Genomic DNA, 72,089 nt, shown 5'->3' with positions numbered 1-72,089 from the left:
AAGCGAGATTAAGATGATTTGGATATTGAAAGAGAAGATGCATGGGTGGATGCACCAGTGAAGAGGTATGAGGTTGGCTATAGTATTGCGTGTCAAAAGAGGTAGACTTGAGTTGGAAAAAATTTAGAAAAGATGATTTTGTAGAACGCGGAACACCTTCGGCTTACTCATGTGGATATGATCCTTGTATAAGAGAATGTTTGGAGGTCAAAGATTATGATAGAAAATTAGTAGAGAGCCATGTGTTATAACATCTTTATGTGTAAGAGATAGAGTCAAACTTGAATTCCTCAATGACACCATAACTCACCTTCGTAAAAAATTGCACAAATATTGAATGATACCATCATAGTGTTTATATATATATATATACAACAACAACAACAACAACAACCAAGTGAAATCCCACAACGTGGGGTCTGGGGAGGGTAGAGTGTATGCAGACCTTACTCCTACCAAGGTAGGACGGCTGTTTCCGAGAGACCCTCGGCTCAAAAAAGGCATAAAAGGGTGTCAGATAAGGTTAAGAAATTCAAAGCGCTATAGGAAAATAAATAACGAAGGCATCACAGATAAAATAGAGTAATCAAAAGTACTGAAAGTAATAAATAGTAACAGAAATAGCAGAAATAAGAGCACAAGGAATTGTAATGTGCTAGTGCGCCTATGAATAGGGAAGAATAACGAGACTATGTACTAGCCTTCTACCCTAATGTGGGTCCTCCACACCCTCCTATCTAAGGTCATGTCCTCGGTAAGCTGTAACTGAGCCATGTCCTGTCTAATCACCTCTCCCCAATACTTCTTCGGCCTACCCCTACCTCTTCTGTAACCATCCATGGCCAACCTCTCACACCTCCTCACTGGGTCATCTGTGTCTCTCCTCTTCACATGCCCAAACCATCTCAGTCGCATTTCCCGCATCTTGTCTTCCACCGAGGCCACTTCTACCTTGTCCCGAATAGCCTCATTTCTAATTCTGTCGCTCCTGGTGTGACCACACATCCATCTCAACATTCTCATCTCGGCAACTTTCATCTTTTGAATGTGAAAGATCTTAACTGGCCAACACTCTGCCCCATACAACATAGCCGGTCTAACCACCACTTTGTAGAACTTGCCCTTAAGTTGTGGTGGCACCTTCTTGTCGTATAGCACTCCGGAAGCGAGCCTCCATTTCATCCACCCTGCCCCAATACGATGTGTGACATCATCATCAATCTCCCTGTTGCCTTGCATGATAGACCCAAGATACTTGAAACTACTTCTCTTTTGAATGGCTTGGGCACCAAGCTTAACTTCCACGCCAACCTCTTGAGGTGTCTCACTGAACTTGCACTCTAAGTACTTTGTCTTGGTCCTACTCAGCTTAAATCCTTTAGACTCCAAGGTATGTCTCCAATCCTCCAGCTTAGCATTAACTCCACTATGAGTCTCATCAATCAGGACTATGTCATCTGCGAAAAGCATACACCATGGCACCTCACCTTGAATTTGTCGCGTCAATGCATCCATCACCAACGCAAATAAAAATGGACTTAGAGCTGATCCTTGATGCAACCCCATCCCAATTGGAAAATGCTCTGAGTCCCCTCCTACTGTCCTTACCCTGGTTTTGGCTCCCTCATACATGTCCTTGATCACCCTAATGTATGCCACAGGTACATCTTTAGCCTCCAAATATTTTCATAGTATCTCTCTTGGAACTTTATCGTAAGCCTTTTCTAAGTCGATGAATACCATATGCAAGTCCCTCTTCCTCTCCCTATATTGCTCCACCAGTCTTCTCATAAGATGGATGGCTTCTGTAGTTGAGCGTACCGACATAAATCCGAACTGGTTCTCTGAAATAGACACGCCTCTCCTCACCCTCATCTCCACCACTCTTTCCCACACTTTCATAGTGTGGCTTAGTAACTTGATACCTCTATAGTTGTTGCAACTCTGGATATCCCTTTTGTTTTTGTATAGAGGGATCATTACGCTCGAACTCCATTCTTCGGGCATCGTTGTCGTTTTAAAGATGACATTAAATAACCTAGTTAGCCACTCCAAACCTACCAAGCTGGCGCTCTTCCAAAATTCCCTAGGAATCTCGTCAGGTCCGGTTGCTCTTCCCCAGCGCATCCTACGAACAATACCCTTAACCTCTTCGACCTTAATACTCCTGCAATATCCAAAATTGCGACGCCTCTCTGTATGTTCCAAATCTTCCAACACAAAGTCTCTGTCCCCTACATCATTCAAGAGTTTATGAAAGTATGACTGCCACCTCTGTTTAATGAGAGTCTCTTCTACCAATACTTTTCCATGCTCGTCCTTAATGCACTTCACTTGATCCACATCGCGTACCCTTCTCTCCTGCGCCCTAGCTAACTTGAATAATTTCCTATCCCCACCCTTTTCTTCTAGTTCAGCATAAAGGCGTTCAAAAGCTATCATTTTTGCCGTCAAAACAGCCGACTTCGCCTCCTTCTTCGCTATCTTATAAAGTTCCTTATTCGTCCACTTCTCCACCCCATCCGCGCTTTCTATCAACTTCGCGTACACCATTTTCTTTGCTTCCACCTTCCCTTGCACTTCTCCATTTCACCACCAGTCCCCTTGATGTCGACTACGACTACCTGTCGAGACTCCCAACACTTCCCTTGCTACAACCCTAATACAACTAGTCGTCCTATCCCACATACTGTTCACATCTCCACTACTATTCCAGGCCCCCATGTCCTTCAATTTCTCTCCCATCTCCAGGGCACTAGCCGTGGTCAAACTCCCCCATCTGATCCTAGGTCAATCATTCCTGGCCCTCTTCTTCCTCGTCATCTTGATCCCTAAATCCATTACCAAGAGCTTATGTCGGGTTGTAAGGTTGTCTATCGGAATGACCTTACAGTCTTTGCACAGACCTTTATCATCCTTCCTAAGGAGTAAAAAGTCTATCTGAGTCTTAGCCACTGAACTACTGAAGGTTACCAAGTGGTCCTCCTTTTTAGGGAAATTCGAATTAACTATCACCAACCCAAAAGCTCTTGCGAACTCTAAAAGTGAAACTCCTCCTCCATTTCTGTCCCCGAAGCCAAAGCCTCCATGCACATCGTCATACCCTCCCGAAATAGACCCGATGTGCCCATTGAAGTCCCCTCCCACGAAAAGCTTCTCAGTAGGCGGTATGCTTCCCACTAACTCGTCCAAATCCTCCCAAAAGCGCCTCTTCTCCTCATCTGCTAAGCCCGCTTACGGCGCATAAGCACTAATAATGTTCAAAGTGGTCCCTTCAACGACCACCTTAATCGACATCATCCTATCAGTGATTCTCCTAACCTCCACCACCTGATCCCTTAGATCACTGTTTACTAAAATGCCTACCCCATTCCTATACTTTGATCTACCAGAGAACCAAAGCTTATACCCGTCTACCTCCTTAGCTTTAGTACCTACCCATTTGGTCTCTTGGACACAAGCTATATTAATCTTCCTTTTCTTAAGAATCTTAACTAGCTCTATTGACTTTCCCGTTAATGTCCCAATGTTCCAAGAACCTACTCTTAGTCTAGACTCTCCTTTAACCCATTTACCCCTCCTTACCCTCACTCCCGACCCTGAATGAGGACATGACCCTAATCTACCATCACTATCCAAAGCCACGAAAACGCGTATGAACTACTAAAGTATTCAATGGTCTAAAGTCAGCAAAATGTAACGACAAGTGTATGAACAAAGAATATTTGGAAACCGGAGGTACCAACTCCAGTTGAAAAGAACCTGGTTCACGCTGGAAATATTGTTCACGCGCTGAAAATATTGTTCACCTCGAAACGCTGTTCACGTGCCGGAAACACTGTTCATGCGCCGGAAACACTGTTCACTCGCCGGAAATACTGTTCACCGCCAGAAACTACCAAAATACCTGTGCAAAAACTGCCCGAAAATCTACTTGTGGGAGATTTTCGATCGCAGTCAAAGAGGAAAAAAGAAAAGAAAAGAAACACAAAGAAGAAGGAAAGAAGAGATGAAGAGAGAGAATAGAGGGGAGAGAGATCTGGCCGGAAATTGTCTTCGCCGGTGGCCGCTTGGGGAGGTGGTGGCTTGGGTGTAGGTGGGATGGAGGTGGGGGGTCAGGGGGAATGATACCATCATAGTATGGACGGGGCATGCAGTGTAATTTGTTTAGGCCGAATGGGCATTAAGAGAGTTAATTAAGGTTAGGCTATGAGTGAATAATTATTTTATTTTTTGTGTCTAGTGTAGTTTTCCCAATATTTTCCGGTCATTTGTGTCCTCAAATTATCTATTGTCCTTGGTCCAAATAGACTTTTGGACTACTCTTTACCAATTTTTATGATTGGACCACTAGCTCAATAGAGAGAACACGTAGAGATAGTAGTCACATTTTAGGGAAATTTTCATAAATAGCTTAGATGTAAAATATAATAGGGCTTTCTTAGCTATAATTTATTTATTTATCAATTATAATTATATTTTTAATAGCTAAATATTTATCTTTTGTATATTGCAATTTTTTTTAATGCAATATACAAATCGATTATTTTATGCATTTAATTAACTAAACTGATTTTTTGGTTTTTAAAAAGGAAAAGATTTCTCTATTGATAATTATTAAACAAAGCTGACTTCTTCTTCAAGAAAATCATATTGCTCATTGAGTTACAGAAAAATCTCCAGAATTAACAAGAGGAATCCTTTGATTTATGCGTTGCTTAATCACGTGTTTGTTGATCAAGTCACGTTTTAGTTCACAATTTTTCGTGTCTGTTATATTAAATTGGTTAAGATTTTACGTTATTTCTGAGTGTTTATATTGTGTAATGTTAGGAATTATTAGCAGCTGATGAATATGATTATAAACTTTACATTAGCTTTTGTTGGAAATCAACAACTCAGATTCAAGAACCCTTTTTTTCTCCTCTTTTTTGGTTCAAAACTTTTAATTAATTTCGAATTCTGAATGATTTCTTCGATGATGTTGGGGTCATTGCGGAACTTAGACCTAATCTCTTGCTCTGTGCTATTTTCAGAAATGGCCTTGGAATTGGGAATATATAGACCCTGCAATTTCTCCGAAATCTTGAGTTAGATCCAAAGAAAAAGATGGATACTGAACGAAATTTGGTACATGCAAATGTATACCTCTAGTAATCTGCATTGAAGAAGTTTGTTCATCTATGATTTTGAATGAAAAACTCTGATTTTACTGAGATATTGCAAATTGTAAGTGATAAAATATAAGGCAATGGAAAGAAATCGAAAAAAATATACAAAACCTAAAAATAAAAGAGATTGAGATTTACCTGGAATGGATTCTTCAAGATTAGGAGGGATTAACGAAAAAAAACAAAATTTGAATTTTAATGTGGTCAAGTGATTTACCGGAAGATGATCGGTGTAGGAGAAAAATTAGGGAGTTTGAGGGGAGAGAGAAAGTAAAAACAATTTGTATAAAAGTTGAAAGACATATTTTATCGTGATTTGATAAAACTTCAGATGTGGGACTCGCCTTAATAGCCAAACTCCTTAACTATAACCTTTATTTGTAATTATTTTAAACTGTAGTTATATAGCATAATTAACTCTTATATGTTAGCTTAGTTATGTAATATTCCCTACATTTTATAAACTTTACATTAGTTTTTATTTCACTTTTTTATTATTTGCTTCATCGATGTTCCGATTAACATTGCTACAGAATAATAATATATAAGTTTAAAGACAAATAGAAAGTACCAAAACTTAATATTCACTCCCTAATTATAAATAACTTGTAGTGCTTTGTTTGATGAATTATGTAAAACTAATCGTCCATGAAATGTCACATAATCTTGCGACTTAGACCATTATTTCATGCTTTTATCTCATGAATTTTAATTGAGGGAATTGCACATAAAAAAATCCGTTCATATACATTGCAACCACGTGTTCTATATATAACATAATTGTAGCGTAAAAATATATAGTAGGTCAATATTCAACATACAACTCTAAATAAGTTCTCGAAATAGCTGTTTAATTTTATTTTATTTTAAAAAAATAATAATTAAGCTTATAGCTCAATCTCCAAATCCTTAACTGTGACTCAAACATTAGCTCAACAAACTAAATTCATTTGGGTTGTGAAATTTAGAATTTTTTTTGAAAGCCATCATTGCTGAACAAACTTAAATAAGTGGATTCGAATTTTCAATATAATTTTTTGAGAAATTTAGAAATGAGAGTTGTTAGAAATAGTTTAAGAAGGTTGTTTACAAAATTTAATGGAGATTTGGACAGATTTGAGCAAGAATTGCACTTTTATTCATGACAAGTACATTATGTATATAGGTGTATAAAAGTGTATATAAGGTGTTTATACACACTCATATACACTATTATACAAAAAGTAACTTCATCTTCTTTCTTGTGTTTTTTTTTCTAAAATATAACTTAATTCTACTCCAAATCATTTCATTAAGTTTTGAACTCCCCGTAATGTTTCCAATCTATTATATTAGAACAATATCTAATTCACTTTAAAATTTAAGTTCTACACTTCTTTTGATGTTTTCAGTTGTTTGGAATAATACCCAATCTAAATAATTAACAAACTCGAAACATTCAATTTTCGAAATTAAAACTTCGAACGGCCTTAAATGAGGGAATTGTATTCTTCACGTTCAAACTTTTCACCTACGCGAGCTGCATGAAGAGCAAGGTAATCTTCTTGTTTCAACAATTATACTATGTCCGTCCCAATTTATGTGACACCTTTTGAATTTTGAAATTTAAACAAGTCTATTTTTTACCGTAATTTTTTCATATATATATTTTAAATTGATAATTATTGTGACTTATTCTACTTTTTACGTAGTTTCTAAATATATATAAGTTTTGTTTTAAAAATTTCATGCCCGAATTAATAGTAGATTGTTTGACTTTCGAAAAGCGAAAAATGTCATATAAATTGAAACAGGGGGAGTGTAACTCAAAAGATGCTAATACGTTTTGCAAGAAGTAAGGTATGTTATATACTGTGTGTCTTTAATGTTGGCTAAGGAGTGGAAAAAAACTTCAAGTTATATATAAAGAGGATCAAATTGGATAAGAACATAAAATATGAATTGGTTTTAATACCATTATTGTCTCAATCGATAGAGAGTAATTTTTACATTTTAATTTGTGTTGCAATGTAAATGTCTTACTTCTAATTAGAAAGATGAATTGAAATAAAATGGTAAGAATATTTAAACTAAAGGAGAGAAATAAACGAGTAAAACTATTTTCAGTCTGATTGACTAGGAAAAAGAGAAGGTGTAGTTGACTCTGATATTTCTATATTTTTGAATTCAACCTTTGAATATTTGACACTTTTTCAAAGAAATTTACTCACAAAATTTAAAGGGTCTGGGAATCTATTAAGGACCCCCCCTCCCCCCAAGAAAGTGTTATAGCATATGCCAAACATTAAAGTTAGGGTAGAGATGTGATCACAAATAGACGAACCTGAGAATTTATTTCATAATAAAGCATGATATATATATATAGGGACGGAGCTAGATGGGGGTTCGGGTGTTCGGATGAACCTAATAGCTTTTTCGTAAATCTTGCATTTATATTAGAAAGTTAAATATATATATATGTATATTAACTTGTGAATCCTCTAACAAAACTAACTAACGATTCAATGGCCATAGAAACGCTTTTCCACACTAGAATTGTAGGTTCTCGAACCCCACTATCGTCAAAAATTTATCTTCCTTTTTAAAAGAAAACATGCTTTGCAATATTTTTCTCTTCTAGAACCCCAAACTCTTAATTCTGACTCCGCCTCTCTCTATATATTTGAATTTCTTTGCAAAAAGTATGTAGTGCAACTAGATTCATGTAAACTTCAAACCATTATTATTTCCTAGTTTTGTCCATTAATTTTTGGCCAGTAGAAATTTAAACTAATTTATGATACTGTCACCTTCTGGATCATGAAACTGTTTGAATCCAATTTTGTCCATTTCTAAAGTATAAATGCTAAGGTATCGTAGAGCTGGATTTCCTTCCTCGTCATGATTTATGTGTCCCTACAAGCCAGACCACCTAATATTGTTATTGTATTCAATTGAAATAACAATCTTTTATTATGATATTGAACTCCGATGAAATGAATAGGATCTCTTCATACTTAACATACTTAATTAGATATTTTGAGTTGGAGGTTTATCAATAGAAAAAGAATCGGTTGATTTATGTACCCCAAATATATCTTTTTAATACTACTACAAAAGCACTATTTTCCCAGCAAAAATTTCCCCCAAAAAAATTCAATGGCTATTTCCACATATATTTTAATTAAGATAACGAGAAAAGAAAAACTTACACAAATCAGGAAACTTCTCAGAATTTCAGTGAGAATTTATTTTCCACCATGTGTTTTTCAGAGAGCTCGTTCGGTGCGAAATGAATGAAAAAAATCATATTTTATACACAAATTTTTCATTGACTCGCTGTGAAGCAAACTTATGTTTCTAGTAGTATAGGCCACTATTTATTTTGTCCCCATTATTAAAAGTTTTGCCAATATATAGTCTTTGAAAAATAACCTTTTTATATCATGTTAGACTTGAATTTAATGTTCGTGTGTTCATATATTGCTCAATCTTACAGACAAAACATCAAATTATATGAGCTAAATTTGCAATGACTTGGAGTGTGTTTTTCCCTTTATTATGAATGGGTTTTACTTTTTACTCACGTGATACGAATTTGAATTAGTTTGAATTCAATGCAATGTCAGTATCATATACCGAATATATATAAATATATAAATAATAATATATATAAAAAAAGTGGAACTGTATCATTTAATACTGCCTTCGTATGCCTGCATGAATTATTATTAAGATGTATGGTTGTCCAAAGGATTAATGAGGACCCCTACCTATTCTATGCTGTCAGTGTTCAAGCAAATATGCTATCATATAGTTTACTAATCAAATTGTTGTTATTTGATGATACATTATTAACCCTCTAAAAAGGCTGCTCTTGACCTGGGGAAAAGAGGCAAGGAAATCTCTACATTCAGAAGACTTCAACTGGTGGAATTCGATCCGGTCTTATCGTAGAACATTGGGGATCAATGGTTTCAACAACACTATCTCTCCACGGATTGCTTGGCGCCCGGTAGGCTAGGCTTCTCTTTTCCGAGTAGTAAAGCTATACCTGTTTTGTAGTATAGAAGGAAGATTAATGAGAAATCTTATACTAAGCTGCGGGTTATGAGTTACGGGCAGAGATCCGATTATGATAGGGTCAAAATAGAATGTGACCTGAGTAGAAAAGTTTTGCAGGGAATTGAGAAGTTATTGTTGTGATGTTTGTGTGCAGCTGGTTAATTTACATTGGTCATAGAATCTCGTGCAGAAAAGTAAAACCAGTAGATTTTGAGGTTAGACCTGTAAGGGTTGGTAGTGGGGGTATTGATTGTTCGCGGAATTATCTTAAAGATGTAATTGAGTTACCAATGATATGCCTAAACGTGTTCAAATAAGGGTGACAGGTTAGATTTTATATAAATGAGAATTGGCTGGCCTATTTTTGTGATGAACCTGTTCTTGGTGGTAGAAATGTTGTAAATATTGAATGTTCTTGTGATTGTGATATTTTGGGATCGGGTATCACGTTCCGACATATAAATTGGATCGGATGTCACATTTCAACACGTTATATCTGAATCGGGCGTCACGTTTTGACATGTATTTTGAATTGGGTGTCACGTTCCGACACAAATATGACTGGTTTAGGTCCCTTGAGAGGGCCAAGTATGTGTGTGTGGATGGTCTCATGAGAGGACCTGATGATATATGTATTTTCATGTGTTGGTAAGGTCAGTGGTAGATAAGTCATTGACTTAGAACTATAAATGAATTCTTGAGTTGAGGTGTTCTAAAATCAGAGAATTGTGATCGTAAGAGGATGGGCCCTGTTAGGCGTGGATGTGACCTATATGGTATAATCGTGTTCTATATTTATACCCCTAGGAGTTGAGGTTTCTAGTTGCGAGAGAGTGTTACCATTACGATTTCCAAGAATAACTGAGGTAGGGATAGTGGACATTTAGAACTCAGGTGAGTTGAAGAATGTGGTTGTGAGACGGATATGCTTTATCTTGTGAGGTAATTAGACCAACTAGTGAGGGTTGGACAAAATCATTGGAGGGTTAAGGTCGCTATGTGGGGACTATTGGGGTGATGGAATAATGGTAAGGTGGGTCCCTAATCCACAGGTTTTTAAGTTGTGACTAGGGTGGTAGTGAAACCGTGTTGTCTAGGGTGCTGAATACCCTAAGTGTGAGAATAAGGAGTGTATTTATTGGGATAGGGTGACTAAATCGAGGAAGCAAAGTGTTATGATGTCTCTTATCTTTTTGTTCATATATTATGCGATGGGTATCAGATTGAACGATGATGCCTACCAGTACGTGCTGTTTGTACTGATACTACCTTTGCTATGCCACTTGGCATAGTCTGGTGGCAGGGTCAGTTATGTTTCGTAAATGAAGACGAAAGCGATCCTCCAACAGCTTTTATCTTTCCTTCATCTTGGAGAAGCTGAGTCATTGACCTTGTATTTTATTTCTACTCTTAGTAGCTCTTGTACCTGTTTAGACTAGTATCTTTGGGGGTTTTGTATAATTGAATGAACTGATTTTAGTAGAGTTTTCTTCGAAAGTTTTTAGTTAATTATTCAAAGTTGTCTTAAATTTCGCAACTGTTTTTATATAAGGGTTCTCCTACTTCGAGTGTATAGTAGATGCCCGCACGATCCGATGGATTGGGTCGTGACAATTATATAAAAACAAAAATGCCAATTGAGTCCAAATTGACTTGAAAATTACTAAATTTAAGCAATCGGGGTCCTTTTTTTCTCAAACTATATTTTCCTACGAGAAAACCAAAATAGCATATTCTAAGCAATTATTAATTTCACAGAGCAATTATTGTTTGCAATTTTAAGTAAAAAAAGACAAGTGCTATGTCTCCTTTGACTTTGTTATAGTGGTATTATGATATTATCTGTCTCATTATTCATCACTTTAATGCCAAACTTAACTTTTCTATCGAAATATTCTTTATATTGTGTTGTCTTAAAGCATATCACATAAAATATTAAAATTTAAAATATTTTAAATATAAAAAGTGATATGAAAAAGATAAGTGCACATATATTAACAACGATCACAAAATGTCTTTATTTTGAAACAATTAAATAATAAAAAACAAATAATATTAGTATGTTACGTATAACTAACACATGATGTTACCTATAAACAAATGGAGATGATGGATTATGAACATCTGAATAATGTTTCATTGGGTTAATGATGGATTATGGACATCTGAATAAAGTTTCATTGGGTTAATACCTCGATAAAGGGTGGGGGGGGGGGGTGGGGTGAAAACTCCATGCATTCTTCATGCCATTAGGTTATCTAGCCTTAAAGCGTGTCAAATCTTACGGGATGGAATATTCCATCCCATTGGACAATATTATATACCTAGTCTATATGTCTAACAAATGTTCTAGTTAATGGCGGAATCAGGATTTTCATTAAAAAGGTTTGAAATACAAAAGGTTATCACACGAAGTGGTAAAGAAGGGTTCAACATTTATTATATATACGTAAAAAATAATTTTAACCATGTATAAATAGTGTAATTTTCACAATTTCTATTATACCACATTGAATTTTAACTATTTAATTATAACTAATTAATAGTATATGATGATGTTGATATATATATATATTGTTAAGTTTTAAATGAAATGTCGATTTCTGAAATGAGATCTGTCAATAAAAGCCAAAATAATAGGGTAAAGTTGGAGAAAACATGATTGAGAAAGCAAATAGAACAATGAGTATATATGGATAATTTAATTTGGAAAGTAAATAGAAGTATTTATAACTAAGCTATATATCGATAATTTAATTGATAATAATAAATATGTGACCTTTCTAGAGGGTACTGGTACTGTAATAGTTCAACGTGGGCTTTGAATGAAGAAAGCAATGCTGGGGGCCCATTTGATATTGACAAATTTGGACTTATATTGGACTTTTGGTAATTTAAGAGCCCTATTGAATTTGTCAAAGGGCCATTATAAATTGTAAATATCGCTATCTGCGCTCAAATTTGTAAAAAAAAAATATTAGAAAAAAAAAAGCGAGATTGCTTCATTACGAAACGTAGCAGTATTTTTATTTCAAAATGTAGTGGAGTGTGACGGAATACATTTGTATTTGTGAGTACAATATCTTTGTAGTGAAATAAATTGTATTTGCGTGCATAATAATAATTAAATATATTGTATTCGTGTGAATAATAAGTTTAGTCGTATATTATGTTATAAAATCCCAAAATGATGTTATATTATGTAATTTTTTTAAAATATCACAATAACAAATAATTACAGGGTTTGATTTTGCTGCCTCAAATATTTTTTCCTAAAAATTTCAACGTTTTAGCCTTCTGCAATTGAAGTTATGGTGATCACGAGAAATTTGGACACAAATCTTGAATTTAAATGTTGACTTCATTAAAAAAAAGAAGGGGGGGGGGGGATATTTTTACCCCAAAAGGAAAACTATTTATAAGGGGCTATTTTCTTACTTTCATACTCTTCCTGTTTTTAACTGGTAATTCGCGTTTACTGCTTGATACTATTGGAATATATATATATATACTTTGATAGTATCAAAGAAAACACTACTCAATTACTCCTTGATACCATTGGAGTGTGTATATATAACATGTAATGTTTTAGTGAAAAGATTATTCAATTACTGCTTGATACTAGCAAAGTATTTAGATACCAACAGAGTATATATATACTCTAATGGTATCAAGAATGAAGAAGCAGTTGTTCAGTGAATAGAACAAGGGGGCAGACGGATAAATAGTTTGGACCGTGGATCCAATTCGGGTAAATAATTTGGGTTGAGTCCAACATAGATTCAATTTGTGTAGTTTTTTAGGAATATTATCACATAAGTGTTTATAAATGAAGAAAGGATTTTAGATTATTGAAAAAACAACCCTAAGGACAGAGTGAAGTTTCATTGACCCGATATGGAATTCCCAAGATCATACCTGCGGTTTTACGAAAACACCCGCTCGCACTTCCACTGATTGGATTAAATTGAGACTGGTACTAGTTAACTAAAAGGAGTACCTCTTAACTGAACTAATAGTGCACTAAGATACTTTCTTATAGTTATGAAAAATTCGGTTGAGTAGTTAGAAATTCTTATATGATATTAATGAATTGAACGAGACTTGTCATGGTAAAATGTTATGATAATCGCTAGAAATTTGGGCACAAATTTTGAATTTAAAGTGACTTTAAAGTTGACAAACAACCTTTTAATATCAATTTCAATAATTTTTAATTGTTAGATTTAATCTAATTTTTAAAAAAATAATAAATCCACTATATCTTTTCATCATGTATTTATCAAGCTCAAAAAATACAACCATTGTGTTCTTAAAACTTTCCCAACCAAACCACTTGAAATCATTAAGGATACACAATATAAACTTAATGGAACAACTACCCACACAACTATAATCACGAATAAGCACTTGGCTGCTTTATTAGATTATATATTTCAATTGCCCGTTTTATTAGATTTTTGTATTAAATTAGGTACAACTACACAACTAATAAAATTTTAGAGTTAAATTCTTCAGCTAAACCAAGTGTTGAACAGCGTTGAGGATATGTGTTTTACATGATCTATAATTATATTAAAAAAATTAGCTCAATATTTAATTTAAGTTCTTTTAACTAAAGTTAAAGCTTTATAACAACTAAATATATATGTTATCTTGATGATGTGAATGATATGTGAGGAAAGAAAAGTACCAAAGAGTTATATATATCCAAGAGATCAAATTTATCATGTTATTCTAAAATAAGACGTATATATGAACAAAAGGTTAATGGCGAGGGCAAAATTATTGAAAAAATACCAGAAATTAAATATAAACTATTTTTGAAAATAGAGAGAAAAAGTTAACCTCAATTATAATGATTTTTTTTTTGACGAAGGAAATTCGAAAATTCCCCTTTCACCTCTTTAGCTCTTTCCATATGACCATCACTAGTTATCGTTTATCATCATCATCACCGTCCACCAAACATCATTAATTAGTACAATAACCATTAATGATTACCAACAATTATTCCATTAACCGCGTGCATCACTATATATCGCCAATCATCACTATTTTTAACTATTGCTATCATTTACCACAATATATTTATCATTGCCTCCACTATATCAACTATACAATCAACCATGCATCATCGTTAATAATTACCATCAACCACCATCATAATTACTACTACACACCGCCGACCACCGCGAGGCAACATCACCACCTCATTCGACACCAACAATCACCATTGTGAGCCATATCACCACCACTAACTAGGCAACTACCATATAATTTTTTTAAAATATTTTTTTAATAGATAGATTATTAGCATTTTATTTGAGTTTTATATTTGTTTTTTTTAATTTTAATAAAGACAAGTTCTACACACTCATACGTTGAGGTAAGAAACCGTCCGTAATATTTAATATATTCATATCGTAATATAATATCTTAAATTATTTTAAAAAGTTGCCCAAAAGCTATATATATAGCGTACTAGTCAAAATAACAAGCAAATCAAATATAAAGATGGCTTAAGGATTGTTTTTAAATTATTTATTTCTATTTTCAAATGTGTGTTTAGATTCATTACTAATCATAATATTGAAATGTGTATTTCAACTTACACGTGATCTTAATTTTAATATAAATAAATGGGGCCTAAATACATTATCCATCTTCGTTTATTTAACAGAACTTATTTCATATTTTCGGCATTTTTTGTTTAATATTCTAATATCAATTAAAATTTACAGATCCCATTTGACACCAAAGAAAAGAAGAAAACAGAAAGAAAAAAAAGATAGGAAAATTTACATCTAAATTGTTATAGAGATAGCTGATAAGGATGAAACACAGCTTTCATTTTGGTGACAATGTTGTCCATACATGATAAGTATACTTTAGAAAAAAAAGATGAAAATTATCCATTATTATCTCTGTCTAAGACTCAAAATGATCCTTATCTTGTCGTATGAGCATTAATAGTTCTTCTTTTTTGAAAAATGATGCAGTATATAAGGTTTTCAAAAACGAATACCAATTCACCTTTTTAGTCTAGAGATTGATTTCTTAATTTTGATGCTTATTTTATTTCGGTTATAATTTATTTTAGTACTTTTCTTTTTTTAATATCTTTATCATAGTTTTAAATTTTACATTTTTTTAAAATCTGTTCTGGAATATAATTTTCTTTAGTTGAAAGTGTATTAAAAACATTTTTTTTATCTTAATGAGATAGGCGTAAGATATGTGTACAACCTACTGATCTCCCCAAACTTCAACTTGGTGTATTTTATTGTTTTTGTCATTTGTTTCTTGAATATTGAACATATAATTATATACCATGATTTGATCAAAGTACAGTTTGTATGTATCCCTCAATTGTTTTTAGCACAAAAGAATTATATTACAAACCATATTAATGTTACTACTATTTAAAGATATTATAGAACATAGTTTTTTAAGGTACTATTTCTCTTGTATTGATTACTATATTTTAGAATGGGATTAAAGCATTCATCAATCAATCAATTCTGCCTCAGACCCTATCGATTAATTTAATCTAAAAATTATGTTGACCAGTACCAAATAGTAATTAAATTCTAATTTTTCAAAAAAAAAAAAAAAACCTAAAACCAGGAAGGTATCACCCACGCGCGCGTATAATGACCAAAGCGTTTCAACTCTGAGAAAAAGGTTTGACTTTTTTAGCTGAAACGGTTCTTTATCCAATAAAAATATGCCACGTGTCTCATTGTTCCAGCTGACTCACATATCAATAGGCGTTGGATCGGCTTCTTTCTTCTTTTTTTCACCCCCTAATTAAAGCTTGCATTTAACCCCATCCCCCACCCCAACCCAACCCAAAACATTAAAAAAAAATTAAAAAATCCAAATATTTTTCTATTACATATAGACTGAAAAGAGAAGAAAACTAGGAAGAGTTTTTGGTGGAGAAGAAGAAGAAAGGCTTGGAAAATATTTGACACCGACAAAGGTACTAACAATTTATTATTATTTGTAATACGTTTATTTTTTTCTTCACTCACACATTTCATTAATTACATAGGAAATTATTTAATTTTTGTGTATTCAATTCTCTTTAACAACATTTTTTGCTTTTAATATTTTTTGGTAATGGGAATTTAATACTTTGGTTTGTGCTTTAATGGGGGATTTTTGAAGACTAGCTACTGGCTGACACCCCCCTCCTCCCCCCCCCCCTTTTCTTTATATCTTTTTCAAGTGTGGAGTCAAATACTTTTGTAATGTAATAGTCTTCTTGTCTAACTTTATGTGTAAAAAATAAATTCCCATATATATATCCTTTCTATCTTTGTTTATTTTATGATCTAAGGTTTATTTTCTTTCTAATGGATTTTTCTTCTCTTTAGCTTCAATGGTATGTTTCTCTCTAAGTTTTCTTTATATTTCATGTGTAATATAATAGAGCTTTATTTGTTCTATTATTTTTTTTGCAGGTTTGATTTGGGAAAGGAAGAAATATAACCTAACCCTAGTCTGAAAAATACAAAATTTCTACTTTCTTTTTTTGAAATTCAAAGTGGAAAAGATGTTTGGTGATTGTCAACTATTTTCATCCATGGGGATGGGAGGAAATAATAATAATACTGTTTCATCAGAGACACTCTATTCTTCCTCTATCCAAAACCCTAATTTTAACTTCATGACCATGGGAGGAAATAACTTGCCTTTCAACATTTTCCCTCCAAATATCATTCCTGTAAGTTTTTTTTCTCTCTATATTTTATCCTTAATTTTTAATTTTTCCTTTACTTGTACATGCATGATTTTTTCATATATATATATATATATATATTTATTTATTTATTTCATTTTCTTTTAGAAGGAAGAAAGTGGATTATTCAAAAGCAAAGAAGAAATGGATAGTGGCTCAGGAAGTGAACATATTGAAGGAATGTCCGGAAATGAACTCGAACCCGAACAACAACAACAACAACCGGGCAAAAAGAAACGTTATCATCGGCACACTGTTCGTCAGATCCAAGAAATGGAAGCGTAAGATAGCAAAAAAATTTGTGTATTAATTTTTTAAATTTCTAATTTAGAATTATTCTGTACCCTACTTATGAATTATTTTGGATATGTTATCGCTGTAATTTACAATTATCTAACAAAGTTGGCTTAACTTATGTGTAATTTTAGGTTATTTAAAGAATGTCCACATCCAGATGACAAGCAAAGGCTCAAACTAAGCCAAGACCTTGGCCTTAAACCACGTCAAGTCAAATTCTGGTTTCAAAACCGACGAACTCAAATGAAGGTGCGCATGTTAGCATTGCGTAATTTTTTTTTAATATTGTCTATGTATATTATATGTATTCTTTTTCTTTTGACGCGGCAAACAGATAAACCACATAAATGTTTTTTTTTCATTCCAGCTGTAAAATTAAATTTTAATTTCCATGCATGAAGGTGGGCAGATGCACGATTTCCCATAAGTTGTGTGTGTTTGTGTGTTTTATTTACACACGTTAAATTTTGGCAAAGTCCAAAGAGCACCACTACTATGAAAGCTGTAGAGAGAGTGACTACATTTACTATGGGGGGTTGCTTTCATTTTCAATTGCATGGCCAATCCGTTCCATTAATATGCGCCTGGCCATAGTTGTTGAGTGCGCAGTCAACCCCTCTTTTTCTCTGCAACATTGAGCTTCCATGAGGAGACACTATCTTTAATGCACTCCATTTAGGGTTATGGACATGAAAAAAGAGGTCGAGAGACTTTTTACTATTCCTTCCGTTCATTTTTACTTGTCAAATATTGATTTGGCATACTTTTTAAGAAACAATAAATAGAATATCAGTTTTTCCATATCACCCCTCGAATATGATATATTATCTTATGCTTTTTTAAATTGAACAAGTAAAAATGGACATCTATTTTTAGTATAATAACAAATAAAAGTAGACGGGGAAATACTGTATTTATCTAAGTATTAAATTAGCTATGAACTATATTAAAATTAGATCTAGAGCAATTCTATGAGTTTAACTAGACACATTGTGTTTGTCAAATTGTGTACAAATAAGAACAAGAAGAAAATAAATCAGCGACGGATAATCCAAGCTCTTATTTAAAACGAGTTATTGAAAAAAGAAGAAGTTAGCTATGGACTATTTAGTGACATATTAGAAACTGAATTTTATAGCTAGCTCTTATTTGGGATCTTTACACAAATATTCAGTCGAATCTACTGGTTACTCTTCCTAGCCTATATAAATGGTTATACATATATTATGCATCTGCCATAATGACTATTTATATCGTCATTTTATTTTGATTATAGTGAAAAAAAGTTTAAAATTTGTACATATATGTAATAATATCATACTCATTTGAATTCACCCGTATCTAGCCTTCAAATGTGCCATTATGTGGAGAATAAGATTTAATTAAGTTTAGGGGGATCAAATGCTTGCTCTTTTATTGTTTGTTAATTGATTTTAGTAGTGCTAATTAATAATTATTATTATTTAATGATGTAGGCTCAACAAGACCGATCAGATAATGTGATACTTAGAGCTGAGAATGACAATTTAAAGAATGAGAATTATCGACTGCAAGCTGCTCTACGCAGTATTATGTGCCCTACTTGTGGAGGTCCTGCCATGCTTGGAGAAATGGGATATGATGAACAACAACTTCGCCTCGAAAATGCCCGTCTCAAAGAAGAGGTTCTTTCATTTAAGTTCTATACACTAACAATATTATTATTTGTGGTGCGTTTTTATAAGTATTATACACAATTTAAACTCATGCATTTATTGAATTGATGTACAGTTTGAGCGAATATGTTGCCTTGTATCTCAATACAACGGCCGGGGGGCAATGCCAGGATTAGGACCATCAACTCCACTTCTTCCACCATCATTGGAACTGGACATGTCTATTAATAATTTCCCGAGTAAATTCGAGGACCAGCCAAACTGCGGCGATATGGTTCCTGTTCCATTACTCATGACTGATCAAAACAACTCTCAATTCTCCGGTGGTCCAATGATTCTTGAAGAAGAAAAATCTCTTGCTATGGAACTTGCTCTTTCGTCAATGGATGAATTAGTTAAGATGTGCACAAGCACTGATCCACTCTGGATTAATGATTCTGGAAAAGAAGTGCTTAATGTCGAAGAATATTCTAGAATGTTCCCATGGCCTGTTGGGGTTAAGCAGAATGGCAATGACCTCAGAATTGAAGCCACTCGCAGCAGCGCTGTTGTTATTATGAATAGCATTACTCTCGTTGATGCGTTCTTGGATACAGTAAGTTCTATACACTAACTAACAGCATAAATATTGTTTCACACTTATAGCCAATTTGTTATTATGTTGAATTCTTCAAAAGTACTATCTCATTTTTAAAGAGTTTGAGTAATATATAGTAGCAGTGAAAGTTGCAAAATTGAAGCCATTTATTTACATACCATTTATCTTTTCAATTGATAATTCTATCATTTTTACCTTTTTTTTCTTGGGATTTTTATACAAATAGTCCGTCGTTTGCCAACTATTTTAAGTTTACGAGGTTGAGTGGACAGCTATTCGGGCTAATTTTTCTTCTTCTTTTTACTTTTCCAGAATAAATGTATAGAGCTTTTTCCATCTATCATTTCTAGAGCCAAAACAATTCAAGTTGTAACTTCAGGAGTTTCTGGACATGCCAGTGGTTCTCTTCAATTGGTAAGAAAAATGAAACTTTTTCTTCTTTTTGTTATATGTATATAGGTAGTTTTGAAAATGTTAAATTTTCATATATATTTTTTTGTTTTCAGCTGTTTATGGAAATGCAAGGTCTGACGCCCTTAGTGTCAACACGAGAATGTTATTTCTTGCGTTATTGCCAACAGAATGTGGAGGAAGGTAGTTGGGCAATTGTTGATTTTCCACTTGATAGTCTTCACAACAATTTCCCACCACCTTTCCCTTATTTCAAGAGAAGACCTTCTGGATGCATCATTCAAGACATGCCCAATGGATACTCCAGGGTAAGTTTTCTTATCAGATGCGGATTTAGAATTTAAAGTTCATATATTCGAGATGTCATTGAATTTACTGACCAAATTTAATAATCGTATAATATACTGTAATAAATTTTTAACACAAATTCGCGGTCACAACATCTTGTTGATTTTGATTGAGAAGTTTAGTTTATTGAATCCCTAAAACCTACAAAGTTGGAATTACTTGAAAAAATAACATAATTATCATCTTCTGACCAAATTTAATAATCATATAATATATATTTGAGATGTCATTGAATCTACTGACCAAATTTAATAATCGTATAATATACTGTAATAAATTCTTAACACAAATTCGCGGTCGCAACATCTTGTTGATTTTGATTGAGAAGTTTAGTTTATTGAATCCCTAAAACCTACAAAGTTGGAATTACTTGAAAAAACAACATAATTATCATCTTCTTTTTTTTTATTTATTTCCAGTATCATGCCATTTCACATATCTTTTGTCTATTTCATCAATCTTTAATTTTAGGACGAGACTATATATTTATTAAAAATAAATTGTAGTTAAAGGACTTCTACTATTTTATCCGCCTCTAATCTTTGTGTTACCTTCGTGCTATTGCCACATTAATGGTCATGTACTTTTGTAATGAATCAAGCTGACTCCGTAAGGAACTATGGATTAGAAGTGGTAAATAAGACTGATTCAGTTAAGATTATCGAGGCAAGTAAAATGTTTGAGAGTTTTATTCAGATCCAAACCCAATTAGCATTTATTTAAAAAGGACTTGGATTTGAAAATCACGAATTATGCTATTGTGAAGACAAATGTTTGTAGTTATTTTTTTTTTCGCTAATATTTTTTTTAAAATATAGGTTACATGGGTTGAACATGCTGAGGTAGAGGAAAATCCAGTGAATCAGATATTCAATCACTTTGTAACTAGTGGTATGGCATTTGGTGCACAAAGATGGTTATCAATCTTGCAGAGACAATGTGAAAGGCTTGCTAGCCTTATGGCTAGAAATATATCTGACCTTGGAGGTACCAAAAAATTGATTACCTGGCTTTTATATACATATAGTTTTCAATTTGAACATGAATAATTTTGTTAATTTGTGCAGTGATACCATCTCCAGAAGCGCGAAAGAGCTTGATGAATTTGGCACAAAGGATGATGAAGACATTTTGTATGAACATTAGCACTTGTTGTGGGCAATCATGGACAGCTCTTTCTGATTCTCCTGAAGATACCGTTCGAATTACTACTAGAAAAGTGACAGAACCAGGCCAACCTAATGGACTAATCCTTAGCGCGGTTTCAACTTCCTGGCTTCCATATAATCATTTCCAGGTCTTCGATCTCTTGAGAGATGAACGTCGAAGAGCTCAGGTAATTTGCATTAATTTTTCACCCAAATTGAGTTATTTAAGTTGATTTGAATTGTACTATATTTAATGTTGCAGTTGGATGTGCTTTCAAATGGGAACTCATTACATGAGGTGGCTCACATTGCAAATGGTTCACATCCAGGGAATTGCATCTCTCTTCTTCGAATTAATGTAAGTCAATGCACTAAATTTACCTCATAACTAGGCAATTAATAGCTACAGTCCTTGAAATTGAATGAGTGTTTGGATAACAAAGTTGAGGAGGGTGTAGTCAAGAAGAGAACTTGGGAAATTACCAGCAAATTGATTGAATATATATATGGTTGGTACTTATGGATTGTATGCATTATTTTTCATTAATGAATAATAATAAGCAATCTCTGGAACATTAATACACAAAATGAATTCAATCTAAATAGAACAAGGTTTGGTTTATATACAAATTAAACACCTTGTCCAAATTTGTGCTCTCTTGAGCTTGGATTTCGGCATAATAAATTTCACAAATAGTCATTTTACAGCCTATGTAATTGAAAATTAGTCATTCACTCGTGGAATTTGAAATTCCATATAATAGTGTTTAAAATTTTAAAGACTATTAACCGAAAAGTGACAAGTGAATTCTATTTCTACTCTCTCTAGATATCATACTTCATTTCTTCTTGTGATCATGTAACAAGTTTTTATTAAATTTCAAAATCCCCTAGTAATAATTTTTTATCATCATATGTTAATTGTCCAAATTATGCTCAACTTCAAAAAGAAAAATATATTCTTTTGACACATTCCTACATGACTTAAAACTTTATGCAGGTGGCTAGCAATTCATCCCAAAGTGTAGAGCTAATGCTGCAAGAGAGCTGCACCGATGATTCGGGTAGCCTGGTGGTCTACACCACCGTGGACGTGGACGCAATCCAGCTAGCCATGAACGGAGAGGACCCATCGTGCATCCCTCTTCTTCCCTTAGGCTTTGTCATAACACCAGTGAATGGACAAACCAGTATTAACAACTCTGACACCAACATCTCCGGTAATGAAGCTAACTCAGCCCAATCTTCTGAGAAAAGACAGAACTTGTCGTCAATTCAAGAATATTCAGGAGGCTGCCTACTCACCGTTGGATTACAAGTCCTCACCAGCACAATCCCAAGTGCAAAGCTCAATCTTTCTAGCGTCACTGCTATTAACCATCATTTATGCAATACCGTACAACAAATCAATGCTGCACTCGTTGCTTTTTACCCCGATCCAGAGGTAACTGCTCCATCACCACCACCACCACAACCAGAGTCCAAGCAAGCGGACGAAAACTCAAATTCCTAATTACCCAAAACCTCCCTCTGACAATTTTTTTTTGTAGGGGGAGGTTATGAGTAATTTATGAAAAATGAGAAGTGGGGGTACGGGTAGGAGTGCGTGGGAGGGGGGCAACATTAGGACTATAGTACTATTTGGCATAGTAGGAATGTGGTCCCCATGCAAATGAAGGTTTAATAGCCTGTGCATTTTGCATGGGTGGACCCCTAGTAAATAAATGACAAGAGTCAGAAAGTAGTTGTTAGGTTGGTGGGAAAATCCAGTGAAATGATTGTTTGTGTGTGTGTGTTTTTGAATATTTTGTTGTGATTAAGATTTTTGGGAAGTCAAGAACGAACCAGGTGAAAATGAAATCTTAGTGAATGGTGAAAAAATTACCCAACAAAAAAGACTATGGTTCGGGTATTGACTTCTTTTGTTTTATGTCCAACCCCTCACCCCCCTCCTACTAGTGATTAATTTTTGGTGTTGTTGAGAAGAATTTGATCAATTTGCAGTTGTTTCTGCAATGACGCTAATTGTAGTAAGATTTAATTACTAATTAGTAGATGTTTTATATCTTTATATCCTTTAATTTGGTGGAAATTTGATCATATTTCAATGACTATACAATCTTGCTATTAGTATTACTAATGACTTGCTTAGTCTATAGGTTTTTTGCCTTTTGCTTTTCAATAGTCTACTTCTTATGCAGTTTTGTGTTTTTGATTGATATTTAGAGAATCTTTTCTGCTATCTTGACATGAAAAATATAACTCTAAACTTGCATATTATATTATAAGAGGTATTTCTTCTGTTTCAATTTATGAACTTTTTCTTTTGGTCTGTTTTGAAAACAAGGAAACCTTTCTAAAATTGGAAATAATTTATTTTGAACTTTCAATTTTACCTTTTGACATGTTTTAATGGCCATACATATGTGATGACATCTTTAAATTTTAAAATTTTGGATAGTCACATTATCATGACATACACGTTGAAGACCGTGATTAAGTTTCAAAAAAATTCATTTCTTTCTGATCAATCTATGTGTCTAGTCAATTATGTCTCACACGTAAATTAAAATGGGGGAGAGTAGTATCATTAAAAAAAATGGAATTAGCTACAAAATTCGTCATTAAATTGCTTGTACGTAGTTATGATAATCCATTGCTAAAATGAATTTATAGTTTAGATAACATAATTTGTTCATCGCTCGTTCTTGCATTTTTGGTAGCGTATACTTGTATTTATTGAGTGATTTGTCTCCAAAAGAAAAGTCATCAAATTTGAATTAACTCAAAAATAATAAAATATACAAGGTGAATAATAAAGATCTTAAACTTTTATTGTTAAAAGACAAATTTCAAATTAAACTTTAGTTTTTTTCCATTTTTATTCATTCATGAAGGAGTTAATATTTGAGATACTAAACGTGAGAGAACAACACGTTTATTGAGATGATGGATGGAAAAGTACATATATATAAGCCACATAGTGTATATTAATTAGTCAAGCTATTTGTACATTTAATACCAAAATATTAAAGTTGGGCCCTTGTCTCTGATCAGTATAAACACGAGATATGTGATTACATTTGGTAGTCATATCTTTCAATTTTTCATATTAATTTGCCTCAACATACAATTTATAAATGATAAATATCCATTGAATTCCTATCACTTTCATGTTGGAATCCTTTGAAATTAGTATCATATCCCTTTTGCATATTTGTCTGGTCCAAAATTTTGCTGGATAGATTGAGACGTGTGTTAGCAATCTTGTAAAGTGAAAAAGAAAGGTCAAATTAATTGGGTATAAATAGGTCTTTATATCTACATTAATCATCGCCATTAAAATGTCTATATTTGAAGGGTGAATTCGAAAATGCGTAGTTGATTCCTTTATAGGAGAAGGGACTAAATTATCTATCACTATATTATTAAATTTGTTTTAAAATTATATTTCATCCAGCTATTGGCCTCTACATATTCTTGTCATTTTCTTTTCAAATTTAATTTTAAAATGCGCTTATGATTAACCGTTGATTGGATGAATCCTAATTTTTAAATTTTTTTAAACGGGCATTTTGATCAATTATTAGTCAAATTAAAGTTGAGTATATCATGAATCAAAGATGGGAGGATTTATCCACTCCATAACATCAGTCATAGAACCTGAAGTCCGAGCTAGCTGATGGACACACTAATTAGTTGATCTTTTAACAAAAGATAATGAAATAGCAGTAAAGCTACACGTGAGTGCTTTACAATGTGGCAACCTATTATTGATCCACATTAATTGATAATTTTAAAATATATTCAATAGTATAGGGGTTGTTTTGGTCTTTCTTTGAAATTTAAAATTTAATAATAATGATGATTGACGTCAACGATGAACGATTCGCAAATAGAAAGCAAACAATTTCAAAATATTCACCTCTTTACCTATTAATTAAACCTATTAATTAAAGTAAATTTTATCTAAATCCCATAATGATTCTTTTCAATTACACTTTATCCTTATTCTTTTAAAAAATATTCGAAATTCTTTTTTTTTGTGGAATTTGGATACATAACGTACATCTTTATACATCACGTAAAGTGATGTATCCGATCGATTCAGGGCGTAAAGTGATGTATTTGATGTCCTGATACATCACGTACATGATGTATCCGATTGATACATCGCATAAAGTGATGTATCTAACGTCCTGATACATCACATAAAGTGATGTATCGGAGCGATACATCGAGTATAGTGATGTATAAGAGAATAGGAAACAATAGGGTTTTTTATAATTTTTTCAAATGGTAGGAAATTTTAGAGAATGTGATAAAAATAAGTTGTGTATTTAGGTATTTTTTTTCATTAAAATAAAAAAAAAGATTTGAGGAGTTAAAACCTAGAGTATTTAGAAAGTTTTTCATCATTTTTGTTCTAAATATTTGAGGATTTACAGTTTTTCACCTTTTATTGTTTGGATTAAAAATCTCTTTATACTTTTGAAAAGGATTTGTTCTAATGGCACTTAAACTTATTTTTCAGTTTTGGAAAAATAATTTATCTATGTATCCATCTATATTATATTACAAGGAAGATCCTTTAATAGGTTCTTAGAGTCTCAATTAATTATGACATATCTTTGGTGAAGAAAACAAACAATGTGCAAATGCTCTTTATCTCTATATATGAAGAATTTTACCAAAATGCATATCTCTTTATCACATTTTGGTTGAAAGAGTCCTCATGATGTTGCTATTCGTAATTGAAGCATTTTCTTATTGGGTTTAATTAAACTTCCTCACAAATAGGAAAATCGAAATGGTTTTTTTGCTATATTTCAGATGAAAAAAGTATTGAATTGTTCAAACTAATATTTCCGACGGGTTTGAATTAGGAATAGCTCACCCACAGGTTTTCTATCACCGCCTCCTGCAAACTCCATCTCTACGTACATACGGCGGCCACTGACCCAATGATGTGTCCTCTTAACTAAAGTTTCACATTACTACACGAAGGCAACTTGCAAAGAATCTACACATGGCTGATGGTGGCGCCGGCGAGGAATTGTTGAATGCCGACGACGGAGATCCGATGGTATTCGACCAACGAGACCAATGCCATCTTGTAGAGAATTTTATTACGAATACAACCATGCAAAAATCGCCAACATATACAAAGTCGAGCTCGTCGAATATCAATCCAAAGATTTCCGGCGGTGGGGCAATTTCTGACACTGGCGGCGCCACCGCGTGTGGTGGCGAAAAGTCAAATTTTTCAATGGGTTTTGTGAGCGACTCATCAATAAGTACACCCATCCTTAAAGCCCCATCAGAATCATCTCCGAGCTCCTCCAATTTGACAATTAGGGTTACATCTCCGCCTGCCGGAGGTGGTGCAGTGGCGGAGCCCCAAATTCAAAATTGGCAATGCCAAGTTGATCAGCAAGATGAGAGGAGCCCAACCATGCAAAAAGCCCCATTAGGTATGGCCCCTAACAATTCGAATTTCAAAATTAGGACTTCCAATGTTACTAGTCCCGACGACAGAGGTGGTGCCGGAGCTCCGACTGCCGGAAAAACTAATTTCCAATCAAATTGTACTCCCCAGCTTCCAACTAACCCTCAAGAACAAAATTTTCTAAAAAACGACCCCCCCATCATTTCAAATGTCAATTCTAGTGTTGGAATTCTCAAAAATGCCACCGAAATCACTATTCCGGTGAACGCCCAAAACAATTCTCCAACCCAGAATGACCCTCATACCCTTAGAAATAATAAAAACCAAAAATCTCAATTTTTAGGCACCTCAAACTCAAATTCCAAAATTTCAACTTCTACCAATAGACCCGAAAACAGTGATTTAATGTCCGGCGGTGTATTAGTTGATCATGCCACTGCTTCGGACAATCCTAATACCTCCACTGATCCCAAAGGTGCCAACCACCCCACAGTTTCAAAATTTCCTACCATTTCATCCAATTTTGAAAAATTCGACCCGAAAAACACTAAAAATCTGATAGTGTCCTTAACCCCTAGTGCACTACCTCCAAAGACTAAGTCCCCTAACGACCAACCCACAACTACAAACCACCCTCCACCCCCTATAGCAAAGCAATCCATGGCTACAAGACTAAGAGCTAATCAAGTCGAACCTACAACCAAAATCGACCTAACAACTCCAAAAAGGGTGACAAAACAAGGTTGTCCGGCTATCATGTTTAAGAGAGAAGACTACATGATTAAGATGGATGAATCATGTAAGTATACTCTCATAGGCAAGTTCTATAGTCCAATGCCCAAGATGGAGGTTATAAGAAAGAAGTTCATTACTCAAACTGAACTTTGGGGCAAGGTCAAGATCACCCACTTTAATTCTAGACATATATATATTGATCTTGACAATGAACATGATAGAGCTACTATTTTAGACAGTAAGAGAATGTACATCGACGGTGTGTTCATGAGATTTCAAGTTTGGACCCCTACTTTCGATCCAAACTATGAAACCCCCATTCTCCCAGTTTGGGTCATACTACCGGAGCTCCCTTGACATTGTTTCCATAAAGAATTTGTTACGCTCTTGCTTGCGGACGTGGGACAAGTGTTGTACTTGGACATGGCCTTCATGCAAAAGACAAAGGGGAGTGTAGCAAAAGAAAAAGTCCAAATGGACATCACCAAGCCTAGAATCCAAAGTGTATGGATTAGATTCGACGAAAACGATGATCCAAATAGAGAAGGAAGATGGCAGGACATCGAATATGAAGATGTGCCCCTTACTGTACTTACTGCAAACACCAAGGTCATACTCCTCTTGCCTTCCCCGTCAGCAGAAGAGATACAGAACGAAACAAGGCCAAAGGCAAGGAAGAAGAGCCAAAGAAAGATGTGTCGCCAAAAAACACAGGTATGATCTCTACTCCTATTATCTTAACTAATGCTGTAAGTTTCAGGCAATAGGTACCACTAGCAGAAACCACCACCTCAACTCAAGAAGGAAGCCGCAAGGCTAAGGAGCACTCAACCAATCAAAACAGGAATGAAGTTGCAAACGACCAATGGGAAACCCAAAAGCGAAGAAAATTCAAAGGTAAGACTCAAGCTGTGCAAAACACCCAAAAGATACAAAGTAACACTCAACAGGTCTATAAACCCACTCAAGCCAAGACTACAGGTATTGACTCAGTACTCCCAGACCCCAGTCCCCATCTTAATTGTGATATTGTTAGTAAAATGCAAACAGGACAAAGCGGTCGACAACCAGGTATTGACTCAATGCTCCCAATCCCCCATGGCTCCCCGAACAATATTTTAACTGTATTGTCTGATTCTGAAGCTGATGGAGGTGAGGATGGTATTTAGGAGAAGCCAACTAACCTGCAGGATGGGGTGTCCAGATGGGGGGGTTTTGTCTCATGTTTTGCATGAGAATCTTTTGGTTGACCCTAAGAATGACTTTAGAGCCCCTGCTACCACTACAAATATGTTTCAGCATCCTTCTTCCCAGCAAAGTGACAAAATGGACCTTATTAATGCTCAAAGAATGGCTTCCAAACTGACCCCTACTGTGAGTGCAGATGTGGGAGCAAATCATCCCCCAAAACAACCTCAACAGGTTGTTCAGGTGCATGATTTCAGACCTGCTGGCACTGCTATTGAATTTGGTCAAATTGCAGCTTCAGGTTTGGGAGGTTATTCAGCCCATATGCAGTCTCAAAAACTACAGGTTTTGGGGCATGCCTCAACTGCAGTTTTGGAGGAAAATTTGCAGGTTTTGGGTGCTAGTTCAGCCCCTAGTTTGAAAGAAAAAAATGTGCAAGCTATGGCTCCTACACTTACATCATTTCAGCACCAAAGGCAAAGTTTTGGTCACATTGAGAGGGCTGAAAATGACCAAGCTACTGGCTGCAGTTTCAGCACAATCCTAAGTGACCAAGTGTCTAGTCCTTGCTCCCACCAAGTGCAAGATTCAAACTCCAAACAACAAGACACTTACAACATTAATGATATGAAATTCTCAGCTACCCCTAGCAACTCTAATCAGCCTGCTACCTCTAAAACTCTAAGGAGAAAGAGAGCTAGAAAGAAGAAACTAGAAAAGCAACTAGAAGTTGCAGCCTCCACCCCTACAACCACTGTTCATACAAGTGAAAAGGATAACAATGGTGAGGTGGTTTCAACCTCTTGCTCACAGTATGTTCTCCTAGATCAGACCACTCCAATAAGAAGTCCAGATTTTGGTTGTGAAGATCCCCTTAATCTTACCCCTTTGAATATTCAGTCAGCTCCTTTTATGCAACCTGAAAATGCCACCAACATCCTATGCACTAACAATGAGGCTCAAACTTCAACTCCTGCTAGTGATGATGAATATGGTGTTATTCATTCGGAGGATGAATATGACCAAGACTTTCAAGGTGAGGTTGAATTTGAGGATGAAGGAGAGACTACTGAACAGTCCATTAAAACAGCTGCTCTATCCAAGACCACTACTAAGGTCACGAATGACGAGATGAACCAACTAGCTAGTGAGCAAGGCTTATCACCTAGAGGCATTCATCACAATTCAAAATTTACAACTATTCGTGCTTCTATTAGCAGACCAAACACTAGGCTCCACAACCTTAGATCCCATCAATGATTAACACAATTGTATGGAATGCAAGAGGTATCAATACCAAAGGAGTCATAGATAGACTAAACTCTCTCAAACATATCCATCAAACGTCCATAATTTCCATCCTAGAACCTTTTTCTAACAATGCTCATCTACAAAGCTTTAGAATTAACCTTGGTATGGATGGGTCCGCTTGTAATCCTAATGGCAAGATTTGGATCTTCTGGACTCAAGATGTCGATTGTAAAGTTATTGATGTTGACTACCAACAGATCACTTGCGAGGTGAAACACGTAGAGCATCAATATGCATTTCTTATGACATTTGTTTATGGAAAATGCAAAGATACTCTTAGAAGGCCGCTCTGGGATAGGCTCCTTCACCACGCTCCCACTAACCTTCCTTGGTGCACAGTTGGAGACTTCAATGTCATTACCTCCACTAATGAGAAACTAGGTGGAATCCCTTATAACATGCGAAAAAGCTTCGAGTTTATCAGCGTTATTGAAGCTTGTGGCCTTACAGATTTAGGGTATCATGGCTCAGACTACACTTGGTGTAATCAACGAGATATGCATAAAAGAATTTGGAAGCGACTCGATAGAGCTATGGTGTCCGATAATTGGTTAGCCGTTATGCCTCACACTTCAATTACTCATCTTCCCTCTACTGGTTCTGACCATAACCCTTTACTAATAGAGATGAATGCTAGGTAGGATTCCGCAATTAAATATTTTAAATTCTTGAATTGTTGGGTGGATAACCCTACTTTTCTCGAAACAGTAGAGTCCTACTGGAGCAGACCCATGACAGGGAATCCAATGTTGTCCTTCCACCATAAAATGAAAAGACTTTCCTCCACTCTTAGCAAATGGTTGCGAGTGGAATTCGGCGACATTTTTGCCAGGGTTAAGGAATATGAAGAATTGGTGAAAAGTGCCGAAGAAAATCTGATAGTGTCCAATAATGAAGAGAACAGGATACAATTGCATGCTCTCAACGCCGAATACATCAGATTTCTTAAAATTGAAGAGAACATTCTCAAACAAAAAAGTCAGTTACATTGGTTCAAGGATGGAGATGCTAACACCAAGTATTTCCATGCTCTAATCTGTGGTAGGAGAAGGAGACTGTTCATTCACAAGGTTACCAACGAAGAGGGGGAGTGGATTCAAGGCGACGAACACATTGCTAGAGCAGCATGCGATTATTTTCAGAAAATATTTACAGGCGATGAGTCTCCGATTCCGGAGAACATCTTGAATTACATTCCTAGAATGATCATAGATGCTCAGAATGAAAACCTTCAAGCCACGCCTACCATAGAGGAGTTGAAACAGGTAGTCTTCTCCATGAATCCTAATTCTGCAGCTGGTCCGGATGGTATGAATGGAAAATTCTTCCAAGCTTGTTGGGAGATTATTTCGGAAGACCTACTAGCAGTGGTTACTTCTTTCTTTGGGGGGTATGCTATGCCTAAGTTCTTTTCTCATGCATGTTTGATCCTGCTCCCAAAGGTATATCACCCCAACACACTCTCTGACTATAGACCCATTAGTCTCAGTAACTTCACCAATAAGATCATATCAAAACTCATTTGCCTCAGGCTTGCTCCGATTCTCCCCGGTCTTATTTCTCCTAATCAGTCCGGGTTTGTAAAAGGAAGAAGCATCTCCGAAAATATCATGCTAGCACAGGAGATTATCCACGATATCCGAAAGCCTGTTATTGGCGACAACGTGGTTATCAAGTTAGACATGGCCAAAGCATATGATAGAGTCTCCTGGTCCTATACTTGTCTGGTACTGAGAAGGATGGGCTTCGGTGAGACCTTTATTGATATGATTTGGCGAATCATGTCTAACAACTGGTACTCTGTTATCGTTAATGGGTCTAGACATGGTTTTTTCCACTCCACCAGAGGGCTTAAACAGGGTGATCCTTTTTCTCCCGTCTTATTTATTTTGGGAGCGGAGGTGCTGTCAAGAATGTTGAATAGTCTTCATTGTTACCACTTCTACCGTGGTTTTCATATGGAGAAAATAGGCCCACAAATTAATCATTTGAGTTTTGCGGATGACATTATCATCTTTTCCTCCGGAAGGAGGGAAATTCTTCAAATTATCATGAAGACCTTGACTTTGTATGAAAAGACATCGGGGCAGCTTATAAACAAGAATAAGAGCCACTTCATGATGCATCCCAGTGCGCTCCAAGACAATGTGGAAATGGTGAAACAGGTTACGGGTTTCACTCAGAAGCATAGTCCCATTACCTACTTAGGATGCCCTCTGTACATTGGCAGGCAGAGAGTCATGTACTACACGGACATGGTCTCTAAGGTTGTCAACAGAATTAGAGGGTGCCACTCCAAAATCCTCAGCTACGGCGGTAGAGCTACACTCGTGAAATACGTACTTCAGTCGCTCCCTATTCACCTTCTTTCGGCCATTACTCCCCCCTGTACCACTCTCAAACAGATTGAGAGAGTCACCGCTGATTTTTTCTGGGGGTGGAAGGATAACAAAAAAAAATACCATTGGGCTTCATGGAAAAAATTTTGTTACCCTTATGACGAAGGAGGTATTGGGTTAAGGAGAACTATAGATGTGTGCAAATCTCTCTAGTTAAAGCAATGGTGGATCTTTAGAGCTAAACCAACGTTGTGGGGTGAGTTCCTTAGAGCCAAATACTGTCAGAGAGCCAACCCCATCATCAAAAAATTCCATTCTGGCCAGTCGCTTGTGTGGAAACACATGATGCACAACAAACACATTGCCGAACCTCACATTCAATGGAGGATTCACTCGGGTTCATGTTGTTTTTGGTAGGACGATTGGCTAGGTATCGGACCCTTAGCCAACTATAGGTAGGAGTTGGGAAGAGCAAGCAATGCTAGGGTGGCTGATTTTCTTATAGATGGACAATGGAACATCGATATGCTAAATCAATTGGCACCAGCGCAACTAGTTCTTCTTATCACTTCTTCCACACTTCAACTGCAAGGAAACACACCGGACCAGGCCATTTGGAAGCTGAATACCAATGGGAACTTCACATGCTCCTCGGCATGGCAGCTTGTGAGGGAACATAGGACCAAGACACTTTCCGACCATTACACTTGGCACAAAAACATCCCCTTTAAATGCTCTTTTTTGTTGTGGAGGGCTTTTAGAGGCAAGCTGCCAACGGAGGAAAAGATCATTGCATTCGGTCAGGTTTCCACTCCATGCTATTGCTGCCACAGTCCAAGTCCAGACACCATAGAGCACATTTTCAACACGGGCCACTTCGCTAGGAATATTTGGCGCTACTTCTCTGACTCCCTAGGGATAAAGCATGAAGCCACACCCCTCAAACCTCTTGTTATGAGTTGGTGGCTTCACAAGTACCACACAGAAGCTCACAAACTTATCTTTCACTCCACCCCAATATTTATATATTGGAATTTGTGGAAGAATAGGTGCGCGAGCAAATATGGGGGAAAGATTTCTAGCGTGGCGAGAGTGAAATTTGCCGTTTTCAAAGACATCTCTAATCTACTTAGAATCGCGTACCCCTATATCCATTGGCCTTCGAATTGGATCCACACTATTTCCTACATAGATAAGTGTGCTCATGAAATGAAGATCACCCAAGTCTCGTGGACTAAACCACAACTCGGTTTCGTTAAGCTGAACACTAACGGAAGCGCGTTGGGTAATCCGGGGGCAATTGGGGGGGTGGCATCTTAAGAGATCATATGGGTAGATTAATCTTCGCCTACGCCATACTGTTAGGGGAGGGAACCAACAATCAAGCCGAACTAGAGGCGACAGTTTATGGGCTTAAATGGTGCATTCAACAGGGCTTTCAGCACGTTATCCTAGAAGTCGACTCGGAGTTGATCACTAAATGGATCAATCATCAGACGAAACCTCCGTGGAGCCTTCAACGGATAACTCATGACCTTGTTGATATTTCTGAATTATTTGTTTTCTTTTCTTGCAAGCATGTATACAGGGAGGCAAACTTCACTGCGGATGCTCTCTCCAAGCACAGTCACACTCTTACCATTCCAGGCCACTACACCACCCTCCAGCAGCTACCTCGGGGTACATGAGGATACTACATGCTAGATAGAGCCGGCCTACCTAGCTTTAGACGGAGGAAGACCAAAAGGATTAAGAAGCCTCCATGATCTACTACTAGTGTTGCAGCATTGGATTGAGCGCTCAATTGTAGTGTTTGTCTCCATGCTATATTTTTAGCCATGTTATTTGATGATCCTCGTTGATGCTAAAATTTTGTTGTATATAGCTTTTATGAGGATTCATCCACAGTTTTATTTAGATTTTTCCTTTATTTTATGTAAAGGGCGAGTCTCCCTTATTTATGCTTTCCTAGTTTCTGTGTATCGAGAGGAGTCCTCTTCTTTAGGTGCATAGTTTCTAGGTTTCCTTTTCGTGTGTTTGTATCGGGGATGAGTTGGCTGACCTTAGTAGAATGACCGACTTATGAACCACCATAGGATTGGAGGTTAGGTTTATGTCCCCCTCCGTGTATTTTTCTATTTTATGTATAATAAGGCTTGGGGGTGTGCGGCTCAACCCCTGGCTGTGCACGAGAGGTGGGAGCCTCGTGTAGGGTCTGTTCCCGTAAAAAAAAAAGCATTTTCTTATCTTGCTTTTCGATTATCACATTATTTTGATACTATTATTATTTTTATTTTGTAAAATTTACATTGCTCTTCGTTTTAACTGCTATGCTATATCTATTATTTTTCTCTTACTTGGTGCTGATACATTTGAGCGAGGGTACTTCGAAAACAATATTTCTATCTCCATGAGATATTGATAAGGTATGTGTACACTCTACCTTACCCGTATACCACTTGTGCTGTTGTTCTCTTTATCAATAAAATGAACTAATGTTTATCAAATTTTGAAAATTCCTGCTATATCTAATGCCCAAAGTGAGTGTTGACTCTTGATGAAAAGAGTATTCTTTCTCTTTCATAATACTACTTGTTAATTTGAGGTCATCCTTATAAAAGTGAATCTAATACATAACTATAGTATCACATGAACTTTTGGTATGTGTTTGAACAAATTATGAATTGGAAAAAGAAGTTATTTGAAGTAGTTTAGATCTAAATTATTAGAGAGAGAAAAAAAAATAAGTCATATGCCTAATAGAAATTAAATGTGATCAAATTTTTTAGGTGAAAAAGGAAGCTGAAAATATTTAAGAAAGAAGATTTTAGTCAATTTTAAGTTACCAAATATTAGAAATTTTTATATCTGGTAATAAATGAATATTTAATTAGAATAACAAGAACTATGTTGGATAAACTCAATAAAAGAAAATGATTTAAGAAAACGACCCACTATACAAATTTACTTTGAATTTAACTCTTATGTCGATGTAATAATATTTACTTTCCAATTAAATGCATATTGAATCTACCTTGAACTCAACTATTATTAAACTTAATTCATTCTTCTTTTATATTTTTTAAATTTATTTTTTTTGATCGAAGCAAATTCACATGCAATGCACATAGCCTAAGTAGTATTCTCTAAATGACGTGAGTTTATTTAATGCATTTTTTTTTGAAATATTAATATACTCTTTAAACCTCTAAAATATCTAAGGATGATGGTTGAGAGTTGATTTTACATTTGTTTGTTGTTTATTGGAGGTGACTTCCAAATGGATGAAGTTTTTTTTAGGGTTTAAACTAATGTCATCTATAATTTCTTGTTTTGATCACAAGCTTGATTTATCGAAATTTCTGCTTCAAAAAATGCTTTTAAGCTAGGAATTTAAGTACATATAGCTCTATTTGATAATTAGCGGGAAGTAGGGTATGCCTATTCAATATAAACTATAACTATTGGATATTTTAGTGAAGATAATATAATTTAGTGACGAAATTTGTTTCAATTCAGTTAAAAATAATACAAAAAACAGAAATATGACGAAGTTTATGAGACAGATTGGGCAAATTAGATATGTTGAATCTTTCCATTTTTCTACCAAGTGAATCAATAGAGAAATGCCATACATACTTTTATAAAAGTTCCACCATGTTAACAAGTTAAACCATTAATCATAGAAATATTTTTAAAATAAAAAATAATAGTAGACACAAAACACCTCTTGAAATAAGGCTGTCATTAGACCGGTTCCGGCACGAGGGCTGATCCACCCTATGTCAAGGGTTGTCATTTGACACTATTTCATTGAATTTTTTTGCGTTATATATATTGTCGCACTCAATTTCAATTGGGTCGAAATAGGTCGCAACATAAAGTGGTTATACCTATAATTTTGAAAATTATTTAGAGTCGCCATCGAATTTTAAGAAAAAAATAATATAAATGTAAATTCTGTTTTGATTTGGAAAATCAATGAAATTCTAGGTAAGAGTTTTGATTACTCAAGAGGAAGGTGTTAAGTGCCCCCTTAGCCTATCTGCAGATAGTCATTTAATTTAGTTTTAGAAAAAATGATTAGAGACATTTTATTCATTTATTTGTTTTGAAAAAATGATGACAATTTTTTTCATTAATTGAAAAAAAGAGTAAAAATACAAGGTATATCATATATACGTCTATAATATGTATGAAAAATTTTAATAATAATATATTTATTATGCAATAAAATAAATAAATAAATATATTTAAAATTTATGAAAATTTTATATATTAGAAAATATAGATATATGTTTAAGGTCATATGAAGTGAATGAATTTGTATAAACTTATCGTAAAAAATATATAAATATTGACTTTAAAGGGTATGAGATATGTTACTTTATTTATATATAAAGAATAAAGATGTAAAAAGACATAAGATAATAGATAGAGTGTAAATCTATGACAATATAAGTGATATATAGTAAATATAATTTGAATGAAAATTCAGTATAAATGAACTTTCATGAAGATAAATAAATAAATAAAAATTAATATTATATAAAGTTTGTGATCTTATATGTATTTATTATAAAGTAAAATATGCATATGTTTGTTGTTCAAAACATATGAGGGGTTATTCTTTTATTTACATGTAGGGACAAGAATGAATATAAATGTTGATTGACCAAAATAAACACTAAAAGTTGATTTACTTATTTGTTCTTTTAAATTAAAAAAATAATATATATATATATATATATATATATATAAATGTTGATTAACCAGAATATCCACTAAAAGTTGATTTACTTATTTGTCCTTTTAAGTTAAAATTTTCTTTATCTAAAAAATTACTAATGGATATAAATGCAATTTTGTACTAGGACTAAACAAAATATATTTGTATTAGTACTAAGTTTATTGTAGGATACATATTATTCTATTAATATTAGGAACTTGACATTAAATCTATTTAAAGTAAACTATGAGTAGGAAATTTCTACACGTTTAATAATATTGGTCTACCAAAAATGGCAGCCCGGTGCACTAAAGCTCCCGCTATGCGCAGGGGTCCGGGGAAGGGCCTGACCACAAGGGTCTATTGTACGCAGCCTTGCCTTGCATTTCTGCCAGAGGCTGTTTCCAAGGCTTGAACCCGTGACCTCCTGGTCACATGGCAGCAACTTTACCAGTTAAATATTAAACGACTTTATATCCCTAAGGAGTAAATATTTAATTGTTATAACTTTAATTAATTTCAAAGTCCAACATATTTGCATAATAAAAAGTTAAAAATTGGATCTATGTCCAACGAATTACACCTAGTAAGAAAAGGTTTTCACGAGATAGGGCTAATCGTTGGTTTTGTCTACTATATTAATTAGAATTATGATTGATATCCTCGAGGCGCTTTTCCTTAAGAGACGGGATAAGAAAGAGAGAGAGCTCGTGGCTGTATATTTTTTCTCAAATTGATTCCTAACAGGAACAGGATTGGCAAATGTCACTGTGCGTAACACATTAAATTGGAAGTGGAATGAAGATAATGCGCTTTACTAATTATTTTAAAAAATAGTAATTGACAATTTTGTCTATTGTAGAAAAATAGTAAATTATAATTTTATCTATTATAGAGTCTTTCAATAAAGACAATGTTCAATCAACAATTCAATGAGATACAACTTTCCATCATTAACTCTTTTTTCCAAAATTCAAGATGATTTGAGATCCAACTCTTGGATTATGGGTCGGATCGGGGTCGGATTTCAATTTCGATGTTGGATCCCGAGTAAGAAACCGAGGTAAGATTTCGGGGTGTCAGGGTAGGGTTTCGTGTCGGATGTCGGAGTTGGATTTCAGATCGAGAGTCGAGGTCGGGTCCTAGGTCAAGTATTGGAGTGGGTCCTTAATCGATCATCAAGGTCAAGTGTCAGAAACATATTCCGGTTCAGAAGTCGGATCTCGAGTCAAAAGTTGAGTCTTGGGTCAAGTCCTAGAACAAGTGTTGGATCGAAAAATGGGTCTAGAGTTAAGGTCAATTCTTGGTTTGGAAGTAGAGTCCCGATTTAGGTGTCAGGGTTGAATCTCGAATCGAGTGTCGGAATGAGACTCCAAATTAGTCATTAGAGTTCTTTTTGATATGATAATTGATATGGAGTAACGTGCAAAACACGTTCATATATACTAGTATATATATATAATGTGGAGTGATGATTTTAAACTTCACTTTGCACTATGAAGTCGCAAGTTTGAAACTACCCATTCCTTAAAAAAATAATTAAAAAAATCTTAAATGAGATTCAAACTCAGGACCCTTACCTCGAAAAAAAAAGTGGCGTAAAGGACTCTAACATGTAATCGTAACGATAGTTACGAGTGTATCGCCAAAATTCCTAAAGCTGCTTATCTAAACAATATGACAAATCTCGCTTGCTAAATATACAAATATATATATATCAGTTATCATTATATAATTTTTTTGATAAATATACATATACAATTCGACAGATATACATATATAATTCGCGTCTCTCCTCCCTCTCTCGATCTCGCTCGCCTCTCTCCTCCTCTCTCTCAATCCCGCTTGCCAAATATACAAATACGTATGTATACCAATATTTGTATATTTCGGTATACAAATAATTCGTGGGTATAACATTTGTACAATTCGCTACAGCTTTTGTATAATTCCCTACAACGTTTGTATAATGAAAAATTTATGTTTGCCATTATAAGTAATTAGGAAAACTATACCATGTGGAGTAATTATGCTTAAAAGATTTGTCATATCTAAAAATTCTCCAAAATAGAATTAACATAAAAATAAAAATAAATTAGCCCAACATGACATGGAACTATGTCACAACCCAACCCACCGGGTCGTGCGGGTATCCACTTTATGACCTGAGTAGGAGAACTCTTATATAAGAACAATTGCGGAATTTAAAACAAACTTGAATAATTAAATCAAAATTTCTAAAGAAAACTATATTAAAGACCAACTTATATAATTATACAAAATCCCCCAAAGATAACAGTCTAAACAGGTACAAGAGCTACTAAGAGTAAAAATAAAATAAAAGATCAATGACCCAACTTCCACTAAGATAAAGAAAAAATAAAAGTTGTTGGAGGATCGCCTTCGTCTTCACCTAAGAGCCATAACTGACCCTGCAACTAGACTATGCCCAGTGGCATAGCAAGAGTGGTACTAGTACAAACAACACGTACTGGTAGACATCATTGTTCAATCTAATACCCACTACAAAATATATGAACAGAGAAATAAGAGATATCATAATACTTAAAATTCCTCAATTTAGTTACCCCGACCCAACAAGTGCACTCCTTATTCTCACCCTTAGGATATTCACCATCCTAAATAACACAGTTCCACTACAACCCTGGTCACAACTTAAAACATATGGGTTAGGGACCCACCTTACTATTATTCCATCACCCCAATAGTTCCCACCTAGCAACGTTAACCATTTAATGATTTTGCCCAACCCTCACTAGTTGGTCTAATTGTCTCACAACATAAAACATATTCGTCTCACAACCACACTCTCTAACTTACATGAGTTCTAGATAGCCACTATCTCCACCTCAGTTATTAATGGAAATCGCAATGATAACACTCTCTGGCAACTAGAAACCTCAACTTCTAAGTGTATAGATATAGAATACGATTATACCATATATATCACATCTAGGCCTAATAGGGCCCATCCTCTTACCCACCAATAAGTGTATTGATGATCATAATTCTCTATATCTAACACACCTCAACTCAAGATTTTATTTATAGTTCTTAGTCCATGGATCATCTATCACTAACCTTATTATTACATGAAAATTCGTATATCATCAAGTCCTTTCATTGGACCATCCACACACACATACTTGTCCCTCTCAAAAGACCCAATTCAATTATATTTGTGTCGAAAAGTGACACCCGATCCAAGAATGCGTTGAAACGTGATACACGATCTAAAATACTTGTCGAAATGTGACATCCGATCCATATATGTGTCTGAACGTGACACCCGATCCAAACATACCACATCACAATTACATTCTGTATTCACAACATTTATATTACCAAGATCAGATTCATCACAAAATAGGCCAGCAAGTGCTTATTTATATAATGACTAACATGTTACCCTTATTTGTACACGTTTAGGCATATCATAAGTAACTCAATTACACATTTAAGACAATTCTGGGAACAATCAACGTCCGCACTGCCAAACCTTATAGGTCTAACCTCAAAATGTACTAATTTTACTTTTCTGTAGGAGATTTTATGCCCGATATAAATTAACCAACTGCAAACAAAAACATCACAATCAATAAATTCTCAATTCACTGCAGCACTTTTCTACTCAGGTCACATTCGAATTTGACCTTATCACAATCGGATCTTTGCCCGTAATCCATGACCCACAACTTAGTATATGAATTTTCATTAATTTTCATTCTATATTACAGTAGGTATAGATTTACTACTCAGAAAAGAGAAGCCTAGCCTACCTGGGCGCCAAGCATTCACGGAGAAATAACACTGTCGAAATCATTGGTTCTAGGTGTTCCACGGGCAAGACCAGATTGAATTCCATGGGTTGAAGCCTTCCAAAAACTGACATGCCCTCTCCTCCTCTTCTTCACTCAAGAACAACCTTTTTGGAGGGTTTTGCAGAAATCCTCGCATCTAACTCACACTTGAGAGAAGTGGAAAAAATAAGAAATTTGCGACTTAAGTTTTTTCCCACGACCTCCTGCTCTAGCGGCTATATTCCCGCTCTGGCGGAGCCGTCGAGGTGGAACTATCCCGCTCTGATGGGATAGTGGGATCTAGTCAAGTCAGATTCTTGTGATTTCTTTTTAATCAAAATTAACGACAATTCAAATTGTTACAAATCATACGATTTACCCTTGAAGGTTTGAGTTGGTTTACCCTTGAAGGTTTGAGTTGGTTCTATTAAGAAAAAAAATTGAGGATTATTTGATTGTTTTTTCTTTTTTAAATTTGAAGGTAATTATTTTTGGGGGGATTTGAGGGATTTTTTTGTCCTATTTTTCTGAAATTTTCGTTGGCCCAAATTTGTTTTCAAAAAAACTATCATTTTTTAAATTATTTTTATATCGGACGATATTGAAACGGTGCACTAGTGAACCGTCTATTGATTCACTATTGTGCTTGTCTACTCGGCTTCCAAGATTGGATAGCCCAACCCCAAACTGGCCCAGGAAATCAAGGGCCAAGGATCGATCCAACCTAATCAATGGCAAGTCCTTAGCTAATCGAGCTTACTAATCGAAACCAGGTCAACCCGCCTCAATTGATAAGCTTATCTTGATATTATACCCTCTTTTTCAATATTTTATTCCTAAAGAAAACAACAAAGAGCATCAAGACAATTATATAATTTGTTCGAAAATTTCTTAGTCGTTATTTACCCAAAATCAATGAATATTCAAAAAAGGATAAAAAAATATTCTTAAATTATATAAAATTGAATAAAAATGCGCTCAGTTAATAGTTTATTCTAAAATACCATTTTCATCAATAGTATGGTCCAAAAACACCCCCATTGTTATTTAATGTGTCAAAAATGTCCATTTCTAAATAAATATATAAACACATTCTTTTCCTGAATTTTTTAATTAGAAAATGATTATCCTACTTTAATTCGAAAAAATTAAGAAACATTTTTTTATTTAATTATGAATTCTTTTATCGTTATCTAAATGAAAATTAATGATGAGTTACGATGATCTTATATATAAAACTTATATTATATTTTAAAATTTTACACAGAGTTATTCTATTTTAATTGTAAAAATACGATTAAGAAGAAAAAAGATTTATTTTTATATTTATTATTAGTTAAAATGATTATAAAACAAAAATAACTACAATAATATTATTTTTGGATCAAACTATTGATGGCAAAAGGTATTTTGTTCATTTCATATGTTTAAAACATTTTGAATCCCTTTTCAATAAATATTTGATACATCTCTTCATATAACTCTTATCACCAAATTCAAATTAGAAGTAATACATAATTTTACTTTGATTTATATGATTTGATATAAATAATATATATATAATTTTGAAGTCAGAAGAAAATTATCTCCATATAACTGAAAAATCACGAATTTAAACATAAAAATAACCACTTAAACAAATTGTCTAATCACAAAGTCGTTAACATGGCTGAATCTTTGGAAAATTAGGTAGCGCGCAATTGGTGAAAGAGTAGGAGCTTTTTGATTGGTTTAAAAGTTGATCAAATTAAATTATTATTTTTAGTTTATGAGAGTGTTTAATAAATTTAAAAATAAGTTAAAAATCAAAAGTAAGACTTTTCTTACTTTTTATTTTTTAATTTATATGTCATTTAGGTTTGATTTTTTATTTTTTGACCTGCTTTTTTTTTTGAGCTGAGAGTTTCTCAGAAACAGTCGTCCTTACCCGCCATCAACTACCAAAACGACGTCGTTCCACACTGCTAAATTAAAATTACTACTGAGAAGAAGTACAATGCCCTCTTACCACTTGTAAATTCTTATTACTCCCTTAGGTTTTGCTAATCACTTTGATCGCCGGCCATGGCTTTACAAACTGGAATAGGCTTAGGCAGAATCATCTTCATTGTCGGCGCCGGTATGCAAATTCTCGTAATTCTGGTTATTCACTTGGAGATTTTTTCAGACTAGCTGTTCTAACTAAAACTTAATTTTCTATTTTCTTCTTTATAGTGATTTTCGCTACTTTAAGCTGAACGTATGTATTTTATTCTTTATATGTAGGATATACTGGTACCGTACTGTTCCAAAACGGAAAATTATCTGATGTATTGGGCGAACTTCAGGTACTGACGTTCAAATTTGTAGTGTTTTTTTTTTCTTCTTTTCGAAATTGAGTCATTTTAGCAATTAAGTTCATATTGTTTAAATTTCTGTTAATAGAGATGATATTTTTTTTTGTTAAGCCTATAACTCAGCTCGAGTTAGGTAATCTAGGCGAAATAAGAATTTCCTAGGTGTATAATACTGTTATTGTGGTTACTGGAATTTGGAAGTGCAATAATGAGATAATTCTAATGATTGAATTAGTTTTGGCTTCGGATTCCATGAACTGTGCTAATAGAGAAAGTACTAGTGTTCGTTTATGTTTGTTGCTCAAAACAGGCAATTTAGATTGAGATCACTAAGTATAATTCTTCAATCGCTAGCACAGGAGAGTTAATTAGCGTGGATACTGAAATTCGCAACATACAACAACAACAACAACAACAACAACAACCACCCAGTGAAATCTCACAACGTGGGGTCTGGGGAGGGTAGAGTGTACGCAGACCTTACTCCTACCAATGTAGGACGGCTGTTTCTGAGAGATCCTCGGCTCAAAAAAAGCATAAAAAAGGGTCAGATAAGGTTAAGAAATTCAAAGTGATATAGGAAAATAGATAACGAAAGCGTCACAGATAAAATAGAGTAATCAAAATACAGAAAGTAATAAATAATAACAGAAATACCAGAAATGAGAGCACAAGAAATTGTAATGTGCTAATGCGCCTACGAATAGGGAAGAATAACAAGACTATGTACTAGCCTTCTACCCTAATGTGGGTACTCCACACCCTCCTATCTAAGGTCATGTCCTCGGTAAGCTGTAACTGCGCCATGTCCTGTCTAATCACCTCTCCCCAATACTTTTTCAGCCTACCCCTACCTCTTCTGTAACCATCCATGACCAACCTCTCACACCTCTGGGCGTCTGTGTCTCTCCTCTTCACATGCCCAAACCATCTCAGTCCCATTTTCCGCATCTTGTCCTCCACTGAGGCCACTCCCACATAATAGGGAGAATAATGCTGAAGAGCTACCTATTAAAAAAATGCTTAAGAATTATGTTCTGCACATGTGCATGATACATGATGAACTCACATTTACAAGGAGTTTTTGGCAGGATATGATCTTATTTGAAAATACTTTTGATAGATCCTTGTATGACCTGTAAGGCTGTAACTAACAAGATGGGTGCAGTTATCAACTTTTAAATGGATTTCCTATTGCTTTTACGTTTTTAGCATTCAATATTTGAATGCTAGGAATTAATGATCCTTTCCTATCTTTCTGACAGAACTTGATAAAAAGTTATGAAAATTCAGGGGAGACAGATGCTGGAGATTCGGATGTTATGGCTGCACAGGTACCTTGATAATAAAAAGTAGCTTAAGTATACGTACGGAAGCTTTAGTGCACCGGGCTGCCCTTTACCAATGTGGTTTTATATGCACAATCTTCCTGTTTATCTATCAATGAAAATTTCCACTCCTATATATTAATTATCCTTCTCATAGGATAATTGAATCATTTTTAACACTAACTTCTAGATTTTCTATGAGAAAATTGATGATGTGCTGGTATTTCATAATTCGGGTATTTTCCCTTCCCATGTCACAACTCTCGGTCACTTAGCTCTGTATAGGTCATGGATTCAGTGGTTGGTTTCATTGTTGTATGAGTATAGTATTACAAGTAATATCAAATTGATTCAAGAGTTTTCTGTTCCTTCTATCCTTCTCTTTTTTGCTTTTTCTTCATTTCGGGTGGATACCAGTTGATAGCTGCAACGTCTGCAGATTGTTTTTTAGCCCCGATGTGTTTGTTTTTCCAACTTTGTTGTGTTAATCTGTACCTTAATTTCTATTTGTGGATAAACGTTGTTAGCTGCAATTTCTTCAGATTATTGCTTTGCCCCGATGTGTTAGTTTTTTCATCTTTATTGTGTGAATCTGTCCCTTAATTTCTATTTGTGGATAAATGTTGATAGCTGCAATTTCTGCAGATTATTGCTTCGCCCCGATGTGTTAGTTTTTTCAACTTTATTGTGTGAATCTGTCTTATATATGAGTAATTTCACAATGCCTACATGACATAGCCACCCACCCCCTATATATGAGTAATTTCACAATGTCCTATATATGAGTAATTTCACAATGCCTAGATGACATGTGTTGTTTATGCGCAATCTCATGGATTTGAACCCTTGACATGATGTTTAAGTACAACTTATGTTTATTGCTCTCTCTTGTAGGTTCGTAGGCTGGCAATGGAGGTTCGACAATTGGCTTCTGCACGATCAATTACTGTTCTAAATGGAAATTCTAGCGGTATCTTCCATCATTCTTGACCGAAGAGCTCTAATGCTATGTTTTGCTTTATCTTTCCTTTTGATTATATGGAAGTGGTTTTTTATCAGCCAATGTATCCTTAACCGTTTCTCGTCCTTTGTTTGTGTCTCAGGTAACTATACATCTCTTATCATGCCAACTGCTGCAGTAGGGGCGCTGGGTTATGGCTATATGTGGTGGAAGGTAAAATAAAATGTTTCTTAGATTCTCTATTTAAATAATACCGTCTCTCTTGTTACTGAATTCTCGTAGCATGGAGTTTACTTGAAGGAAGTATGGGTGAGTCAGTACACTAAGGTGTACTGTACTAGAGGTATGTGTAGCGTATAGATGAAATTAATACACGAGTGAGTAGTGATTAATATGCTCATGTGTATGTCTCCTATCAGCTTGAAGTTGGTCCTCAACATAGGTACCAGTCCTTCAACAAAATATTAAAGGGTAAAAAATATGGGGAAGAAACAAACCCCTGACTGAAGGCCAAGCTTTTCTGCCCCTAGCTATAGATACGGATGGCAATGGTGCAGTGCGGGGCGGGTTTTAGGCTATGCGGGGTGGTTTGCGAGTTTACGTGAATTTGATATTGTGAATCTTCATCATCGTTTTCAGTGATCTTTTTGTTGGTCATTTAGATTGTTTTTATCATTATTACTACTTTTTGAAAAGAAAAAAAATCTATTGGATCTCCCGTAGTTGTTAGTTAATCTAAGACTGAGAATTGAAAAATTTAGAGGGCAATACACATTCCATTAATAATATGGAATGCAAAAAATAAAAAATTACATATTTATTATATTACAAAGGTTTCAGCTAATCTTTTCTAAGATATTAAGCTTGTAACAAAAAAAAATCATAACAAAGTAAATGGCAAAAAGGTTGTAAAGAAAAAATAGCAAGCAAACTATTGGGGGCGGGTTTATGCGGGGTGGGATGGGGCGGATTGAAAACATAAATTTTTGCTATGAGGAGTGGAGCGGGGTCGGGGTCGAGTTGGGTTGGAGTCTTTGCAAGTTTACACGGGTTTTCCCCGCAACCGCCCCTTCCTGTTTGTCATCCCTAGCTTTAGATGGCCATGTCATATTTGTTTAACTGGACAGTGAACCCTAGTATGTATAAAAAGAAAACAAAGTTTCACTTTTTTGTGTAATGCTTGCAGGGTCTATCGTTCTCTGACCTTATGTATGTAACCAAAAAGAGTATGACAGATGCCGTTTCAAATTTGACAAAGCACTTGGAGCATGTCTCTGAGGCGCTTTCTGTGAGTCTCATCTCTTTTTGACTACCTCTGTTCTTAATTCCTTCTCTACTGTTTTGGCATTCCCATGTGCCTAACTAGCATACTAGGTACATTTTGTGCATATATAATTGTGGCATTTCTGTTAAACATGTGAAGCGTGACGGTTGCAGCTTGTTTCAACAATAGTTTGCTATTGATGAATTAGTCCTTACTTCCCCAGGCATATTGTTGTAGGCCAGAAATCTCGCTTTCCCTTGTCAGTAAATGTGCTTGTATTCTTTGAATGTACATTACTACTAAGGCTTATAGTATGGTGTGGTACCAATGAGTCTCAACACAATAGGTGTGGGTTCAATTCTCACTACCCCCTCCCCCTTCCGCCCTAAGTAATAGAAGGAAAAAAAGGGCAGCCCGGTGCACTAAAGCTCTCGCTATGCGCGGGGTCCGGGGAAGGGCCTGACCACAAGGGTCTATTGTACGCAACCTTGCCTTGCATTTCTGCCAGAGGCTGTTTCCAAGGTTTGAACCCGTGACCTCCTGGTCACATGGCAACAACTTTACCAGTTACTCCAAGGCTCCCCTTCAAGTAATAGAAGGAACCAGTTAGTTCAAAAGCCATGAGAAAAGTGGTGGGTATTTGCATATGTATGTTTCTTGTTGGGTCTTGTAAGAGTATAGATATTTAATCTATATCTCTTTGCCCCCCTCTTCAGTCAATGCTTTGGCCTTTGTCTACTATCAATAAAATCCAAACCCCCTAGAGTCTGGGTAAGAGTAAAGGTATTTACATCTATATTTATACTATCAAATAAAACCCAAACCCAAAATCTCTTAGAGTTTGGGTAAATTTCATCGATGGTCATCTTACTTTAGGTTTACTACCCAAAATCACTTTTTTTTGTTACATAAAAGTCATCCAACTTTAAAGTTAATCCCACAAAAGTCATTTTTTTCTATTGTTGTCACACAAGTCATCCAACTTTGGCCATATTAACTAAAAGTAAATTTCATTTGAATTTTTACATTTGTACCGGAAATGTGTCATTGCACTCCAAAATAGGTAGTTAGCTTTAATAAACATATTAAATGTAATGAATTAATTTTAAATACAACAACAACAACAACAACAACAACCCAGTGAAATCCCACAACGTGGGGTCTGGGGAGGGTAGAGTGTACGCAGACCTTACTCCTACCAAGGTAGGACGGCTGTTTCTGAGAGACCCTCGGCTCAAAAAAGGCATAAAAGGGGGTCAGATAAGGTTAAGAAATTCAAAGCGCTATAGGAAAATAAATAACTAAGGCATCACAGATAAAATAGAGTAATCAAAAGTACGGAAAGCAATAAATAGTAACAAAAATAGCAGAAATGAGAGTACAAGGAATTGTAATGTGCTAGTGCGCCTATGAATTAATTTTAAATACCTTCCCCCAAATTTCTCTTCTTAACACTGGTCTCCTTGCGGTTTACGAATTATGTTTATCTCTTTATTTTGATTTTTTTTGTAACAATTTAAAGCCATGGACCATATAAAGCTTGTAGATTTTGTGGTTCTCATTGAAATCTTTGACATTCTAGAACTTATAATTTTTTTTAAAAAAGGTGTGTATTAAATTCACTAAACAATTGAGTATATTAGTAAGAGAAAAATAGTTGAATCATATATATATATTTTTAAATAATGATAATGAGTTAAAATTATTACAAAGATATCAAAATAAGAAAAGTAAATGCAATATCGTAAACCACAATGAAAATTAGTATTACGAAGGGAAACATTGAGGGAGGTTTCTGACATCATCCCAAATGTAATTAACTTATTTTGGAGTGTGATGTCATAAATCTGGTACAAAATATACAAATTCAGGTGAAATTTACGTTTTAGTTAATTTGGCCAAAGTTGGATGATTTTTATGTGACAAAAAATTAGAAAAATGTTTGTGTGATAAATTTGAAAGGTGGATGACTTTTATGTGCTAAAAAAATAAAAAAAAGTGATTTTTGTGTCATAAACTGACTTTTATGTAATAAAAGATAGAACAATGATTTTTGTGTGATTAACTCAAAGCTGGATGACCGGTTTGGATGACCACCGGTGAAATTTACCCCATGTTGCCTTATTCATTTTAAGAAAAGAAAATCAAACCTCCTAAGATCAATTCAACTGGTTTATCAATATGTACCTAGTGCGTAGTTCAATTTATGAAACAAGAACGAGTCAAGAATTCATTACCTAACCTAAAATATAATTCGCCGGGGTAAGACTTCTTTAGAATCAGATGTCAATATTGAAGAAGCTTGATTAAACATTATTCTTAAGTAAAAGGGATTTTTAAAGACTTAAGATAACTCAGCAAAAAAGAAATGGTTATCAAAGTCACATTAATTACAGTTGAGCTGGATTTAAATTTTAGAGATAAAAGTTGCTACTGAGTTGTAAAATATGAGGATGATAGTTTGTATTGACACACTTGATCGTCCAAGCCTTTTTGTATTATTTCCAGAACAGTGGAATGAAATTCACGATATCCTGTTGTTAATTTTCTTTAACTGTTAAAGAAAACAGTAGCTTTGGGTTTTACCAATTTATGATCGACAACAAGTACTATACCAAGTTAGTTGGGGTTTGCCATATGAATCCTCATTATCCACTTTGCTCCATTTGGAACTCTATTTCATTCCAAACCTCCAGTATTTAATGATTTGGGGTTTCTACATTTCTTTTGAATTGAGTTTCTCTTTTTCAAAAATTTAAAATTAAGAAGTTCTTAAAGACATGATATAATTGTGCCATAATTTCTTTCACCCGAAAAACAAAGAAGTGCTGTAACTTCTTAATCATAAGAAGAGGGGGAAAGCTTGAGGAAGAAAACCAAGTTTCCATGTCAGTGTTAGTCGGTTGTTAAAGACCTGATTACTTTTCTCCATAAAAGTGAAACCTGATCAATCAAAGTGAGAGAAGTCCGCTATTAGACAACCGTATGATTCTTGACTGAATCATAATTTTGTTGTGTATCCTACCAAGAAATTTCACAAACAGACAGATGTTTTTATGTGTGGAGTTATTTGTGTTTATACCTATGTCTGATATTTCCATGTTTTCTGCCTCACTTTTCTGTTTCTCCTCTTGATCAGGCAACAAAGAGACATTTGACACAGAGAATTGAGAATGTCGATGGGAAATTGGATGATCAATTGGAGATGTCTAAACTACTAAGGAATGAGGTGCAAATCTGTTCTAACACCTCTGTCTTTATTTGTGTGGGATTTGTCTTCTCTGATCCATGTCCAATAAACCTTAAATTTATATTTTTCTAGTAATTCTGTAAGTGCACAGTACAGCTGTCATAATCAGGTCAAAACCCTATTTTGCAACAGGTTAATGATGTGCGTGGTGATCTATCTGAAATTGGTTGTGATTTGGATGAATTACAGAGAATGGTTTCTGGTCTGGTAAGTTATGCTTTCTAGTAGCTTGTTTTCTCTTGTCGAAATTATCTTGCAGATGCTTTTTTGTTGGAAGTGGCCAAGCTACCTTGGTTTCTCTATCATTTTTCTCAATTTTGTTGCATCTACTTTTAGGTATACTGATCTCATATTTAACTGTATCTGGATATGCAGGATGGCAAGTTACTTTCCTTGGAAGGCAAACAGGTAAAGTGAAAAAGAAGAAGTCACTTCTGCCTTTTTGCAGCTACTAACTTTGTTTGCTTTACCTTTTAAATACTAAGGGAGAACAGTTTCTTATATATGGTTTCTTATCCTGGTTGATAACAGGAACTTGCAAATGCTGGTGTCATGTACCTGTGTAATATAGTCAATGGAAAAAGGGTGAAGATGCCTGATACACTTCAGGTTTGTACACCTCCTTTTTTTCTTTTTCGTTGTACAACTCTTGATGAACCTCTACCATTTGATTAGTGTTTTATTCAGTTTTAGGCTTTCACTGTTTCACACGGTAACGTTATGCTTCTATTTCCCCTCTAAAAATGGTGGTACAGTTGGCTCCTGTGAAACAAGTTGAATGGATAAAGAATCCTCTTCCCCTGCCCCCACCCCCTCTCCCCCCTCCAAGCAATGTGATTTTAGACTAAGCAAATCTAGTTATAAAAAATATTTCTTTGCCAGGCAAGTGACAAGATGTGTGGTTCACTTTCTACAGATAATCCCTTTTGCTACATGATTTCTAGTATGTTCAAAACTACCAAAACATTAATTAACTATTTTGATTATATGCTTCTGATTTTCACACTAGGGTGAAGGTAGGAACAGAGAAAAAAATTGTTTTCTCCCGGCAACTCCCCCCCCCCCCCCCGGACCCCCTTTTAATCAAGAAAGGGTGAATACGCTAGTCTGTTTGGCCAAAATTACAGATCAATATATAAGAAGATTTTCAGTCCTTCCTTCCTCTTTGATCTAAGGTGTGAATGGAACTTATAATACTTCAAGTAAAGAGTAAAGACATTAAGAAACTAGGTGATTTTAGTTGATTTTCGACCTCCCTGCATAATTGAAAGAGAAGGACCATCTTCTGTTTGGGGCAGGATGCCTTTCGGTTTCATCTTTTCTGGAATCTGCTTTACCACGAGAACGTATACCAAACTTATTAAACTTTTCGAGTCCTAATGTTCTACGTTTAAAGTGCAAACAATTACCACAGATCTCTGATTGTGGCCATCACACTTTCAGCAGTTATCATTTTTCTGCACGGTACATCGGACAAGATAATGCTAGGTGAAAAACAGGCTAAGCGCTTCGCCTTGCTTAGGAGTTAGTTCAGTTCGATTACCAAGGTTCTAAGGAGTGCGTCTCATCACCAATTGGCTGTCCGGAAGTTGCTGAATTAAACAATACTACAATAACTATTTCACCGAAATCCATCTAATTGTCTGCAATTGCAGCTATTATCCTCAACTTATTTTATGTGTATGTGTGTCACCTCGGAGCTTACTATCTTTGTGTCATCTTTTCTTGTTCTGCATGTTTTATCTTTACACACAGTATGGACTGTTTTGTTTTATCTTATTAGATGCTTGCTATCAACAATCCTTGACCTGTATTTTCTTCTGCTTCTTGTGCAGGAACAACTCAAAATTGTGGGCAGCTCAACACCTAGTCTAATGGTACTTTTTGCTAACTTCATTTAAATGTCGTTATTCAAGTATTTATCTTAATATCAGCCATATGCATGCTGCTGACCTGTTATATTGTGCATAATTTTTTATATTGTGTGTTATTCAAGTTCCAAAATACTGATTGGATTTCGTCTCTACATAAAGGAGAGATTTTGTCAAATTTAGGAACACCCGAATAATGTCAAAATCAAAGAATTGCTGAATTTTTGAATGAAATTGTTTATAGTTTGTTCAAATATATGGACTGCTTCAGGATGCCGCTGGCCGAATTGATATTTCTAATTGACACAGTACTCCTTTAATGGCCTTGAATTGCAAGAACTTAGAACATTGACAATAATAGGCAAAGCTCCAGCATAAAGAACAGCCATTGCTCCGTCTAGCCTTTCAGAAAGCGTTAATAAAACTGCTAAAGATGATTGATGTGGTGGTTTTATCTGTATGGTTGCAGTTGCATACATTTCATTGATATCCCATAACTTTGTTACAGGGCCTTAAAGAACTTGCAGACTCTTTACCACAAGGAAATTCCAATAGGTATCTAACTGATGGAATTGCCGAAGATGGTCCTGATAAGTTAAAAGATCCACCAAGAAGCATATTAATGAGGTATTCATCTTGTTCAAACTTCCCGGTCCATTCCTTTTTTTGTGTGTGTGGTGGTGGTGGGAGGGGTTGTTGGGGTAGGGGCTATATTGCTAGGACTCTCTAAAATGCTGCCGAACTGATGTCAGATCCTCCAAAAATGTACTACTTTTGGAGGTTCCGACACGCACACATCAGCATTTCTGAAGAGTCCGAGCTACATAGAGTAAGGGGATTTTAGTTATTGTGCTCCTTACTTTTCTGTTGGCTGTAAAGCTGCATGTTCAGAATATTTTTCCATTTGCCTCATTTTTCATTGAAGTAAATAAAATATCCAGGCAAACATGCGCTTACTCTATTCATGGAATGACCATGAATTTTCTCCTTACTTTGCTTGATGTAACAGGACATCTTCTACCAAGTGTTGATTCACCCAAATATCAAAGGAAATATCGTTTGGCTATTCCTGTTTTTTCTGGTGTATTCGACGCTGCTGGGTGATTTTTCGGTTGGAGGATGGGACTTAGTTTGAACGGCAGTCGCTTCAATTGCTGTTCCTTTTAATAGTACGAAGTGTAGTATCCAAATGATTGACCATATATTTTGTACCTGCACTGATATTTCATCTGTCTACTCCACATGTTTTGTCTAAGGATCTCAAATCACAACACAATTGTACATGATGGAATAAAATACGCAACACTGTTAGTTTGACAAAAGAAGTCTGAAAATTTTAATTGTGTTGTAAAATAATGATAGTGTGGATGTCCCTTTCGTAACTTTTTCCAACCATTAACTCTTCCCCTATCCCCTCTTTTCTCCTAACCCCTTTTCAGTTGGTGCAAATAAATACACACTAAAATCTCAACTCTCTTTCTTTCTCTTACTATCTCTCCTTATTAATTTGCTAAGTTAGTTTATTTCATAACACGTTATCAGCACGAGCTTTCATAACTTTGAGTTATTTTAAAAGATAACAAAAGGGTAAGAATTTTCTTTTTTTAAAATGTCGAATATCTCTAAACTTGAATTTGTTGCTCTTAATATATCTGGAAAAGGCTACTCATCATGGACATTAGATGTCGAAATACACCTAGAATCGATGAGTTTGACAGACACCATCAAAGATGACAATATGACATCTAGTCAAGACCGTACCAAAGCCATGATATTTTTCCACCACCATCTTGACGAGGGGTTAAAATTACAATACCTCACATTAAAAGACCCCTTAAACTATGAAAGAATCTAAAAGAAAGATATGACCACCTGAAGTTGGTTATCCTTCCACGGACACATCATGATACTATTTCTCCTTCTTATTAATTTACTAAGTTAGTTTGTTTCATAACACGTTATCAGCACGAGCCTTCGTAACTTTGAGTTATTTTAAAAGATAACAAAAGGGTAAGAATTTTCTTTTTTTAAAATGTCGAATATCTCTAAACTTGAATTTGTTGCTCTTGATATATCTGAAAAATGCTACTCATCATGGGCATTAGATGTCGAAATACACTTAGAATCGATGAGTCTGGTAGACACCATCAAAGATGACAATATGACATCTAGTCAAGATCGTGTCAAAGTCATGATATTTCTCCACCACCATCTTGACGAGGGGTTAAAATTACAATACCTCACATTAAAAGACCCCTTAAACTATGGAAGAATCTAAAAGAAAGATATGACCACCTGAAGTTGGTCATCCTTCCACGGACACGTCATGATTGACTCAATTTGAGATTAATGGATTTTAAAAATATAACTGAATATAATTCTATCTTGTTTAGAATTATAACACAATTAAATTAATGCGGAGAAGAAATTACTGAGCAAAACAAACTTGAAAAAACATACTCCATATTTTCACCAGCGAATATGCTCTTGCAGCAGCAATATCGCAAAAGGGGTTTTAAAAAATATTTTGAATTACTTTCTCACCTCTTTATTGTTGAACGCTACAACGAACTGTTAACAAAAAATCATGATAGTCGGCCCGTTGGTCTTTGCCACTCCCTAAAGTGAATAAGGCAAACTATAACCAACGAGAAAGAGGTCATGACCCAGTCATGGTCGTGGTCATGGTCGAAGAAGAAATTATAATCATGATGTTCGGCTGACACTGAAAAATGATCAGCAATATAAAAAGAAGAGTGAAAAGCAAGAAGCTAACCAAAGAAAAATTCATAAAGTATATGTCATAGATGTGGAGGTATGGGGACCTGGTCACAGACATGTCTGTCATCAAAACGTCTGGTTCAGCTTATGAGGCATTCTTGAAGAGCAGAAAATAATCTAGAGACAAAATTTATCTCTAAAGATAATATTGAGCCTATGCATCTAGATGTAGCTGATTTCTTCAATTTTCCAGAAGGAAATATGAATATTGATAAGCCTGATAATATTTAAATAATTTTTTTTTCATTTGTTTGTACTAAATAATATGTTTATATTTTTCTAATTTATGTAAATATATAAAATTTGTATAATAAGCCATGTTATAATTATAACGTTTACCTTATTTCTTTTTGAAGAAAAATATGGATATGCCTCAAATTTTGTTTGGATCAATAATCAATCACGAGGATATTTATGTAATTGATAGTGGAACGACTTATGCAATTTTTAAAGACAAGAAATATTTTTTCTACTTGCTTAGGTTAAAAGCAAATGTTACTATAATTTTTGGTAATTCAAAAATTATTGAAGGCTCCGGAAAAGCTACTATATTTCTGCCTAATGAGACAAAAATTATTATAGAAGATGCACTGTTCTCTTCTAAATTTCTATGGAACTTGTTAAGTTTTAAAGATATCCATAGAAATGGATATCATGTTGAAACACTAAATAAAATGAATATTGAATACCTTGGTATAACCAGGAATGTCTCGTGCCAGAAATATATTTTGGAAAAATTACCAACTTTGTCGTTTGGCCTATGTTATGCAGAAATTAGTGCAATTGAAGCATATTTGATCATAAACTAGAAGTTTACTTATCTAAATACATTTGTGTTATAGCATGATCGAATAGGTCACCCTGGATCAATAATGATGAGACAATTTTTTGAAAATTCAATTAGACATCCATTAAAGAACCTGAAAATTCTTACAAATGATGAATTTTCATGTGCTGCTTGTTATCAAGGCAAATTAATTTCCAGACCATCAACTCTAAAGAACGGCATCGAATCTCCTCGCCTTTTAAAGCGTATACATGGGGATATATGTGGACCTATTTATCCACCTAGTGGATTTTTTAGATATTTTATGGTCCTAATAGATGCATCATCAAGATGGTCTCATATGTGCCTCTTACAATCTCGCAACCTTGCATTTGCGAAGTTATTAACACAAATAATAAGATTAAGGGCGTAATTCCCAGAATATGCAATTAAAGCTATTCGTCTTGATAATGCTGGAGAATTTACATCCAAAGCTTTTGATGATTATTGCTTATCAATTGGAATAAAAATTGAACATCATGTTGCTCATATTCATACTCAAAATGGCCTTGTAGAGTCATTTATTAAACGCCTACAATTGATAGCAAGACCTCTACTTATGAAAACAAAATTGTCGATTACTGTTTAGGGTCATATACATGAAATCCAACATAACCCCCTACGTTAGACGGGGAGACTACTTGCCGGGTAGAACTCCGTCAACTTCATTCATTTCTTTAACTTTAACTTTAACTTTAAGAGCTATTTGTGGATCCATTAGCCTAAGCCTACAAGAGCTTCTATTTTGGCACATAGTTAATGAGAGAAAGGGTTGCTACTAGGAATCCCTTACCGAACCCCACCTCAATGATCCATTCGATGCTAAGTCAATTCCATGAAATAGTTTAATACTTCAAAACAGTCATAGTATATAGCTTGAAAATTCAAAACATCATATTCGGTAGAATAGCTCATTAAAACATTTGGTAATTCAAATATGCAAGAATTGTCCTTATTGTATAAAGAATTCATCATTCATATCATTTCATCATTCTTTCATTTCATAAGACTCCCTTTTGATCATAAACATTGCTTTCATAAACTTTCATTTGGAGTCAAAGCTTGCAAGTCAAACTTGATTGAAAATATAGTAAAACTATGTGGGTTCAAATTACTTCAACTTTCAAACATGAATGTAAATGAAATTATGCATAAATATTTTGAAATTCATCAATTAAAAATCATACTTTAAACAACCCACCATTAATTTCAAGAACCTTTATAGAGCTAAATAGAGAAAATACTTGCAAACCATCAATTCATACATATGAAATCATTTTGCATCAAAATAAACCAATAATCATTAGTTTAACTATGATTCATGCTATTAAGTAGAAAAAAATTTTACCCATAAGAAAATATTACTTGAAATCAAGAGATTTAATTGAAAGAGATTTTGTACTACATGGGTGGAAGAACCCATGGATAAACGCTCACATAACTTAGAGTAAAGCTTAAAGAAAATAAACATAATTTATCATATAATTAAAATACTTTAGGCATGAGAGTGGAAGAAATACTCTCATTGAAGCCTTACATACCTGGAATCCGAAGCGTTACTCAAAATCGAAGGACTTAATAAACACTCTTGAATCCTAGACTTTTCTCCTCGTCGGAGCATTTTGTGTATTACTCGGAGTATATGAATTACCAGAATAGTGTTTTTACACTACTAAAAACTAAAACTATATTTTGAGAATGAGTAAAGGTGTGTATACAGAGAAGAGTTGCTTGAGAAAGCTTGATGAACAAAATGATGAAATAAGGTAGATATTTATAGGTGTGAAGGAGGGACCTAACAATAATTAAAATAATTATAAAGAAAAATATAAAAATTTAATAAAAGATTGTGTTGTCATGGATGATGTCAAATTGAGGACTATTGATGTCATGGATGATGTCAAATGCATCTAGATCTTCTATGGTTGGTGAGATGAATCTTCTTTTTACGGAATACCATTTTTTGGAACTATATTTGAACACGATAAATTCCTAATTAGGATTTGATGTCTCATATGAATTGTTTCTATAGAAGTCTAATTACATGTCTTTCAAGAATCAACTGATTTGGAGCATCCTACTGTGGGATATAATTTTTCTTCTAAAAATATTTCATTTCGTCACAACACCATTCTAAAAAAATTAATTTATTTGTCCTACTTAGCCTCCGAAGCTTAAGATATGGTATTCACGAAAGTTGTAGGTAATGATGTTGGGGTTATTCAAAAAATTGAATCACCTAATTTGGACCATCCTATGAAAAGTTATGCCCAAAATACAGATGCTATATCATTTTTGTTGAGAATTAGAACACCATATACAACGTTTTTAGGGGGTATTACAGAAATATATTCACCTGTTATGGATGGAATAGATTTTCAATATCTCATTAATTTAGTTATACATTAAAATTTTGAAATACATATAATGGATGTAGTTACAGCTTACCTTTATGGTTCACTTGATAATGAAATTTACATGAAAATTCAGAAGGAATAAAATTGCCTGAAGCATGTATTAAGTCTCGGGAGATATACTCAATCAAATTTCAAAGATCATTATATGGTCTGAAATAATTAGGGCGTATGTGGTATAATTGCCTTAGTGAGTACTTGATAAATGAAGGTTATATAGATTATGTCGTTTGTCCATGTGTTTTTATTAAGAAAACGGAATCAGAGTTTTTCATACTCGCTGTTTATGTTGATAACATAAATATCATTGGAACCCCTAAAGAGGTCCAAAAGACGATTGAATATCTAAAGAAAAAAATTGAGATTAAAGATCTTAGAAAGACGAAACTTTGTCTGGGTCTGCAAATTGAACATTTAGCAGACGGAGTTTTTGTCCACCAATCTGCTTACACTGAGAAAATCTTAAAATGATTTTACATAGACAAAGCGCACCCATTAAGTACTTCAATGGTTGTTCGATCACTTGAAGTGGATAAAGATCCATTTAGACCTCCAGAAGAGAATGAAGAACTTCTTGGTTCTAAAATACTATATCTCAGTGCTATTGGTGAACTTATGTATCTTGCTAACGCAATCAGGCCTGATATAAAATTTTCTGTTAATTTGCTGGCAATGTATAGTTCATCCTCAACGCGAAGACATTGGAACGGTATCAAGCATATTTTGCGATTCCTAAAGGGTACCATTGATATGGGTTTTTTATACTAACAAAGGTTGTGCAGACCTCATTGGTTATGCAGTTGCAGGTTATTTGTCAAACCCACATAAAGCTCGATCTCAGATAGACTATCTATTTACATACGGAGGAACTATTACATCATGACGATCTACAAAGCAGTCTATTATTGTTATTTCTTCAAACCATGCTGAAATAATAATAATTTATGAAGAAAATAGAGAATGTGTGTGGTTGAGATCGATGATACAGTTCATCAAAGAAAAATGTGACCTGAAAAATGATGTCAAAGTACCCACAGTTATATTCAAAGACAATGTTGCACGCATAGCTCAATTGAAAGGTGGATTCATAAAAGGAGACAGAACGAAACATATTTCACCAAAATTATTCTTCACACATGATCTCCAAAAGAATGGTGATATTGATGTACACCAAGTTCATTCGAGTGATAATCTTGCAGATTTATTCACTAAGGCATTACCAACATCAACTTTTGAGAAGCTAAGATATAAGATTGAAATGCATCGTCTTCAAAATATCAAATAGAGTTTTCATCAGGGTGAGTAAAATACGCGCTGTACTCTTTTTTCCTTAACCAAGGTTTTGTCCCACTAAATTTTCTGGTAAGGTTTTTAATGAGGCAGCACTCAAGGCGTATTATCAGATGTGTGTACTCTTTTTCCTTCATTAGGCTTTTTTCCACTGGGTTTTTCCTAATAAGGTTTTAACGAGGCACATTATCTTTTGGTGGACTCCAATTAAGAAGGCAACTTGCAAGTAACTCAAGCAGAGATGATGAAATTATGGTCTTCATCATGAAAGTAATGAGGAAGCAAATAATGTGTATTACAAATAATTATGTACATATTTTTCTTTTGTACGTGGACATCCAAGGGAGAGTGTTGTAAAATAATGATAGTGTGGATGTCCCTTTCGTCCCTTTTCCCCTACCACTAACTCTTCCCCTACCCCTTTTTTCTCCTAACCCCTTTTTAGTCAAATTTGGCATGTTGTACAATGGCTATAAATAGACAACATTTGGTGCAAATAAATACACACTAAAATCTCTATACTCTTTTTCTTTCTCTTATATCTCCTTCCTATTAATTTGCTAAGTTAGTTTGTTTCAGAACAAATTGGTGTTTTCTCATCTTAGATTATTTTGGACTGGAGAAAGATTTTGACATCTATATTTGACATTCAAGGTACCATAACTTGGATTGGCTTTCATCTCTGCTATAGATGATAATATCGAGTTAACTCTAGATAATGTGTACACTATTTTGCATTCATTAAGCAAAATGCATATACTACTAAATAGAAGAAACATGTTGTAAACAATAATAGAACAGTTGTATAAAGCTTTAAAGTAATGATAATTTTCTGATTGAATAAAGCTCGAAAATAGATAATTTTGTGAGGGCAAACAATGTGAAGGCTGATTTAAATGTTCCTTTTTAGGCAACAATTTAAATTTTATATCTATTTATAAAAGTTGTGCAAATGTAGCTCTTAGAAAACTATCCTTCCGGACAACTTTAGACTTGGGTGTAATGTTTGCTCATATATTACCAAGTTTTATTGACAAAATATTAGACTGTTGTCTACGGTTTGTAAGAACGTACAAAGTTATTGATAGTGGTGTAATGATTTCTCACATAATTTTAAGTTATTGATAGTGGTGTAATGAGTTCTCACATAATTTTGAATTTACTCAAAAGAGATCTTTAGATCGTGGTTTAAAAGAGAGAAAAAAGAGAGTTATTTACTATGGCGACGAAAATTTCACCAATGTAAATGCAACCTTATTAGTGTGGCTACATTGTCATTCCAACTATATTTGCAAAAAAATGAAAATGATGAGAGAGATGAGTTAACAAAGGATTTAGTGATCAGAAATAATCATATTGCTTCCAAGATTTTCATTCGTACAGTTAGTTCATTGACGTTTTTCATGTACAACCTGGCTTTGTGAAGAAAATGATCACCCAGCTAAAAGTTATTATTTCAGAAAATCACTTTTTTTGTTGAAGAAAATTGGAATCAGAAGAAACGTGATTTTCTGATATTATAACTGTCAGTTGAGTGACTATCCAAGAAATCAACCCTGTGAAGAAACTGCTACTACTCATCTATCCTAGATGACTACCAAGTTTCAGTTATTCCTTCCTCCTTCAAACTGTTAACAAGTTAATTAATTTAAGACATCAAATTCCAAAAGTACTGCTTCCCTTCTCTATCACACAAAGCTGAAGAAGAAGTTGTACCATTCTCCAAAGACTCCAATTTTGGAAATTTATCATTTGTGTAAATCAAAAACTCATTTTCTATTTTTGATTTTGCTCCATTCTTCATGTTATTCTCTTCACTCTCTTCAGAACCAGTGCTCGCATTCTTCTCAACGAGCTCTTGAAACATGGAGGATCGAAGCAAAAGGCTTAAAGCAGTAGGTGACGATGATTTCTTGCAAGAACTTAAGGGCATTTTTCTTTCAATAGGTTCCTGGCTATGCGGTATCGCATAAAAATTTTCAGTATTGATGGTGGTGGTGAAATAATTGGGGTTAAACGAATATGAAGAGTCGTTTATCTGGTTAATCATATCATTAGTGTTACTAATTTGTATAGGCTGATTTTTTAATGTTAAATCTTGAAATTGCATTTGAGAATAGGCATCTGGTTTGAGCCATCTGATGTATGTGTTCATGTCAAAGTTAGTCATCGCGTTAGTTCCCCTGTATTCAATCGCTGCAATATCATAAGCTCGAGCTGCCTCTTCTTGAGTATCTATGAAAACAAATAGTAGAAAATGTTTCGAGTTAGAGCCAATTCGAATGCATTCTTAATTTGATCACAAGTTGAAAGAAATCAGTTAAAGGGGTGAAAACACTTACTATAAGTACCTAAGTAGAGATATTTATTACCAAAAACTCGCCCTATTCTTGCTTCCCATCTGTTATTGTGATGATGCCTGAATTAAATTCGATGAATTTTTCATTACAATTATGAACATAAACATACTAAAGGGCCTGAATAATATTGTCTGATCGATTATAATGTGTTAATTTACCTTGCAACTCCTCTATACTTAGATACACCGCGGGCAAAACCACTGCTTCTTCTGTTGAAAAAACAGAACAAGATTTGGTTAATTGAAAAGATTTACTTGATTTTGAGATGTAAATTGTGGTGATTGCTACTTTTTTAATGAATGTGTACCTTCTTAAAGAGGCTAAATGTTCTTCCTTTGTCATATTTTGCATGATCTCAATTTCTTTCTCATAATCAGATATCTACAAATCAAGAAGAATTGGAACAATATGTTTCGATCAAACTACATAAAATCCCAAGCACGAAAGAATGAAAATCCAATAAATATGTATATACATACCGGAAAATTGGTGAAAGTTGATGTGCCCCAATACTTGATTGCAGCCAAATCATAAGCTCTTGCTGCTGATTCTTCTTCATCGTATGCTCCTGCTCATTTTAGTACATATATAAGAAGCTGCAAACATAGGAAATGACTGGAAATTTTTGATTTTTTTAGCACAAGTTATTAGTACTCACCAAGATAGACTTGTTTTCCTTTCTTTTTCTGAGTTACATTCCAAGAAGCCTTATCCCACAAATGAGCTTCATATCGCCCTGTCCATCGATGCCTAAAAATCCAAGAAGTCTTATCAAAGTTTAGCTTTTTCGAATTCATCCCATAAGAAAAAATCAACTTCTCATGAAGATATTATAGTAGTTGTACTCCCTCTGTTTCAATATGTTTGTTTGGTTTTGACTTGACACAGAATTTAACAAAGTAACGGACTTATGAATCTTATGGTCTTAAAATTAAAGATACATAGAAAGTTAGAATTAAAAAGTTGTAAAAAACGGAAAGAGACATTCTTTTTGAAACGTGAGAAGTACCTGCTAACACCTCTGAATCTTGAACTTCTCTTGACAGTAGGAGTTTGTACAATACTATTATTTTGATCAACTTTTGATGAATCCAATTTTTGGCCATTGATGTTGCTATCATTCACTATAACTGCAGCAACAGGAGATTTTCGTCGTCTTTTAACACATTTATTATTAACCGGAATACCATAATCCACCATACACAAACTTCTTCTATTTCCACGGCTCTCCTTCTCACATTTAACACTAATTGCATTCATCATCTCCATTATCTTGTAAAATTTAGAGCTTTTTAATTTCTTTAATTTGATGCTTTGTTACACTGCAGATTATCTATGTGTATATATATATAGATTTGTCTTGTACTTAGATGTCGATGATTTCTATAGTTACAAATTTAAATTGCTATAGTTTCCAGGATCTGGAAAATGTAAATATATTACCAAACTCTCTTTCTCCACGTACAGAGTTTTTATTTACATTATTTTACTTCTTGAGACTTGGAAAACCAAAACAAATAAAATGTTTGGTGCATTAAGTTATCGCTATGTGTGGAAATATACGTAGTATTATTCAGCATTTCTGATAGAGTCTGTTTTCAACTTGTAACCTCCTGGTCACATGACAACAATTTGACTAGTTACATCAAGACTCTCTTTTAGACTTGAAAAACCAATAGTATTTAAAAAAATGAAGAAAAGGAATTAATGACCAACTTATGTCTCTAAATAATAAAAGTCGTCACTAATCTTATTTAACAATGAATTAGCAAAAAAATCATGTTCGTTACAAGCTCTTTAGCGACAAATTAACGAAGAAATCAAGGTTTTATCAAAGACGGTATATTGGGGGATACTAAAGAAAATGAGACAAAAAAAGAGAGAAGAATAAACCAAAAGTTTGTGATCCTTCTACGGATGAATTCAAAGCAAACAAATATAATTCATAAGGAGTCAAAAAATAAGTCTCGTCTGCTTTTGTTTTTGCCTTATAGCTATGTTTTTGTTTTCTCTAATAAATCCATTTTCAGACTTAATTGTCTTATATTGGTAATTAGTAAATCGACAAATAATTAAATTGTTATTTACGTACCTTTCGTTTTTTAGTTGTTTCATAGGTTTCGTCGTAATTTTGAAGATCCTCTAATTGGCTATCTTTGTCTTTGAGTTGCTCGAGTTGTGAAATTGAAGTATGAAAATTTATCAATCGTTATTTAGTATGAAGTAAAACTTATAATATTCAAATCGAAATTGTCCTTACAATAATTTTTTAAATTTTTATGTTGTTGATATGATAATAGTGTGATGTTATTTAAGACAACACATATTGATAAATTGAGAAAAGGTTTTACAATGTTGAGGTTTTTCATATATTGCTCCTATGATCATGAATCTTCAACTTATTTACGTAACTAGTCCCATATTAGATGGACGTTTTCTATTTTACACAGTAATTAAGAAATCATTAATAAATTGATTACTTTTACTATTTTGCCTTTGTTCATATTAATGGAATATACATAGAGTATAGAAATAACTAGTATTAAGAATTGTTCACATTCAAAAGGCCATATTAGTTGTAGGGGTAAAATGAAAAAAATTTAATTAATTCTATCTTAATTTAGTGAGTGATCAAATAATAAGGGACAAATATTTTTAGTAAGATGCTCATCTAATATGGACAAAGGAAGTACTTACAATGTGTATCAAATATACTCATAATATACTATCTATTATAATGATATACTTACATTATATTATATATACCTATAATGTATATCAAATATATTCACAATATACTATCTATTATAATTATATTTTTTCAAGTATTGAAATCTTATAGTGACTACAAATTTAATTTTCTATATATGATTATGTAAAGTAAATAAAATTATTTAATCGAATCATACAAAAATTTATGGCAAAAAAAATTAAGAAATGCAAAGATTCAATGAGTCTTTGACTTTATTAATATATTGATAAAATTCAAAACATACAAAGTTACAAACTTACAATTAGTTGTATATAATAAATTGTAATTTCGACATATTTCAAATTATTTTCTTCAATTCATATGTATTAACATTAACAAGAATTGACTCATAATTTTCAAAATCAACTAATCCATAATTTGGAATAGCTGTGCCGAAGGATCTCCAATTGACATTATTTGTTCAAGTTCTTCTTCTTCTTCTGTATCTTGTGTTCTTCCTTTATTTCTTCGTTCTAATATAATTAAATCTCTGAGGCAAACTAAAATATTCATGGCATTGCTCCCCAATGAGTGTCGATTATCTCCAATCTGTTGCCTTTCTAGACTAAATGCGCTATCCGATGCAAAAGTTGACATTGGAACATTTATCACATCCCTAGCCATGGTTGATGGTACTGGATATTGTATTTGGTTGTTCTTCCACCATTCCAGTGTGCTGACATTATTTTGATAGAACTCTGGAGCCTGTCTCAAATAATAATTAAGCTTATCTCGATTTACGCTCCTTTGTAATGTAAGGTGTATTCTATTCCAAACAAATAAATTAGCAACACATTGGGAAGTCATACCTTATGCCCGTCTTTTAGAAAATAATGGCCCGTCAGAAGGACGAGATAGAGGAACAACATGAGTGGGGGTAACATTATCAAGTAAAGTGACAAAATAATTATATAATATTTGAATATAATCATTTGTATCACTCATTGTCTGAAACATAATAGGAAAAAAATATTTTAAAAAATTTCCAGTCATTTCAGTTACAGGTTCTTTGTAATCTTGTTTAAGTTTATATTCCATAAGCAATAAAGAAAGATCATCTATATAAGCTAAAATATTACAAACAGTAAGAAAATAAGCACCGGAAAATTCAACAATAGCCGCATAAAAATTTTCTAAAAAAATAACAACATCATTAATTTTAGTTTAATCAGATTCTTGCAACATGCTTTAAAAAATTTATATGCATATTGATTAAACGTTGTAGTTATATGAGTTCTATAAATATTGCAAGTCTTTCAAAAATCATAAGTAGAATTTCACCTAGTCTCAATTTCTGCGGGAATTAATCTTGGTCTAAGATTATTTTTCTCACATTTTCTTTTAAATTTTTTAATTCTAACTTTTCTATTATTTCCTTGAATAAAATCAACTGCATGCTTAACTTTTTCAATTATATGCTCAAAAAAATCAAGACCATCTTTTACAATTAAATTATATATATGATAAGAACATCTAATATGAAAAGTATCCGCTAAGGGGGAGGGGGACTTAGTTTTTAAATAATTAATAGTAGCACTGTTGTTAGATGCATTATCAAAAGAAATACATATAACTTTGTGTTCAAGACCGTAATATTTTGGAGCCATTGATATAGAATCAGAAATAAATTGTGCAGTATGTCTACGGTCTTTCATCATATTAAAATGCTAAAATAAATTTTTCTATGACAAAATTATTTTCTATCCAATAACAAGTAATAGTTAAATAATTATGTTTATTTACTACACGATCAAAACCAGAAGTAAGTGAAACTCTACATGGAAGATTTTTTAATAACGGACGTAAATAGTATACATATTGTCCATGAAGTCTAAAAATATATGATCTACAAGTATTTCTAGAAATACCTTTAAACATGAGATTATAAACTGATTGTATATAATGAATAAAAGCACCAGAAGAAACAAATGAAAAATGTAGAAAACTTAAAGCTATCATTTTCGCTAACTCTTCATGATCCCTCATTTTATTATACGTTCCAATTATTTTTTTGGTATGTGGGTTTAATCTACATTGAATTGGTCTAGTAACACCCCCAGGTTGTATTCGTTCTCTCCAACAACCAGTATACTCATAATCTAGATGTCTAATCAATTGATCCGTCCCACATTTATTATCCCTGGTCTTATGCTGGAAAATTGCTTGACAAACTTTACATTGAACTTTACTTGTTCCGACTATTCATTCAAAATAATATCACACTAAACTAGTTTTTTTTTTCTTTTTTTTACAGGCTGTGGAAGAAGATTACTAGTTCTATATTGAGCATTACTTATAACAACAACAGGACTAGTTGGTGTATTATCATCATCATCATTATTATCATTATCATTATTATTTTGTTCTATTACTACTTCAACTTCATTTGATTCTTCTATACTATAAGTTTGTTAATATTCATATTCATTCATCTATACTTATTTCTCCAAATTCACTAGGTGGTGTTTCATTCATGCGAGAATAAAATCTATTTGCACTACCTCTACCGAAATCACTTTTTTTCTTACTACCATTACTACCTTCGGAACACAAATTTTTAACACTTTGACCAAAAAAATTTTTAATCTATCAATTATGCAAATTAAAATAATAAAAATTATAAACATAAAAATAAAATATTTAAATATTCAAGAATTAATATACTAAATAAAAGCAAGAGAAGGAACGATTATACCAAATTGTCAGAATCAAAGAAAGAATAGTAAAATTGATAAATGTTGTACACTTGAAAGTTGAAAATTTCCACTTGATTTTGTTAATTGCAAAAAATAATAAAAGATTGTTATCAGTTAAAGAGCGATTGAGAAATTGAGAAAGAATTAGATGATTGTTGTAGGTAAAAATAATGAAATGTGGGAGGTATTTATAGAAAAAAAATATTGGGAATTATTTTATTTTTTTTAACAAAATCAAAAATTTGGGCCACTTTCCAACGATCAAAACCTCTAAAAATAAAAATATTTTTTTTTTTTTAATAACGAGCCGGTCCTGGAGACCGGTGGACCGCATACTGGTTCCTTACCTGACCGATCTAACCGATCTAGGCCTCAAAATTGACCGGATCGGCCCAATTTTTTTTGATGGACTGGTACCCGATCTGGATCCTGTGTTGGGTCCCTAGTGGGCCTCTCTTAATGTGCCGGAAACTGATCCGACCGGCCCAGTTGACACCACTATAAAAGATTGTGAAGTTGTCTAAGATTATCTACCATTTTTTTTTATTTTTGCAAGAGCATTTCATGATTCGATTACAAGTGGTTTTTGTTTTTTTGACATACTAGAAATGTCATTTTATTATGTATGAAGCATAATCCCAACATAACATAACACGATTCAGAAGATGAGATTAAATATACAAATATGTGTATTAGTAATATTGAGATTAAAAATAAAAATATGTGTATTAGTAATATTGAGATTAAAAATAAAAATATGTGTATTAGTAATATTTTTCTCATTGCTATCTATATAACAAAACTATTTGGACTGATGTATTAGTTACGTAGACATTTTTTTATGTAGGATTTAGTTATGTAAAAATTACAATACATAAATTATTGTGTATCGGAAATTTAATTTGTTGTAACTTAATATGCATTATTTACAAATAAATAAATACAAAAAATTAGATTGACTAGATCGATTTTTGCTAGTGTACAATAACATTAAAAAATATGGGACGGAGGGAGTATATGATTTGGTAAATAAAAATTGTGAATATCATATGATACCATGCACATTGCCCACACCTAAATTGTTCTGATAAAACCTGAAATAAAAGTCCTATTTGATAGCAACTTCGATTAACAGAAACCGAAATTCATGGCTTCTTCTGGCGAAGATGACGGCCTTAGAAGTAGTAGCAGTATTAGTATGATAAATCCTCTATTGTCGCCGGAGTTGAAGAAACCTTAGAAGTAGTAGCAGTATTAGTATGATAAATCCTCTATTGTCGCCGGAGTTGAAGAAACCTTAGAAGTAGTAGCAGTATTCGTATGATAAATCCTCTATTGTCGCCGGAGTTGAAGAAACCTTAGACCGGATCAGTAAATTGCCGGATGAACTCCTAATTTAAATTCTCTAGTCACAAACCGCATCAGGCTCGTTCTTTGGACTTTTGTTAATAATTTCATTTTCAATGCAAGAAAGGAATCGGCAATCTGTCGAGATCTTTCTGAATGCGTACTATACAGGGATCAGTATCGTAGTAAAAAAAAAAAACTTTGCTCAAAACTATGTATCCTTTGTTGACAATGTATTAAATCGTTCTGTGTCTTCCATGATTACAAAATTTGTACTCAAAGATGTTGTATATTTGTCCTCTTACCGTTCAGGTGTTTGTGAATTGCCTGAATCATTCGTCAACTGTTCATCATTAACTCATCTTAACTATAGAAAAGGATTGTTTCTAGAGAACTATGTGCAATTTTTATTAGTTTTTCTTATACGTTTGATCAGTTGATTTGTATATTTATAATATTTAATTTTAAATTTTTATCAATTAAATTTATAAATACAACACGTGGCATGAACACTTTCACTAGTTGACTTCCATTAATAAAAGGCCTAACCCATCGGTGACCCCTTAAAGTTGGCACCAATTTTCACTTAGACACCTAAAGTAGGAGATGTTCATTTTAGACACCTAAGGGTCTGATGTGTCATTTTGACACTTTTTACACAGCTGGCACCTCGCGTGTTTATCACTTACCTGAGGCGCGTAGAAGCTGTTTTTTTTAATTTTTTTTTTTTGTTCTTCTTCTTCATTTAGCTTTGGCTGCAACTTTATTATAGTTGTAATGGTAAATTCAAGCCAAAGTGTAAACAATATCATCCTTAACTCTGATTTTCCGGCGAATTCTCTGCGATTGCTGCCGCCTGATCGGATCTCCTCGCAGATCCATTTCAACTCTATATTTCTAGTTTCTTATTCTTGTTCTTCTTTTCCGGCGACTTCTCTGCGATTCCGGCGACTTCTCCCGCATATTTGTTTGGAGAAGATAGGTTGTTTCTGACGGTTAATATTCTTATAATTGAAAGATTCTTATATGGGACTTTGAAGATATATTTTTTGATTTTTGATTACCATGGCGATGTATTTACTTTAATACTATGGCATTTAAGAAATGAAGGTTCTTAGGCTACTCCAATTGTTAACACTGAAGGTGTGTATATATTAAAAAAAACGTTTGTGGCTCTCTAAATATCGTCAGTAAATCATATATGGCGACTTTAGCTTGATTTATTATTGGTTGCACTTAGGTGGGGTGGGGGAGTGGTTGGGGTTGGAGAAGATGACAGCGGGGTGGGTGAGGGGTTGGGGTTGGGGTGGGTGGGGTTGAAGAAGATGACGGCGGGGGTGGGTGAGGGTTAATAATTGTTAATTTTTATTTTTTAAAAAATTATTATTTGGATTTTTAAAATGCCACGTGTCATCAAATTATTGGTCATAAAAGTTATTATTTGATAATTATTTTTGATATATATATATATGCCACGTGTCTTTATTTAATTCGTTGTTTTTGACACGACAGGCGAGTGCATGACACACACTTAATATATTTTGGTGATTGTCAAAAAAGTGTCAAAATAACACATTCGACCCTTACTTGAGGTGTCTAAAATGAACATCTCCTGATTTAGATGTCTAAGTGAAAGTTGGTGCCAACTTTAGGAGGCCACCGATAGATTTGGCCTTAATAAAAAGAATAGAGAGATCTGCATGAAACAGGGTCGTCAACGGTGAGGCTAGTAAAACTTTCGTTTTAGGCTTAGTAGTAAATCTATATAAAAAGAACTATCTATTTTTTAACAAAAATATTTTAAAATTTTGAACTAAACTATTTAAATATACAAATAATAAATAATGTGTTTACAATATTATCCAACATATTACATTGAAAACACATGACTAACATCTTATTATTTTGAATTAATATTTAATCTGTAAATAATAATATTAATATGTGAAGTATAATACTACACTAAAAACACCTTATATACCCTCCATTTGTTTTTACATATCACTTTTCGGTTTATGAGAGTTCATTTAACTAATTTTTAAAGCTAGATTGCATTAAATTAACTCAATATTTTAAATTTTAAATTTAGATGTTCGAAAAATACTACTATAAGTTGTAACTATTTTCATATTAATACGATTAAAAATAACAATGTAATAATGATATTAATTGGTTTTTAGCTTATTTTTGTATTTTTTTTGAAAGTGTACTTTTTATCTTTTGCGGCCACATCGGCACCAATAAAGTAGATAAATTCTAGAAAAAAACGTAACTCGGCTTGAAGGTTGTAGTTGTCGATAACTTAAAGCAGTTTCTTGTTGATTTTGGCTTCAAATGTCGTTACTTCACAGAGGCATATTGTTTAGATTGGTATTTCAAAGGTTTTTGTCAAGGAAATCATTCCTACGACCCTCCTTCATAATCCTATGTTCTAGTGTTGTTTTTATAGATTTTTAAGCCATGAAGTGGTGTTTTGGATATTGTTGCTCTGGCCAGCTCCTTTTCCTTATTGAATTGAGTTATTATTAATTTATATTAATTGTATCAAGGGGTTGGAGGGACTGGGGTTTGGGTTGCTTCTTATCGAAGTCATGTAAGAAGGTTGTTGGATTGAATGACGTGAATTACGCTTAGGAATAGTGCCTCAAGTACTTGTCGCTCCTTTTAGATGTGGTTAGCATATTGTTGTTGGATTTAGCTACCATTTATTACTGTTATTAGCCTCATTTTATGCTTTGGAGTTGGCTAGTCCTGAATGTGACATTAACACTTTCTTAATTATCTATGACTCGTTCTCGTAGCCTTGTTAATTCAAGCAATTGTTGTGTTATCTAGGTTTGTTGAGATTCATACAGGCATTTTTGAGGTTTTAGTTGTAAGGTATGTTAAGGCTATTTTCTTTTTTCAACTTGTTTCCTTAAAGCTTAGGAGCTATACAAGAAGACTGTTGTTATCGTTGATATACTCGTAGCCATGTTTGCTGGTTGTTGGCTGCTTGAGTTGTTATAGTTTTCTATTATCGGGATTCTTATTCTGTTAGTAGATGCCCTATGTTAGGCACAACTTAGAGACTATTTGAATAAGTTGTTTATAGCTACATTTCTCGCTTTTAGCTATTGAATTGTTATTGTTGCCCTTGGGGCTATTGTGGTTAGCTACAGGAATGTGATTGTAACCTAAGAGGGCTATTAGTTGTCTATGGGGCTATATTGATGCCTAAGAATGTTATGTGCTGCCTACAGGGATATGTTGTTGCCTAAGAGGGTTATGAGTTGCCTGCGGGGTTATATTGATGCCTAAGAAGGTTATGTGTTGCCTATGGGGCTATGTTGTTGCCTAAGAGGGATATGAGTTGACTACGAGGCTATATTGATGCTTAATAGGGCTATAAGCAGTCTATGGGGCTATATTATTTTCTAAGAGGGCTACGTGACTGCCTACGGGGCTAGGGGACTACTGATAGGGGTATATAGATTTAATTGGCACCTTCTAGGCTTATGGGAGCCTGAATAGGTGGTCTTGTTTGCTATTTGTACCTGTCGGGCTTATGGGGGCTTGATTAGGTTACTGTTTGATTATTTTTGGTATTCTTAGATTCATGAGCAGGTTAGTACGCTTA

At 34.0% G+C, this 72,089-nt stretch overlaps 3 protein-coding genes across 5 annotated transcripts; 2 read left to right on the top strand and 1 right to left on the bottom strand.

Moving 5' to 3' along the window:
* The first annotated feature begins 16,137 nt into the window (after positions 1 to 16,137).
* On the top strand, positions 16,138 to 23,558 carry LOC129889654 (homeobox-leucine zipper protein ROC3). Of its 3 annotated transcripts, none has more exons than XM_055965053.1 (12): positions 16,138 to 16,203; positions 16,688 to 16,950; positions 17,077 to 17,246; positions 17,394 to 17,511; positions 18,738 to 18,926; positions 19,033 to 19,512; positions 19,828 to 19,929; positions 20,022 to 20,234; positions 21,093 to 21,261; positions 21,342 to 21,610; positions 21,685 to 21,780; positions 22,423 to 23,558. In XM_055965053.1, exons 2-12 carry the CDS (start codon positions 16,780 to 16,782, stop codon positions 22,933 to 22,935), a joined length of 2,490 nt encoding a protein of 829 aa, XP_055821028.1. In that variant the 5' UTR covers positions 16,138 to 16,203; positions 16,688 to 16,779; the 3' UTR covers positions 22,936 to 23,558. The 3 variants fall into 3 exon arrangements, with proteins under 3 accessions (XP_055821028.1, XP_055821026.1, XP_055821027.1); XM_055965051.1 differs by having other exon boundaries at positions 17,074 to 17,246; XM_055965052.1 differs by lacking the exon at positions 16,138 to 16,203 and adding an exon at positions 16,555 to 16,608 and having other exon boundaries at positions 17,074 to 17,246.
* A 19,422-nt stretch (positions 23,559 to 42,980) lies between these two features.
* LOC129889653 (uncharacterized) lies at positions 42,981 to 53,360 on the top strand. The gene is made up of 13 exons (XM_055965050.1): positions 42,981 to 43,113; positions 43,260 to 43,321; positions 44,596 to 44,664; positions 45,553 to 45,628; positions 45,762 to 45,832; positions 46,806 to 46,907; positions 50,023 to 50,112; positions 50,266 to 50,340; positions 50,509 to 50,541; positions 50,665 to 50,742; positions 51,969 to 52,010; positions 52,513 to 52,631; positions 53,014 to 53,360. Exons 1-13 carry the CDS (start codon positions 43,059 to 43,061, stop codon positions 53,033 to 53,035), a joined length of 894 nt encoding a protein of 297 aa, XP_055821025.1. The 5' UTR covers positions 42,981 to 43,058; the 3' UTR covers positions 53,036 to 53,360.
* Positions 53,361 to 60,963: 7,603 nt separating this feature from the next.
* On the bottom strand, positions 60,964 to 62,944 carry LOC129890737 (AP2-like ethylene-responsive transcription factor At1g16060). The gene is made up of 7 exons (XM_055966227.1): positions 62,685 to 62,944; positions 62,334 to 62,425; positions 62,155 to 62,243; positions 61,983 to 62,056; positions 61,834 to 61,884; positions 61,688 to 61,734; positions 60,964 to 61,550 (listed from the first exon to the last, which is right to left on the bottom strand). The coding sequence occupies exons 1-7, from the start codon at positions 62,942 to 62,944 to the stop codon at positions 60,964 to 60,966; spliced, it is 1,200 nt and encodes a 399-aa protein (XP_055822202.1).
* Positions 62,945 to 72,089: the final 9,145 nt, after the last annotated feature.

The sequence above is a fragment of the Solanum dulcamara genome, chromosome 5 (genome assembly GCF_947179165.1).
Source record: "Solanum dulcamara chromosome 5, daSolDulc1.2, whole genome shotgun sequence".
NCBI classification, from domain to species: Eukaryota; Viridiplantae; Streptophyta; class Magnoliopsida; order Solanales; family Solanaceae; genus Solanum; species Solanum dulcamara.
This window is presented reverse-complemented; position numbering and strand designations above follow the sequence as displayed.

Excerpts from the sequence above, each read along its gene's own strand:
- LOC129890737 (XM_055966227.1), bottom strand. The coding sequence starts at position 62,944 with ATGGAGATGATGAATGCAATTAGTGTTAAATGTGAGAAGGAGAGCCGT. Across the intron at positions 62,426-62,684 it reads AGATTCAGAGGTGTTAGCAG|GCATCGATGGACAGGGCGAT; the intron begins GTACTTCTCACG and ends TTGGATTTTTAG. Across the intron at positions 61,735-61,833 it reads AAGTATAGAGGAGTTGCAAG|GCATCATCACAATAACAGAT; the intron begins GTAAATTAACAC and ends AATTTAATTCAG.
- LOC129889653 (XM_055965050.1), top strand. The coding sequence starts at position 43,059 with ATGGCTTTACAAACTGGAATAGGCTTAGGCAGAATCATCTTCATTGTC. Across the intron at positions 46,908-50,022 it reads ATGTCTCTGAGGCGCTTTCT|GCAACAAAGAGACATTTGAC; the intron begins GTGAGTCTCATC and ends CCTCTTGATCAG. Across the intron at positions 52,632-53,013 it reads CCAAGAAGCATATTAATGAG|GACATCTTCTACCAAGTGTT; the intron begins GTATTCATCTTG and ends TTGATGTAACAG.
- LOC129889654 (XM_055965051.1), top strand. The coding sequence starts at position 16,780 with ATGTTTGGTGATTGTCAACTATTTTCATCCATGGGGATGGGAGGAAAT. Across the intron at positions 19,930-20,021 it reads CCAGTGGTTCTCTTCAATTG|CTGTTTATGGAAATGCAAGG; the intron begins GTAAGAAAAATG and ends TTTTGTTTTCAG. Across the intron at positions 21,611-21,684 it reads ATGAACGTCGAAGAGCTCAG|TTGGATGTGCTTTCAAATGG; the intron begins GTAATTTGCATT and ends TTAATGTTGCAG.